Source organism: Amaranthus tricolor, chromosome 1 (genome assembly GCF_026212465.1).
Source record: "Amaranthus tricolor cultivar Red isolate AtriRed21 chromosome 1, ASM2621246v1, whole genome shotgun sequence".
In the NCBI taxonomy this organism is placed as follows: Eukaryota; Viridiplantae; Streptophyta; class Magnoliopsida; order Caryophyllales; family Amaranthaceae; genus Amaranthus; species Amaranthus tricolor.
The window spans coordinates 8711963-8782394 of NC_080047.1; the positions used below are offsets into that span (position 1 = coordinate 8711963).

Consider the following 70432-nt stretch of genomic DNA (forward strand, 5'->3'; position numbering starts at 1 on the left):
GTTGCTTTTGGTGGCAACCATGGAAGGCTTTTACTGTTTTAAGCAAGGAAAAGGGAAGAGGGAAAGGGAAGGGAAGAGGAAGGGAACGCGGGTCAGTTGGGTTTACTGGGGTTAAGGCCCGTTTTCTAGTTGATTAAAGAATCACGTGAGGGTCAAGGGTTAAACTTAACGGTCAAAGGCTAAAAATCATTATAAGGTAGTGTTTTGCAAAGAATTGTATTATATAAGGTAGTTTTTTGCAAAAAATTTTACATAAGGTAGTTTTTTACAAAAGGGGTGTAGATTAGGTAGTTTTTTATAATTTTCTCTTGTTTTTATAGCTTTATGTTGTTTTTTTAAGTAATGTTGTTGAATTAGTTGAATTCAATGTTGATAATATTATTAGAAATGAAGTAATATTATTAGTAATAATTTTTAGACCAAAAAAGATTATAATCAAATGAATATAATGTACTTGTATGAGCATGAAATTGATGATGATGTTGATTTTCTTTGTATTAATGTAGAAAATGGCATCATTTCGCGTGACTATAGTATGTTTTTGGAATTGTTGTATTCGAGAAAGTAGTGGCAAAGTTTATTATGTTGGGGGAAGACGTAAGTTGTTTGCATGCAGTTTGAACATGGATTTGAACCACTTTAAACGTTTTATATGTTCTAAGATTAGATTGGACCCTACTAGAAGTACCGTAAATATAAGCTTTAAATATGACATAAGTGGAGAATTGCTTGCCTTTCCTGTTGAGGATGATGAGGCTATAGATGCTATGTGGGAGCATTCAAAGTCTACCCAAATTCCCTCTTTGAAATTATACGTAGAAGAAGTACCTGTAGGGAATGTAGTTGCTTCTAATCCTACTCCTACCCCTATGCCTATATAAATCAGGAAACTCCTAATCTTTCATTCCTTCCGCATCTTGTACTTTTTCTCAACCCCCTACGAATCAAGTTCCAATTGATTCAATGTTTAACTTAGGAGAAACTGCTGAGATGGGACCTTAGGATGATGGAAATGAGAGTAATGAGCTCATTAACGATCCTTCTGAGGACGATGTGGATGTCGGTGAGGATGCGCTAACAAATGACATGACCCTAGGCAACAATTCCTATAATCATTCCTCCTACACCTTATGCCCTCTGTCCACCTTTAGACGAGTATAAGGAGGACAACTCATGGAGGACTTGGGCTTGTGATACCACATACACCGAAGACGGAGAATTTGAGAAGGGTATGATGTTTGATAGCAAGGAATCGTTGTTGGAAGCTATCAGAGTGTATCATATTCGTAGAAATGTGGAGTATAGAACGGAGACCTCGAACCAAATTGTCCTTACCTTGAAGTGCAAGCGGGCTTGTTCGTGGAGACTTAGGGCTACGTTTGATTCTTATTTATCTTCATGGCGTATTGTTACCTATAAGGGTAAGCATGGTTCTTGTGTATTGGGTAGTGACACTGTTTCGGCTGGACACATTCACCTGACATCTTCTGTCATTAACAATGTCATTAGAAATTGTGTTGCTAAAGACCCATCCATTAAGGTATCTGTCGTACGGCAGATGGTTAAAGATCGTTTTGGTGTGGATGTGAATTATAAGCGAGCGTGGTGTGCAAAGCAACAAGCCTTGTTGTCCATTTACGGGATCTGAGAAGGTTCTTACTCACTCTTTCCACGCTTTTTAGAAGCTTTGCAATATTCCAACCCAGAGTTAGTACTTGAGTGGTATTTTAAGGAGGACAATGACACAGGTTTATATGTGAGACCTAATATTAGGACCTTTCAACGTGTCTTTTGGGCCTTTAAACCTTGCATTGAAGGCTTCAATTATTGTAAACCTCTTATCGCCATTGACGGTACACACTTGTATGGTAAATATCGTCATACCTTATTGACTATCATTGCCTAAGATGGTGATAAGGGAATCTTTCCATTGGCCTTTGCCTTGGTAGAGAAGGAGAATATAAGTGCATGGTCATGGTTTATGGCTTGTATTCGTAAGCATGTCACCCAGAGGATAGGTTTATGCATTATTTCTGATAGACACGCTGGTATTTTAGCAACCATGGAAGAGCCGGAGTGGCAAACACCTAATGCTTATCATAGGTTTTGCTTACACCATTTGCTTAGCAACTTCAATCATGCTATGGGTAATGTTCAGTTGAAGAAGTTGTTTGGTAAAACAGCTGAGCAAAGACAACAAGTTAAGGTAATGCATGGTTTAATGGCAATTGCGACTGCAAAACGAGAGGCAATTTTCTGGATTGATGACGTGGGCGATATGTCTAAGTGGTCATTGTGTCATGATGAAGGTCATAGGTATGGCGTTTCTAACACGAACTTAGCTGAAGTTTTCAACTATGTGATGAAGGGTGTACGTTTCTTACCTTTGACAACACTTGCTGAATTCACCTTCTATCGGGTAAACGAATACTTTGTTCAAAGACGTGAACGTGCTAGTGCATGGTTACTTAGAGGACACATGTACACAACGCATGCCACTAGGATTATCAATAGAAATACTGAGAAGGCAAATTTCCATGACATAATCGCATTTGATTATAGAAGTAGTGTATTCGAAGTTAAGACTGGGAGGGGAACTAGATGATCGTCCAAGGGGGTAAGATTCAACATGTAGACTTGAATCAAATGAAGTGCACATGTAACAAACTTGAGTATACCACCTTCCTTGTTCACATATACTTGCTGTTTGCATCAAACGACACCTTTCATGTGAGAGGTTCGTGGATCCGTGCTATACATCTCAAAGTTATGCAAGTACATACGAACATTACTTTATGCCAATGAACGATAAGAGGTCATGGCTGCAAACGGGCTTTGAACTTAGACATGATCCCGATCAAATTCGGGGTAAAGGGAGGCCTAAGTCTAGGAGAATTGCCAACGAAATGGATGAGGATAGAAAGAAACGCTCTAATTGTCGTCGTTGTAGGAGCGGAGATCACAACACTAGATACTGTAACTCAAGGTAATATGTTATATATATTATACTAGCATGATAATCTGTAACTCAAGGTAATATGTTATATATATTATACATAATTATATAATTGTAATATTAACTAAAGCTACTGTGAACAAAGCAGTAGAGGGAATGGATCCAACAACTCCAGGACCCTTAGATCCTAGTGTCTTGACTATGCAGCATGAGCACAGGAGTACTCCTCTTTAGGATGCCCAAGTTAGGTGTACGGTACTTGTGATTTGCATTTTACTAATGCAAACATCCAAGTAACTTATTTATATGTCAATATTCATAGGTGTCCGATGCAGAAACGCTAGGCACCAGGCATCCAGATTTCGTTCCATGGGTGATCGATGATAAGATCATCCCGTACTTAGAGCTAGCGAGGTTATACGACTTTCACCTCGTTGCATACGGCAGAGTTGACTGTGCCATTATCACAGCACTGGTCGAGAGATGGCGTTAGAAGACGCATACATTTCATCTACCTCTAGTTGAGGCTACCATCACATTGCTTGATGTAGCCTTACTAACGCGGCTTCCCATCGAGGGACGTGCCGTGTGTACAGCCGGACGCCAGCTATCAGGCTGGCGTGATATGGTGCATCGCATATTGGGAGAGCGCCCTCCATCGAAAATGATCAGGGGGAGCGGTTTGCACTGCACGTGGTTAGTTCAGACCTTCTCGCATCTTCCGAAGATGCTGATGAAGGCACCATTTTGAGGTACGCCAAGGCATACCACTTATACTTGATAGGACCTGTGTTGTTTGCCGATAAAACAAATAACCAAATACAGCTCCTTTACTTAACTTTACTTGACGACCCATGAGAGCGCATTGCCGAGTATAGCTGGGGCTTCGCAGCCCTTGTATACCCGTATAGGAGGCTATGTGGTGCTCCCAAAAGAACGTCAAGGAGATTACGGGGCCAATAGTCAGATTACAGCTAATAAAATTAACATTTAACTCTAATCCGGTGTACTTGAATTACATACTAATTACATTTCCAATGTTCAACTGTGGGCGTGGGAGCATATTCTTATCAGCCAACCTTACAGAATCGTTGGTCGTGGTGATACAGCTCCTCCACCACAACCCCCACCAGATGTTGCGTACGGTTCAAGGTGGAATTTTGCACGCCGGACGCGCAAGCACACCAGCATTGGTCTCGGATTCTACCGAGATCAGTTAGACCTGCTACGACCCAACCAGGTAAATATTTCAGTACTCATTAACATTAGTACAATTTAATTAACATATCACTTACATTTTCACAACATGTATTTTAGTTTTTGTGGGACCCATACCTGCGGAAGCCTACGCAGCTGTACCTGAACACTCGGGGATTCATTAAGGTGCGTGGAGGGCTTCTGTGCCACTCATATGCTTCGACATTGTCGAAGTACATCTACCAGAGCGCGTACTGCGCCAATATGGGTTGGTACAGGGCATTCCACCGCCTTGTGACACTGAACCCCAGCTGCACCAGATTTCGCGCAAAAATCAGGGTGCGGCAAACTGGATGGACATCAACTGGCGTCACATCGTTCGTTGGGATGGTAGACTGGAGTTGCTGGCACAAGGTGCGCCGATCGATGTTCATGGCGCACCTACTAAACCAGACTACATGTCGTGTTTCCTCTCCATCACGCGCCGATGGATGACACCACGTGCCATCTTCGCAGCAGCACATTACGTACTTGTTGCGCCTACGATGACCCAATTTGTACGTCTTCATTTGCATTTGTATGATTAAGTTGCCGATTAAATAATATAATGTTACATTAACTAAATATTAATTGCAGGCACAAGGTGCGGCAACAGTGATGCGGTACAACCACGAGGAGCCGGTGAGGGAGATTGCAAATGACATGCTCGTCGGCTCGCAGTTCCAGCATTTCGTACCGAAAGTCGCTGCAGAGTCCTCACCGACTACCGTCCATAATCACTTCTCATCTCCTGCTTATGACTATCATTTGGAGGAGATGGACCATTCATACCTCGTTGACGTTGCAGGGACCTCGCAGGCTGGGCTATCACAGCCATCACAGTACCAGTCCCCTCCACTGCCAGAGCGACACCCGAACGCCTCTTACTATCGTAGGAGGCGTAAGAGACCAACTCAGTTGGATAGGGTAGATGAGGGTCGTCGTGAGCGTTAACGTTTAACTTTTGTGTATTTGGATCGATTATATATATATATATATATATATATATATATATATATATATATATATATATATATATATATGTATATATATATATATATATATATGTATATATATATATATATATGTATATATATATATATATGTATATATATATATATATATATATATATATATATATATATATATATATACATATACATATATATATATATATACATATATATATATATATATATATATACATATATATATATATATATATATACATATATATATATATATATATATATACATATATATATATATATACATATATATATATATATATATATATATATATATATATATATACATATATATATATATATATACATATATATATATATATATATATATATATATATATATATATATATATATATATATATATATATATATATATATATATATATATATATATGTATATATATATATATATATGTATATATATATATATATATGTATATATATATATATATATGTATATATATATATATATATATATATATATATATATATATATATATATATAATATATATATATATATATATAATATATATATATATATATATATATATATTATATATATATATATATATATACATATATATATATATATACATATATATATATATATATATATATATATATATACATATATATATATATATATATATATATATATATATATATATATACATATATATATATATATATATATATATATATATATATATATATATATATATATATACATATATATATATATATATATATATATATATATATATATATATATATATATATATATACATATATATATATATATACATATATATATATATATATATATACATATATATATATATATACATATATATATATATATATATATATATATATATATATATATATATATATATATATATATAGTTATGAGTTGTATATTTCAAACATTTGTATATATTTTGTTATATATATATACATGTTTAATTATTTTATCATAGCCTCCAAGCTTTCACTTACAAATGATCAGAGCTTTGGCGATGAATCATGCCGCCTGAAACATACATTGACTTGTAATTACTTATTCTAATGTCTCTAATGCAAATACAACAAATAACAACTCAAAAATTAAGAAAAATAAAATATTAAATATCTGTTCGCAGTTACTAACTGCGAACAGCCAAACAGGACAAAGTAGCTGTTCGCAGTTAGTAACTGCGAACAGTTTCAAACTTTAAATTTAAAATTTTTATACTTACTTTTAGAATATTTTTAAAACTTGGATTATTTGGTTCATTTTTAAAAATTTTTCGCTTAATGGTTTCAAATTTTCCACAATAGCGAAGTAGCTTTAAATTCTTACACCGACCCCCTGGCCCATCATCACAAATCAAACAAAGCCCATTTCATTTTCATAACCTATCTAGCCCACTAACTACTTATGGCGGGAAACAAACTCTTTCCCGCCAAATATTTTGTCTCAAAAACAACCCTAATATCAGTCTCCTTCACAATTCCGTCACAAATTTCAAAACCCATCTCCAATTTTCCCTCTCTAAACCCTGATCCATGGCTTCCGATTCCTCTCCAAGCCATTTCAATGGCGGTAAGTCTATTCTCTTTCTCAGTTCTTCAATTTTCTATGTTTTCCAAACCCTTATTTTTAATATTTTTGTCCTTTCCGAAATTCTGCAGGTCCTTCTTCACCAGATGATTTCGCTTCAAGTCCAATTGGTAACACATTCTCATCACCCGGTGATAGCGGTAGACAAAATCGCCGCCGACAAAGGCCTACATCGTCAAACTACTCAACCCCTCAACGGTCAAGATTAAACCCAGATGCTACTACACCTTCTTCAATTGGATCCCGCCGAAGAAGTCGTTCGAGGAGGGATGCAACTCCATCTACGCCGTTAGCCCCAACTCCGTCCTCATCTGAGGTCGGAGATGGGTTTGATGGCGATGATGCTCCTCCAATGTATGTATGGGGGACTAACATTAGTGTTCAAGATGTTAATGAATCGATTGTGAGGTTTTTGAAGAATTTTAGGGACGAACCTATTGATTTTGATAGTGGAGAGATTGAAGGAAAATATATGAGATCAATTAGGAGAGTTATTGAAATTGAAGGTGAATGGTTAGATGTTGATGCCAGCCATGTGTTTGATTATGATCCGGATTTGTATAACAAAATGGTTAGGTACCCACTTGAAGTATTGGCGATTTTCGATATTGTTTTGATGGATATTGTTGCTAATGTTAAACCCCTTTTTGAGAAACATGTTCAAGCAAGAATCTTTAATCTTAAGTCTTCTACTTGTATGAGGAAATTGAATCCTTCAGGTAAATCTTACTAGCTTTGATTTTGTGCTTTGGTTCTTATTGTTGATTGAAGCATGCTCATGATATGTTGTTTATTTTATGTTTGAAAGATATTGAGAAGATGGTGTCTTTAAAGGGGATGATTATAAGGTGTAGCTCAATCATACCCGAAATTCGCGAGGCAATTTTCAAGTGTCTTGTTTGTGGTTTTTACACTGATGCTGTTGTTGTAGACAGAGGTATTCATCTGAGGTTGTCAATTTTGTTGAGTTTACAATTGAGGTTTTGAGTTAATATGGTCTGAATGTTATCAATGTTAACAGGAAGAATTAATGAGCCTCCTGCCTGCATGAGAGAAGAATGTAAGGCAAAGAACTCTATGACACTTGTTCACAATCGATGCAGGTAAATATTTGAACTTTTTTCTTTGATTGTAAAGTTCTTTGAGACTTGAATTACATGTTTGATTGCCTTTATCATCTTTTCATAATAGGAGGTTGATGAAGTTCTGCATTAGTAATTACATGTTTGTTTGGTTGGCAAAATAATGTGGTTGTTGTCTAAACTAGTTGGTAAAGGAGGATTTTTGTCTAGCTCAACCTTTATGTTGATATTTGGGGTGTTTTAAGAACCATGTATTTTTTTGGTCCTTGTAATCTGACATTGTTTGATGTTAGCTGATCAGTTTTTCCTTAAATGCAAGTCTTGTGAAAAGGTCATTGATAATTGTGTTCTCACATGGAAGTCAAAATGGATGAGTGGATCTAGCATGATCCGGAATAATGTAGTATAACTTATCGCATGGATTGACATCAAGCTAAAGTGGGAATATTTTGAAGGTTATTTGATTCTTCGTGTTCCCAATCTCACAACTGTAACTCACATCAGCAATGATAGTAATTTATTTGGAAAAAGAGGAAAGAAGAAGCACTCAGTTTAAAAAAGTATAGTTTGTAGCAGTGAGTGGTGCATTTTCTTGTGAGACTAACTTGAATGTGCTCTCTATTAGGTTTGCTGATAAGCAGATTGTGCGACTCCAAGAGACACCGGATGAGATTCCTGATGGAGGGACACCTCACACAGTTAGCTTAGTGCTGCATGACAAGCTGGTAGATTCTGGGAAGCCAGGTGACCGGGTTGAGGTGAGCACATGCTGGAGTATGATTTTTGTCAGTGTTTATCTTCGATAGGTAAGTTAATTTTATTAAACTAGAAGATATATGACCAAGACAAACCACCTCCGGCATAAAAAACCCCATGGAGAAAAAGCCATCGGAAGAGTGAAATGGAGTGCACACATATGCCTAGAGAGTACATTAGAGTTCAAATCAATAGTTCAAGAGCCAATTACACCAATAAACTCGATACAAAAGCTCATGAAACCATCATCAATACCCTAAGCAAAACTTTGGACACTTTTTCCTATGTATCCAACGCAAACAAACATCCAAGTTATCACCTCATCAAAATCCAAAATCTTCCCATGGAACTGAACTTGGTTTCGTGAGAACCAAATGGTACTTTATACCACGAAGAGTAATGAGTGCCAAACTTTGCTTTTAAACCTTCCTTGCACTAGGGAGCTCCATAATCGGATGTTTTCCACCGCCCCATTGTGTATAACTGTTTCAATCCTTCACCAAGCGAGGCAAGCTGTCCATAAACGCCACGAGAATGTACAAGTGAAAAATAAGTGCGAAGAGGTTTCGAGATCCTCAGAACAAAAAAGGCAGACAGCTTCTTCCCAAGACAATAAGTTAATGCTATTCACGTATCTTCCAGTTTGAGTTTGTTGAGCACAAGAAACCAAGCAGTGAGTTGTGATCTTGGAGGAGTCCTTTTCTTCCATATAATTTTAACAAGATCCCTGTCCAAAACATTTGAAAACATATAACCGTTAGCAGCAGCAATAAAACTTTTAATTGTATAGCAGTTTTCACCTGAACCAAGCTATTTTTGACAGTGTATTTTCTTGCCACATGTTAAATGTGATCTTTATTGCTCCTTTTACAGGTAACCGGAATTTATAGGGCAATGAGTGTCCGAGTTGGACCTACACAAAGAACTGTGAAGTCGTTGTTTAAAGTATGTGTGCGGCACTCACATCCTTGTTTTAATTCAAATGATAGAAAAAGTCTACCTTTAAATTTGATAATTTGGCTTGCTTCCCATGGCAGACTTATATTGACTGTCTCCATATAAAGAAAACGGACAAATCAAGAATGCAGAATGAAGATCCCATGGAAGTAGAGATGGGTTCAAGCAGAGATGAAGATGATGTGAATGTTGACTATCAAAAAAAGGTAATTGAAATTTATCCTTGTTTAATATGACAGTATATTCACGCTGTCAATCTAAATGTTGAAGTATTGATTCACAATGCACACCTCCTGCCTTTAGGTGGACAAATTGAAGGAGTTGTCTAAAGTGCCTGACATTTATGATCGATTAACAAGATCATTGGCACCTAATATTTGGGAGCTTGATGATGTTAAGAGAGGCCTTCTTTGTCAGGTACACATCATTACTTGGTTTACCATGATGAATACTTTTAACTCTTGGCGACTTGGTTCTGATGTTTCTTAATTGTCCATCCTGTAGCTGTTTGGTGGTAGTGCAGTGAAGTTGGTATCTGGAGCTAGTTTCCGTGGTGACATCAACATCCTTCTTGTTGGTGATCCTGGGACTAGCAAGTCACAGCTGCTTCAGTATATCCACAAGCTATCTCCTCGTGGAATATATACAAGTGGAAGAGGAAGCTCAGCTGTTGGATTGACAGCTTATGTTGCCAAAGATCCTGAAACAGGGGAAACTGTAAGTACTTCTCCATATTCTTTCAAAATACTGCCACCGTCATTGTAAGATCCAACAGATTGTAATGTATCTGTCATGTGATTGTACTATCACTTCAGGTTTTGGAGAGTGGTGCCCTTGTTTTGAGTGATAGAGGAATTTGTTGCATTGATGAATTCGACAAAATGTCTGAGAGTGCACGAAGCATGTTACACGAGGTAAGATTTTGAATACTTGAATGCAAATTTTGCTGTCCCATATCATTTGATCCATAAAATGCTGGTGAATTTATATATATATATATATATATATATATATATATATATATATATATATATATATATATATATATATTGAGATTTCTGCATTTGTCAGTAGTATAGTTCCACTACTAATTTTTGGTTCAATATGTTCTAATTTCAACAGGTGATGGAACAACAAACAGTTTCAATTGCAAAGGCTGGAATCATTGCTTCCCTTAATGCTAGAACCTCAGTGTTGGCTTGTGCCAATCCCAGTGGTTCACGTTACAATCCTCGCTTGTCTGTTATTGACAACATACACCTTCCACCTACCTTATTGTCAAGGTAATGCATGCAAGCTGGTATACTTGTGCCATCAGCCTTTCTTTAGAACATGCATTACTGAATTTTGTTGTTTGTCCTTTTCAGCTAGAAGTGTGATCTTATTATAATAATAATTTCCAATCGCACGATAATGTATTTTCTAGTAAAGTAATGATCGACAATGCATAACTTTCGCGGCAACTTATTATTGATGAGATTATATCTTACTTTTTACTTAATACATATACATATTAGGCTGCATTGTGAATGCCGAAAAGGCATTTTATATTAGAAATTCTGAACCTGATTCGCATCCCTTAAAGCAAGTCTTGTTTTTAAACAGGTTTGACTTGATATATTTGATACTTGACAAAGCTGATGAACAAACAGACAGGCGCCTTGCAAAGCATATTGTTGCACTTCATTTCGAAGATCCAGAGGTTTGATATATGCTTTTCTGTTTCTGTTGCACCAGAAGAATTTCTTGCATTCAGTATGTGTGTGACCATGTTCTATTTCTAATTGCAGACTGTACAGCAGGATTTCTTAGACCTTCCAACTTTAACTTCTTATGTGAGTTATGCTAGAAAGCATATCCATCCACGGTTATCTGATGAAGCAGCTGAAGAATTAACCCGTGGATATGTTGAGATGAGAAAAAGAGGAAACTTTCCAGGAAGTAGTAAGAAGGTATACTACTGAAGTACTCTCTAATCCTAAGAGTATTATAAGCTTCACGAAGAGATGATCCTGTGCCAGGCCAAAGCAATTTGATCTGAAAAATTACCGTGATTCTGAATATTGAACTGAAGGCCAAAATTACCTGCGAAAAGAAGCCCAACGCTGCTGGCCAGGCTGGGACTACCTGATTATCTTTTATTAAGAGAAGAAATAATGTTAATAGGATTCATGATTTATCCAATTTATATTGTGAACAGGTAATAACTGCTACACCCAGGCAACTTGAGAGTCTGATACGACTTAGTGAAGCACTGGCTCGGATGCGTTTCTCTGAATGGGTTAGTAAATTTTCTGTACTAAAGCATCTCTTGATGTGCGGGAAGGAACTTAAAGAGTATGTTTCTTTGTACATGCAGGTTGAAAAGCATGATGTGAATGAAGCTATACGACTTCTGGAAGTTGCACTGCAACAATCAGCAACTGATCACTCCACAGGTACACCCTCATCCTGCTGTAAATTTAACATTTTACAGTGAAGCGTAAGGATGACAGCATCTACGGGTGCTGGTTAATTATAACTTGTTTTCTTTTGTGCTGTTTTACGGTTCTTAATCAGTTCTCCCCTTTGCCATTGATAAATGCCTGTCATAAATAATGGAAATTCTGATATCAAAATTTCTCATTGACAGGAACCATTGATATGGATCTCATCACAACTGGAATATCAGCAAGTGAAAGATTGAGACGCGAACAAGTATTGTCAGCTACCCGTAATGTAATAATGGATAAGATGCAACTTGGCGGAGCAGCAGTACGCATGTTAGAGGTAACAAATAATGGATTGGGCTCAAGAAATGTCTTTGTCTATATAATAACCAATGTGCATTTCCTAATACCTGCTTTGATAATCTTGGCAGCTGCTTGAATATTTAAAGGAACAGAGCTCTGGTGGTGAAATCCACCTCAATGATGTAAGTATATGCATGCATCTGTTCTTTGTGTTTTATGTTTTTCATGTGTTGTGCTTAGCCATTTTCTTGTCAAATGTACCAGCTACGGAATGCATTAGGAACCCTAGCAAATGAGGGATTGGTATCTGTTCACGGTGATAGTGTGAAAAGAATATAGAGATCGACGATGGCAGCGCCTTGGAACTATCTAACTTTGCTTCCCTTGAAGTCGACGTTTGCAAATCTCCCGTTTATGTTTGGTGACGATGGTAATGTAATGCCCTTGTCCGGTTGCAAAAAAAGTTTAGTACTGTGTATGACAACATTGTTTTGTTGTAATTACTGTCATCTAAGGATAACAAAATACTTTTTGGATGTATCATAAAAGAGAAGTTGTAAAATATGATTCGATTCGATCTACTGAATCTGAAATGATCCGAATCAGACTCTGAAAAATATTTACACTGTAATTGTGATAACTCCATTTACTCCATCTTTGCTCAAGTAGGATAAATTATAAGGGACATTCTTCTTGAAAGTCAAATATTCCTTGAACCCCCATGAATATGAGCTAAATTTAGGTCTTCTGTTAAGTCGTTTATTTGAGTCTACCAAGGGGTGAGTATGAACTAATGTGGGAAGTTGTACTTTTTTAATTCTAATTTCCTATAATTTTAATTAGTTTTTGTTATATACAAACGAACTTCTTATTACGAACTTTTAATAATTTAGTACTCTTTGGAAACTTATGGAACTTGGGAATTACAAACATCGTAAAGGTATTCGTTTGGGTTGAAAGTTAAATACCCATTTATTAAAGACTACAAAATTGTTAAGCAATCCTCGATATTATATTGAGCGCTTCTTCCAACTCTTCAAACATTGAAAATGAAAATGAGATAATTTTGTATTCATTCTCCATACGTTTGGTCGCATACTTCTTGTATACGATATTAGCTAATGAGGCACCAAGAGCCTAAGAAGAGACACTAGTGCCAACAAAGGGAGAAAGGAAGAGACGCCTGTCATATCCAAACAAATATCTTTGTCATAAATCTAAATAAACAGTAACAAGTCCACAAACAAAAGATCTTTCCTAGCCTTTGAAAGGAGCCCCATCAATGCTTCCTTGTGGACAAAAGTCACTACTTTGTAACAAATATCCATCAACATGTCACAAATCAGATTAGACCTAAACTCCACTCGGGCGGACTTCACTAGAACAATGAGCAACTTGATTCCCCTATTTGTCCATTTGGCAGCGTTGTAACTCAAAACATAAATAAAGGAATGATGAGTCAATAACACATACAAAACTTGATAGTGAAATTTATTTAAATGCAAGTGCATGATGAATATGTAGCTGCGGGTCGAACACAAGGAAGTTAGGACAAAGAAATTACTAATATCTACTAATTATAATACTTGAAGGGAAAAATAAATGATTGGTTTTGTTTACCTAACAAACTAAGAATGCAATGAAAATTTATCTAAAAATATATGATAAAGAAATGTTGGATATTGGGAATCCCCTAAATTCTTGTATGATCAAACTTGTATCAGTGTCTATAAAATGTCAAATTAATTATATGATTAAAAAAGATCTTGTTAATCTCAAACTCTTGCTTTATTGATTACCTATTAGATTTAAACCATATCAATTTAATTCTCACACACTAGTTTTATTGTATGAATTAATAAGAATTTAACCTAAATTTACCCAAAAGCAAAGTTAATCCATATCCCATTAGTTCTATTGATTAGTCCAATAAAGTGTATTTGATTTAGGGTTGTTAGCTCAACTTTATAACTTTAATCCTAACTTTATAGACACCTTCAATTTTCAATTCATACTTGAATTATAGGTTCAAAGTCTAATCCTAGAAAAAGAATCTACTCATTATTCATGGTGAAAACAAATAAATAAAAACCCTAAAATTAAACTAAGCATGACAAAAGATGATAATAATGTTACTTGCAAGGAAAATCAATAAATAAAATATGATATAAAATATCTAAGAGAGACAAATTTGAGGAACAATACTACTTTTATTAATGGCTATTGCTAGGAAAGACAATTAAAGTTTGACAAAGAAAGATTAGACTCATACTAAATTGATAAAGAAGATTAAACTAATAATGAGAAAGTAAATCAATGGTAAGAAATTGAAATGACAAGAAATTAAATGCTTACGAAATTGCTGTTCAATGAAGAGGAAGGTGACGGAGCAAGAAGAAGAGGAAAGAGGTTTTAATCTCCTTATTTATACCCCAATGACTTAACCTAATTTTTCCTTCTTAATCACTATATTAACCTCAAGAACTTAATTGAAGAAAGATAAAACTAAAATAATATAAAACTAAAGTAATAAGAAATCGCCGACTCGGCGGCCACTTCCACGACCAGGAAGTCGAGTCGGCCTTTAATGTTGACAATCGCAACAAACTTCAAGTGAACGTCATTTCTTACTCGGTAATTAGAATTGAGCATATAATATACACAAAAACATGGACGAAATTGTCTCATTATGAGGTCGTCAATTTGAGCCGATCCGATTCGCGCGTGTAACAACATTTCAATTTTCTGGGCATTTATCAAATTTGACCTTAAAAGTATCAATTTTGAAAATTAATACATTTAAGGTCAAAATTGATACCTTTAAGTTCAAAATTGAAAAATGCTCAAGTTGTTACACGCGCGAATTGGGCTGGCCCAAATTGGCAGTCTCATTATGAGGCCGTCTCGTCCAAGACCAGTTGTATAATATATTATTGGAAAGTTTTTGAAACCTAGTTTCTAATGCCGCAAATCTTGCATTAATACAATCTTCCTATCAAAAATTATGATTAAAAGAGTGAACATGTATCAAATTTCATCTCAAAACTTTTGCATTATAAACACTCTTCTACTCTTTTGCTCATTTTCTTTATAAAACATTTTCAACCGAGCTAAAATTCCCTTAGTAAACTTCGTCATCATTAAAATTCTAAGAATTATGCTTAAAAAAATTTAAACCACTCAAAATCAACACGAAAAAAGGGTAAAATAGCATAAATCCTCAAAATAAGCACGGAATTACTAACAACAACCATCGTTAAGGAGTATAAAATAATATAAATAAGTGCAAATAATTGCAGTTATCAAACTTCCATGCTCAACCTTTGCTCGTCCTCGAGCAAATTAAGGTGAATAATGAAAAATCAAGGCTAAGACATGGTCTCCAAATCCTAAACTACTTCTTATGCCTCTCTTTCCTAAACTTCTTTAATTCTTGATCTTTGCCAAGAGTCCAAATATCCTTACCACTTGTCCTCTTTACTTAGCTAACACTAACACAACACAAATAAGAGTAAAAGACAAAAAGTACCCAAATTCCTACACTTCAACTTCCTTTTATTTCCTAAAGAGCATGGAAAAAGAAAGAGTTACTACACTATTCTTCTAATGGTGACCTACCCAAATACCTACCTTATAGCTCCCACTTCTTATGTCGCCATCTCAAAGTACAAAATGAAATGCATAAAGTTGTGTTTTTCTTTTCTCCCTTCATCTCTTATTTTGCATTGGAACTTATTTTTGGGTTTTCATTCTAGTCACTCATTAAATTTTTCAAGTCTCACATTCTCACTCATTCAACACCGCTATTTTACTTAGATTGCCCTTTTAGATTTTCAACCTAATCAAACTTTTCAATTTTTAATTTTATTTTTATTTTTTTCATTTTCCTCTTTCTGCATAAGAGTGGTACAATCTAAATGCAATTAAACTACATGCTAAGATCATACCAAGTGGATAAAGAGTATGGTGTTCAGCAACTCTTTACAGAAATAGAATCTTCAACAATCTTGAATATAATAGATTAAAGCACAAAGAAAGAATGCATAGCTAGCTTATGAAACACTAATGATGAATTGAGATAGTACCATCACTGAATCATTACGTGTGACATGAAATACCGGTTCTATTCAATCTAAAATTTCAACCACCAAAATGGTCGAAATTTTGTATTTTGGTATGAACTTGTTAACTTTGATACTTTGATAGTTGTAATTCACAAAAAAATAAACATTAAAACTGTAATTCACAAAAATATTAAACTTAGCTGTAGTTCTTATTTTTCTACTTTTAAATAAATCTAAAATTATTCAATAATACCTAATTGTAATCCTATTTAGTAAACAACAAATCTCTTGTGAGACGGTCAAATACGTGCGACCACTCACAGGTCTAACTCATAATTTTAAAGTTGTCATTTTAAAGCTTGAATTGGACAATTTGTATTTTGAAATAAACATTTTAAATCTTGGATGTGACAAACTTTAAACCATTAGAATAGATATTTTAAGTATTGAAATATATATTTTATATTTAGAGTAGGTAAGTAAAATATAAAATTAAGGGTTGGAGTAGGGGTTTTACGAGTTAAAATTGGCATTTCAAGTGGTAAATGTGCATTTTAAAGGGTTGAAGTCGATAGTTAAAAAATTAAATTAAACCTCTGAAGAAAAAAGATTGAGACTTGAAATATGAGTTTTATGTATTAGATCCTGACTTTTTAAGTATTAAATAGAGCGTTTTAAAGCATAAATTAGGTAAATAATTTTATTTTTGTCGCATGTGTAAGAGGGCCGTATAGAAGTTTTTGTTTTAAGTAAAAATAAATCTTAATCAATAGGATTTTAGTGATTACTACGATCTACTATCAAGTATCAACGAGTTATAGCTGTCAGAACAACGTGGACCCAACATTATTTTATTTACATTTTTTCCTTTAAAAATTAACAGTAATAAAAATATTATTAATAAAACACAAAATCACAACAATTTCAATCTCTCCAACTCCAACCTTTCTTCCTTTGGTGACATTGTCATCATCTTAGCCAAAGACAATAAACGAAAGAGAGGAGAGAATACTCGAACCCAATCGCCAATCAATCATTCAATCAATCGAAGAGAGAGAATTTTAGAACACAAACAATGGTGGGTTGTTGTCCTCCTATGGATCTGATGAGGTCCGAAGAGATGCAATTGGTTCAACTCATCATTCCTCTCGAATCTTCTCATCTCACGGTCTCTTATCTCGGTGATCTCGGCCTTGTCCAATTCAAAGATGTTCGTCTTTTTTTTCTATCTTTATTTTTTAAAAATTTTTGATGATTTTTTTGATTAATTTTGGTTGTTGATTACTGTATGTTAGCGATTTTGTTGTTTGATTGGTTTTGGATCAAATAAGTTGCGTTTTTTCTCGTCTTTTCCGATTTTTTTTGTTTTTAGGGTTTTTACTATTATTGCTAGTGTTATTGTGGATTGTTGATCGTTTTTCAACTTTTGTTAGGTTTAATGCGGAATTGCTTGCGGTGTGGATAACCTTTTCTGTTTTTAGTTTTGAGTCTTTTACTTTTATGGACTATTTAAAGTCAACGAAGTGAAGCTAGTTTTGAGGATTGCAATGTACTTATTATCAAAGATTCTTGCTTTAAACTTGAATTGTTCATGTGTGCATTTTTTTAAAATCTCAATTTTATTGTATTTCGTGAAAGTGTGGGGAGGTTAATGCCTTGAATTTGAGGTGTAATGCGTCTGAGTATTTGTGAGATGAATGCTTCTTGAGGTTTTGGTTATAGTGAAGAGGAGCTTTAATGTGACTGATTTTGCTAGTTTCTTTTAGCACTGGAGCGTTAGAAAGAAGTATTTGTAACTTGATTATATGAAGTTATGGACTTTATATTAATATGACATGGATCTCGAAAATTGTTCTTCCAATTTAGTGTTTCATCCGTCTAAGTTGTACAAAAAAAAAAAAAAATTCTGCTGAACCATGAAAAAGTTTGAGGATTTTATACGTAAGTTGTTTAATGAGGTCCATGCCTGAAGCCATTCTATGGTATAGATTGTGAATACTGGAGAAGAATGGTGTGCAGGCCACGAGCATAGGTTCTTGGTTTATATATGCCGTTTTCTACTTGAATTTCTATTGTTTTATTTCCACCTTTTCATTTTAAAATGAAAACATATTCGTGGGTTTTTTCTATTATCAGTATGAATATCTGACATCTTTTTATTTCCAGTTGAACGCAGATAAGAGTCCTTTTCAGCGAACGTATGCAAATCAGGTGTGTTATGATTTACATTATGTTTTGTTTTCCTGTCACTCAACTTGACAAGTATGTATACTATTGTAATCAATCCTTCTTATGTTGTTTGTTGAGTGAATAGATATAACAAATCTCACATCTTTTGACACTAATTCTGTTATTGTATATCAAGCAATTACATGCATGATGCACGTGCTTAAAAGCCTAATGAGAGTTGTTTATCTGACTATTGTTTTTCATAAGTCTGTTAGTGTATATCTCGTTATTGCTATCATGTGCTTGGGAGTTAAATAAGTTAAATCAGCTGTAGAACCTCCTTAACTTGTTGCCTCTTACTGTCTCTGTTCGTCTGAGCGTGGAAGTAGATCACTTATGTGCAGTGAGATATATGATTTAATAAGTGACTAGCCCCTGTTGTAACTGTAGTTAAATAAGCCTTAGTTTCATGTATGACATGTATAAATTCCATGTTTTGATGTCTCCATCCAGGCTCTAAGGCCATAGTACTGAATCATTGGTCTATATTCCGAAAAATTGCGCTTCCTGTTCTCTTTAATTGGATTGATACTGAAATACTTCATGTCATTCTCTTTGTTGATTTCTAAGGTGGCTCCCTCATAGATGTTATCTTGCCATGAACATAAAGTTTATGATACAAAGCAGCCCTCCGCTCTTCTCTTTAGTTGTATAGAAGTTTCCTTACTAGAATTTTGGTCCAAAATGAAACCTACTACTATTTCAGAGCCGAAAAAGTTCTAAAGGATATCTTGATGAGACAATGACAATTGATTTGCTCCATTGTATTTTTTTTTGAATTTATCCAATTAACAAAGTTTTTAGTGTGCTACTTTTAACTTAATTTTGCATATTGATTGATTGATTTTTACAATTCATTTTGAAGATTAAAAAATGTGGAGAGATGGCACGCAGATTAAGATATTTCAGGGAACAAATGTCAAATGCTGGCATTTCAGCTCCACCAATGTCTTTTACTCGCTCTGATATCAAAGTGGACGATTTGGAGGTATGTAGGGTAATCTTCACCTTCTATTAGATATATAATGTGTTGGGACTTGAAAGGGGATTCAACATGTTTCTCTATGGTAGCTAAGTGTGATTTTGTGTTTACTAGGTGAAACTTGGAGAGTTAGAAACTGAGCTTTCTGAGATGAATGCAAACCATGAGAAGTTACAGCGCACGTATAATGAACTTGTCGAGTATAAATTGGTCTTGCAGAAGGTTTGTTAATCTCGCTTCTTTGAGTGTTTTTTTTTTCATCTTTTTATATTATAAGAATTGAAGCCTTTATCGACATTCAGCTTGGGCACTTCTAAAAGACTGTGTATTAGCATGTTAAATAAGTTGAAGCAGTTGAAATACTATATCATTCTTATCAGCATATTAAATAAGTTGAAGCTAAACAATTGAAGCCACCCTTTTTCGTGTGCTTTTAAAGTAGTTATAAGGTGAGAAAAGTCTTGTATGAAGTTGATAACACATTACATAAAATAATCTAGTGTCTCTTCATTTTAAAACTGATTATATAATATTCAGGAAGCCACATAGCTTGTAAGCTTCAGGGATTTTTCGAAGGACTAACTTTGGGAACCAGAGGCATAATATATTTTGTTATTCATGAGTTATCTTATCCATCATATACTGAAACTGTGCTTTTACTTTACCTTCAGGCTGGGGAATTCTTCCATGCTGCTCAAAGAAGTGCTCTCTCTCAGCACAGAGAAGCAGACACACAGCAAACTGAGGAATCTTTGGACACACCTTTACTGTTGGACCAAGTAGACTTGATCTGTTCTTTTGTTTATTGGTTGCACTTGTTTTGTCTACCCTATGTGTATTTCGTTTTGATTAATAATCATATTGAACTGTATTTAGGACAAGTCAGTTGATCCTACAAAGCCTATCCAGCTGGGTTTTTTGACGGGTCTCGTACCTAGAGAAAAATCTATGGCATTTGAAAGGATCTTGTTTCGTGCTACTAGGGGCAATGTTTTTGTAAGGCAGACTGCCGTAGAGAATCCTGTGACCGACCCTGCTTCAGGAGAGAAGGTTTGTTTTAATATCCTTTCTGTTTTGAATGCTTTATGTCGTTTCTGGCTGTAAAAATCTTTGTCATAAAAAAAAGTCACCCTTTTCCCTGCACGCCTGCTGAGGCATGTGGGTGTATGATTGGTAGATTTTTAATTAACATGATGGTAATTTAATGGAAATTGAAGCAAGGGTGAACTATTGCCCTCATTTGGGGCTAATAGCCATCCCAGGGGTGGTGATAACTATTTCTCCGCAAATGAGGGTAATAAACACCCAACCCCACCCCCATATTTCTCCATTCTAATAACCATCACTACATTATCCACCTACAGTGCCACCTCATCCTTAATATCAACTCAGATCTTGACTTTACTTACTTTAAATGCTTTAACTCCAGCCCAAGCATGAGTCTAGTGGTTTATCTATCATATCAATTGCTTTCTTTAGGTTGTATTATCTTAATCCAGTTTGATCAACAAGTACTCCTAAGTTCTGTTTGTATTTTGTAACAATTTTTTGTTAAACCATTATGATATATGGCTGGCTGTTTGATTTATTTTTCACGGCCAATATTCAGGTAGAGAAAAATGTCTTCATAATATTCTATTCTGGAGAACGAGCAAAGAACAAAATTCTTAAGATCTGTGAAGCATTTGGAGCTAACCGTTACCCTTTTAGTGAGGATTTTGGCAAACAAGATCAGATGCTGAAAGAAGTATGGGCTATGAACTTCATTCTGCTTTCATTTTTCAGACCATTTTTTCCCGCTTCTGCATTAGTATAGATTCTGATGAGATACTTTTGATATGTTAATATATGTGCCCTTAATATGAATTCTAATAATATATATATATGTGCCCTTATTCACTATTTCATTTCCCCTATCAGGTCATCCATCCCTCTCCAAGATAAAAATAAAAAATGAAAAACTCCTTTATAAATCAGGGGAGGATAAGCTCCTTTATAAATTTATTAATGTGTATAAGTGGAGGACTAGCACCTTTATAGATTTATCAATGCGCATATTTTTCTACTTTATGGAGTTTGTCCTCCAATTCAATATATTTATTGCAATTACAGTTTTTCATTGCAGCTTTTAGAAGATTTCTTGTACCCCTCCATGGAAGGAATTATTCTTTTCACTGTGATTGTTGGCTCTTCTGCTCTGTAATGAAACAGTTTAATTCTAATTTTTCATCACGTCTCAAATCATCATTTGCAGAGCTTATTAAGAGTCATTCCTACTGCTTCTTTTCCACTTTTCTTGACATTGATAAAAATGTGAAAACTAGACAAGCGCTGCTATACTATGAGATTATTATGCTCGTCTGAAACATCTGCTAGCATAATTTTTAGTATGGCTCTCTGTTGACTTTTTGTGCATAATGCCTTGTGCTCTTATAATGTTACCGTCATACTTCCCTAATCTCCTATATACCATGTCAACTGAAAATAGGAATCTTCTGATCCAACATGATTGCACTTTAGGTTTCTGGAAGACTTTCGGAGTTGAGGACTACAATTGATGCTGGACTTCTGCATCGTGGCAACTTATTGCAAACTATTGGTGATCAATTTGAGCAATGGAACCTTCTGGTCTGTTGCACATCCTTTCTGTCAACCATCCTATTTGCCACTTATATAATTTGAAAATGCCACGAGTTACTTTTTAAGCTCTAAAATAGCCAATGTATTGTTAAAAGTATTGATTTGTAATTTTGTTTCTTATTTCTAAGGTGAGGAAGGAGAAATCCATTTACCACATATTGAACATGCTTAGCATGGATGTAACGAAAAAATGTCTTGTGGCAGAAGGGTGGTGTCCAGTTTTTGCAACAAAACAGGTAACTTTTAATATTAACTATTCTATTTTTGTCTTTGTCTTGAAACATTTATGCTTAATTTTTTAAAATTCTAGAGGTGTCGAACTAAATTGATGTTTGATCAATGCAGATCCAAGATGCATTGCACAGGGCAACATTGGACTCAAATTCACAAGTTGAAGCTATATTTCAGGTTCTGTATACAAGGGAGTCACCACCAACATATTTTAGGACAAACAAATTTACTTCTGCTTTTCAGGAAATTGTTGATGCATATGGGTAAGCCATCTCAGCTTTCTAGGTGTAGTGTGTATCTATGATTATGTACTGATGATGGAATCTTAAATATTCGTTGCACGAATCTCTTTCATTATGTTTCACACTACTCAAAAACCATTTGCTTCTATTTCAAACCGAAGTCTCACGGTTTAGTGATGAATAGAGTCAGATTTTGCAGTTCTTTGGAGCACGTAGTGTGACTAGTTATTTTTCATACTTTATTGATCTAGTGCTTGTTCAGTACACTAGGTAGTTGTGGACGTATCTAGTTAATTATAGAAATTATTATTGTTAAGAAATGTTTAGAAAAAAAATCTTAAAACACTACTTTTCGATTTTCGAATACTACAAATTCTAATGTTCTAAAAATAGATATGTGCACCACTAGAAGCTACTTAAACTGGTACTTTGCAACAATGATATTTTTTTATAATTAGTCTTTTGATCTCATTAAACCACTAACTATTAAATTTGCTACGTCAATATCATTTTCCTCATAGAATACCCTTCATTATATAGTAGTGAGATTTTTGAAGAGGTACTCAATCAAGTGGAGTATGCATGAATAGATTATAAATCACACATCTTCGATTTTTATCCTTTTACGTGCTGGAGCTGGGACATCCTTGACTTGAACCAACTTCACTATCAAAGTTGCTCATTGTTCCCATTCCATGATCAAGGTCACTGAAGGGTCTTGAAGACTGAGAAGTCAGTTATATTATACCAGGAATTTATAGCTTTTTAAAGAGATGAGGCCTTGGAGTTGTAGTTAATCTGTGCTTGAAAGTTTTCTGACTACTTGGCACTTGCCATCATTATGATTTTTTTTGTTACTTCTTTCCCACAATATCAAAGCTCCTATTTTTTGCTCTATATTTTGGAACAATGTTATAAGGTTCGTTTTTGAATGGCTCTTGGCACTTGGTCCATTTGTGTGTTCATTGAAATACTCCTTCGTATACATCTATGTTAGAGCCCGCATCTCCATCTTCCTTTTCTTTGTAATAGTATTACCCTATTCCTTGTTCTTTGTGTGCTATTCACATTTTGAAAGTGTGTAAACCCGTGAACTTGAAAGTGTTGACTGGTTTACTTTCTCGATAATTGAATTTGAGTAGCAGATTTTCTGAATTACAATGTTCATGAGTTTGCTTATGACTGTTTATCAGCCTGAAATAATTTTATTTCTTCATTGCTGACGTGCTAAATGTTATGTGTGCAGGATTGCTCGGTATCAAGAAGCAAATCCAACTGTATACACAGTCGTTACTTTCCCATTCCTATTTGCAGTCATGTTTGGTGATTGGGGGCATGGTATATGCTTGTTACTTGCAACCTTATACCTGGTATTCCGGGAAAAGAAGCTTGCCAGTCAGGTAATAATTGTTATTTGCTATGAAAATTAAGTATCTCTGAAGATGCTGGCATGAGTTGGATTGTGATATATAATGGCCCTAAGGGCTGCATACTAATTACATTCCTAATTTAGTATTTAGTTAGAGTTTTATGATAAGTGCACGCATCAATGGATGATAGTTATGTCAAATTATCCTCTATGTTATGTCTTTTGATACTTTAGCTTCTTCTTTGCACCCTCAGGATTCAGTTTTAAAGTTGCAACTCCAAAAGTGTTTTGTGCTAATACATTAAGGGTTTTCTATTACTAAGTTATGTATCAGAAGGTGCTGCAAAATCTCACTTCTATTGGTGCCTTGCATGTGTGAAACATTAGATTGTCCATGCAAAATTTTTAAAATTTGTCATGTAACATGCTACTGAATGGCTGCCATCTGCACTAAGCTCTCTTCAAAGAAAGCACTTTAGAGGGGGAACTTATGTACAGTTGTACACCACACAGTATTTTTTTTTTCCCTTTAGGCAGGTAGTTTTGGCCTTTTGGGACTAAAAGCAATAAAGATGAGAGTAATACAGAAGTACAATATCTGTTCTATTTGTATTGCAGCATTGTTTGGGCACACTTTTTTGGGAGCTCATGTTATGTGGAGAGAGATAGTGAGAGGTAAAAAAAGGAATCCGTGCGATGAGGGGAAAGTGTGAGAAAATTAAATTTCCAAAAACTGATAGGTGCATTAGGGTCTACTACATGAACCAATACATCAACGGTCGTCCTCTCGAATTCGACGGAGATATGTATAACAATACATGTGCCTCAAAAAGAGATGTTGTGAGGCTGCACTACAAAACACTCCCTTTTGGAGATTGAAAATTTCTTTCCAAAAAGGTGAATTCATTCTTGAAACCTTGACCAGACATAGGTGCATATCTCAAAATTCTTGTAATATTTTGTGTAATTACATCTCAAAATTGGTTATGGATATAATAATTTGGATATAGAACTTTGTTTTTTTTTTAGAGATTAGTTTTATAATTAATCATCTCTTAACTATTCCATTACTCCATTCCCATCAAGTGACTCAAAATTATCTCTCATAACAAATTTTTTTTAGTGGCTCTGTGAGCCTTTTTTTGCTTAGCACTTTTAGCACCACTGTGTATAAGGTGATGCAATTGCTTAAATAAAAGATTGCTAAGATTGTATTTTGTTGGTGATCCTAATCATTTTAATATCTGGATTTGTATTTTCGTGTAGACCTAATGTTACTTAATTGTCTGCTGCAGAAACTGGGGGACATCATGGAGATGATGTTTGGAGGTCGTTATGTCATTCTGATGATGGCCATCTTTTCGATTTATACTGGCTTCATTTACAACGAGTTCTTTTCAGTGCCATTCCCAATGTTTGGAAAGTCGGCTTATGAATGCCGCGATCCTTCCTGCAAGTACAAACAAGACTTATACATATCCTGGTCTTTTTTCCTTGCTTTATTGTTTTAATCATGAATCATTTATCTATGTTAATGCATCTCAGGGATGCGACTACAGATGGTTTGATTAAAGTGAGAGACGCTTACCCATTTGGATTGGATCCTGTATGGCATGGTTCTCGAAGTGAGTTACCTTTTCTTAACTCTCTGAAGATGAAAATGTCAATCCTCCTTGGTGTTGCTCAAATGAACCTGGGGATCATAATGAGTTTCTTTAATGCCAAGTTCTTCAGAAGTTGTGTGGATATATGGTATGTCTTGCACATTATTCTTGGACAATAAGTTTAGTGCTTACGCTAAACTGATTTCTTGATCAGTTTTTGAACTGACTTTATTATTGAACTTTGTATAAATGCTACAGGTTCCAATTCATTCCTCAGATGATTTTCTTGAACAGTTTGTTTGGTTACCTCTCTGTTCTCATTATTGTGAAATGGTGCACTGGTTCTAAAGCTGATTTATATCACATCATGATTTACATGTTTTTGAGCCCTACTGATGAATTGGGTGAAAACCAACTTTTCCCTGGCCAGAAGACAGCTCAGGTTATTTTTCTTGTTCTAACAATGCTTTGAGATTGAAGGCTTTTATTTCACCAAATATTTGTGTGCTTAGTGCTCTAAATACTCGCACTTGTTGCTTTTGTCCTACGATTCAGATGGTTCTGCTGTTGTTAGCCCTTGTGTCTGTACCTTGTATGCTGCTTCCAAAGCCTTTTATTCTGAAAGCTCAGCACCAAAGTGTACGTTTTAAAACTTTAGTGTTTTTATTAACTGATCAACTGTAGTCAATTCTAATAACCCATTTAATGTTTTTGCAGAGGCACCAAGGTGAATCTTATATTCCCCTACAAGCAGAAGAAAGCCTTCAAGTGGAAGCGCCGCATGGTTCACATGGTGATCATGAGGAGTTTGAATTCAGTGAAGTGCTAGTGCATCAGCTCATTCATACAATTGAGTTTGTACTTGGAGCTGTTTCTAATACTGCTTCATACCTTCGTTTATGGGCGTTAAGGTACTCGAAACTATAAGCTGTCAACTCTTTCCATAGGTTATTGATCTTAAACAACAACATCGAACAAACAGCCACTCTGGGTTTTTAGTATTCCACTGCTGTCAATAGTATTATCTGACCTAATTGAATGAACAATTATTGAAATTATGGCTTAATATTGTAATTTATGAGCTGTGAGACTTGATGGCCCGTTTGGTAGGCAATAAGGGTAGTGAGTTTATTTTTAATTTGGCGAGGATGTCCAACGTAATTGTCCACGGTAATGCTTCTGTGTCTCTTTAAGTATGTGCTTTCCTTAAATTTCCATTACCATTTAATATTATCTCTAGACATGGAAACTAATGATTATGAAAATTTAAATATACAAACTCAAGGATAGAGATCAATTGCACATGGGACATTCCATGCAAAACCACATACAAATTAAATACCACAACTCCGCTACTGTCATTTATTAATGCGTACAATTGGGGTTGGGATTTGAATTTTGAAGTCAAAGCTAATAGATTGAATGCTAACCTCTGCACAATGCAATCCTATTTTGATACTTAACACGTAGAGTTAGAAACCTGTTTTTGTTACCGATGCCTAATAGTTTTTGTGATGCTTTGGTTTCTTATGCAGCTTGGCCCACTCGGAATTATCTTCAGTTTTTTATGACAAGGTTTTGATGTTAGCATGGGGGTATGTTGAAACAAACTTCCTCTTTTTTGCCTTTTTTTTCCCTCTCTTTTCAATTTTAAATTTCATGGCATTTCTAAGATAATGGGGCTTGATAGATGGCCTATTAGTTATTCCATGATTTGTTTGTTGCAATCAGCTTGTTGGGTGGTCAAACTAGCTAACGTTAATGTTTGGTAGACACCACATTGCAATAGTTGATTGGTGCAAATCTGCCTAACTCTAAAATTTATGAAATTCCACCGGTTTACATCTCGCCGTTCTACAAACTAGGGATTGATAGATGGCCTATTAGTTATTCCATGATTGTAGATCTCTCTAGTTTGTCAAATACCTTTTTAAAAGTTTTTAATTTTGCGTCACAAAGTGCTACATTTATCGTGATTTTGATTTTCTTATACTTGGCAAAGTTTTCCTCGTTTTTGCATTTTTGTAATGCTAGATAATATTTTTTTTCTTGATAATTGTCTTGACCTCCTCATTCCACTATGTAGTATCTTTTACCATGAAACTATCAGCCGATTCTCATAAAATCTACCTAGCTATTCGAATGATGCAAGTTTTCATCTTATTCAAGTATCCTCTGCATCCGAAGTGATCTCTCTATCTGCTTCTTCAATTACTTTCTCGCCGAAAACTTTAGTATTATCCTCTTTTAATCTCCACCATTTAATCCTATGTTCTTGAGTTTTGGTTCATGATCATGGGTTGTGAGTTTTACTGAGCTGATTGTTACTAACCTACCGATAACCCTTCTCTTCTATCCGGGCTTGAAATCGTCAATAAGTGACAAACACTCACTGGCAGAGCGTTTGAGATTATAATAGGTTGTTAAAATGACTAATAAAAATATACTCTTATTAATGTGAAGCAGCATATGAGGTTTGCTATCAAGGGTCGATAGGAAACAACCTCTTTGTTCTTGCAAAGGAAAGGTTGCTTACATCCGATTTCCACATACTTCGCCTAGGAGCCTAGATGGGATACACATTGTGAATTGAGTAAATAGAATGTTGTCAATTGTATTGGTATATTGTTGTTATTTATCAATCAATGGACAGTTAATATTTGAAAATAAGGAACTTATGGAATCTTTGTTTTTTAAAATAATTTTGAATACATTTACTAACACTAGTTGTGGGGCCGCGTGCGTAGCACGCGGTCCCCCAAGTTACACTATTGAATTAATGTTGCTATTCTATACATTTTTATTAACTTTAATACGAATGAAAATATTAGAAAATCAATATGTTGTGTTATATGCGCAAAGAATAAAGAATTTGTGGAATACTAATTGTCTGAAATCTTATTAGATATATCAACATTGAACTATTACTAGAAGTCGTCTATGAAAAAGAATCACCTCAATTTGAAATAAAATATAAAAAAACAAAATAATTAGAGAATAGCAGCAAATATAATTACATTTAAATAGAATCAAAGAAGTATAAACTTAAACATAAAAAAAAACTTTAAATGACTAATAATTAAATAAAATCAAAAAAGTATAAATCTTAACATTGAAAAGAAATTTTTAAAGACTGACCAATTAGAGCTAATAATTATGGCAAATGATACTGAACTTTCACAGTCAATCATATTACACATTCAAGCAACTAAAGGTGAAAAAAAAGATTTAAAGTACCATAAATCATAAATAACTATGTGATTAGTAGTCATATTCAATTATAGTGATGGCAATACTATTTATGTACCATATACATCAGCAAAGTGCAGTTTACTTAGACTACTAAGCAATGTAAGGCATACATATAACTTGTTTACAATAAACCAAATATTTGCTCATAACGTGCTTGTTAACTATGAAATGAAGAGTACCCGAGTAACATCTCACAAAAAATCAATTAACTGTAATACAAAATGTTAGAAATGCAGAAAACCACAAACTATCACATGATACAATGCAAGAGAGGAGAGAGAGGGGGTGGGGAAGGAAGGGGAAGGAGAAAAATATTATACCTCATGGGGAATTACTCTCAAAGATTGGAGCATAAGCATTTCTAGTATCAGAGGTTGACATAAAGCAATCCAAGAGTCTTTGGCTTTGTATCATGTGATTAAAGCCACATACCTTCATTACACTCTTGATTGTGTTTAAAAATCTGATCAGGTACAATGGGACTGTAGCACTTTCACTATGCCAATTTTTTTTTCCTTCAATCCAAATTAGTGCCACATATTGTTAACATGCTAGTGAATTCACTTTTGTTAAGTTGTGACATGATAAGCATTTAACATTATCAGACAACAGGAATAAATTAGAGAGCAAAAAAGGAAGAAAAAATTGATTACCTTGATGAAACAGCAGGGGAACTGACTAAAACATCATTAAATGATCAAGTATTATCAAATCCAACAGGTTAGAATCAGCAAACCAAAATCCAGAACCTCAGCAGTTGTCATATAGATGCAAAGCATTTCAAAAACCTCATCTTATCCCCTAATAATCCAAACCCTGTAAGAACCATCCAACATGTATGAAATCTCAAATGAAGTCACAACTAAAATAAAAAAATAAAAAAATAAAATCCCATCTTATGTTGGTCAACAAAAGAAATTGGTTTTCTGTCAAACACAAGAAAAAAATTAAAAAAGAAAAAATATTTGAATAAAATCCCTAGATTCCTTCAAACAATTACATAAAAATTACATCATCTAATCAAAACCATAAAAAAGATCAAAATTGGAAGAAAAAAAGATATCATCCATATCCATATAGAAGTACAACAATAAACAAGATAAATTTTTGAGCTTTTAAAAAAAAGGAAAAAGTTAAGCTATTATACCTATCAAAATCCTCCTTTGAATTCACCTTCTGTAGAAAACCCAATAACAGATTCTGCCATTTCAAAATCAACATAAATTAGTTCCCAAAAAAACCTATTAAAATTTATCGAGCTTCATCAATAAAGCTCTAATTCCTGTCATAAACCCATCAACAAAACAAGAAAAAAAACCTAATTATCATTCGAAATAAAGACTGAGATTTGTTACATAACATAAGCTATTAAAATTTCTATTATGTAAATCAATATTATGTTAATCTATTATGTAAAATTTCTATTATTTAAATCAATATTAATCTTTTGTTACATAAAATTTCTATTATGTAAATCAATGTAAATCAATATTATGTAAATCAATATTATGTAAATCAAAATTTCTATTATGTAAATCAATACTAAGACAAAAATATAGAATCTATAGCCATAAACACGAATAATTTCGAAGAATTATAGTTTCTTGTCTTCGTGCTTTTCTAGCCTATTATTATTAGAAGTATTTGCACAACTTGCAAAACTGAATGATTGAAATTTTATTAGAAACAATGATGAATGAATACAAGATGAGAGGAAGGCCTTATGTATAGTTTTTGCCTTCCTCAACGGCTGCAAAAGGGAGCCTAAATGACTAATCAACTTAACACATCATCATAAAAGAAAAACAGAAGGTCATATTAACTACTCGAGCTTCTGTTGGGCTTATGCTGGCTTCTGTTGGGCCTATTGTTAGTATGCCATCTCCGTGGCTTGCCCCATGTTTTGTTTGAACAAATATAAGACCATACGTGCCCCTTTTATGTGTAGACCATGTATGTCCATGTGGTTAGTAAGTTGGCCATTTGTTGCATCATCTGTGTGCTCTTGAATTGCATCATGTTGGTCAAGCTCAGGGTTATTGTTGTTGTTATTTAGAGCACAATCTGGTTCAAAGGTACAATGCATTAAACCCTTGAACCAAAAACCCAGTTTACCAAAAACAGAAAAACTTAAGAGAACCAAGCTGCAGCTATTGAGCCCATATGTCTATCCAACACAAGATTACGGTAACACCGATCTCAGCTTCACAGTACAAAGAGACCATAATAAGAACCTCCAGCATAGGCGTCATCAATACAGGTAACCTGTTTGGGATTCCCTAGGACAATAATAACAGTCTCCTCGAAGGAACATTTTGCTGATGAACCTGTCCTTATTCACGGGCTGTGCCTTCTTTTTCCCTTTCCTGGTCTTTGGTACCTGGAACAATCAGCAATAAATAGGCACCAGTACTTCAGAATTGGTACTTTCAAGAATATTTCAATTGAAGAAAAAATTTATACGATCTATCAATTAAGAAATTATGTGTTCCAGTTCAATAAACTTTGTACAAATTGGTGGAGAAAAAGGCATTTAAGTTAAGACAAACCTCAGTCCACATTTCCCTGACATTTTCAAGCACCATGTTGCAGTACGATCAAAGGCTCTTACACGTCCTGCAATTTTCTGTTGCTCCGAAAATTGATAAGGACCTGATTCCCAAATCCAGAAATAAAGTATCCCAAAATGCATACAATTTTTTGCTAAAAATTGTCTAAAAGCCAAAACAAAGCAATCATAGCAGATGCATTAAACCCTTAAACCAAAAACCCAATTTACCAAAAACAGAAAACCCAATTGAAGGAACCTTGAGAACTCAAATGAAAAGATCGAACTCAAATGAAAAGATCGAACCTGAACTGAAGGGAAGATGGTGGTGAATGGCGAGTGAGCAGCAGCAGAAAGATTCGATTGGAGCTGCATGAAATGGAGAAGGAAGGAGCATTCGGTTTATTGGGGAAAGAAGGAGAAGGAGCTGCGTGTTGTTTAGGGTAATTTAGGGTTATATACAAAGTTCAGGCCCAATTTATTATGTGGCAAGGGCTGTATGACATGGCAGCTTACATGGCAAAAACACTATTCACATTGCAAAATGTGAATAGTTTTGATTTCGTAGCCATGTTTTGTAGTTTAAGGATTTTCCATCACGCATGTTTCAATCTCTTTGTAATTGTGCTTTATTCTCCACAATTCACAAGAATAATGTCGCAGCCTTAAAGGTTGGCGGTTTATTTTCAACAATTGCACACAATAAATACTAAAATATTTGAAACAAATACAACAAAACATTTTAAACCCTTATTTGTCAATTGCACATAACAGAACATTTCAGTTAAGTTTTATCAAACATTTACAAATAAACAGCTAATAGAACAAGTTGGTCAAATCAGTAGATGAAAACTAAATGGTCAATCTAACCCTTACAATCAGCCACTAGCTACCGCTATTAGCCATTTGCGAAACATCACCTTTGACTTTATACGTTTTACACTTAGTGAACCAATACAAGGCAAATTCATTGTCCAATGGGATGGTGAATTGCCATATTTCTTCAGATTGTTTAGTCACTTCACAAGGTCCCCTTATGGTCGACATTCTTTTTAATCCAGTCAAGTTCTATGCAGAGCGTTCTTTTTACCCTGTAGTTTACACATCAAAGGCATCATGAGTTTTTATATTTGAAAAAAGTATCAGGTTAATATAACACTTCTAATTGCTCCGTAATTATTGCAGGTACAATAATGTGCTTATATTGATAATTGGTATAATTGTCTTTGTCTTTGCGACTGTCGGAGTCTTGCTGGTCATGGAAACCCTTAGCGCTTTCCTACATGCACTGCGTCTCCATTGGGTGGAATTTCAGAACAAGTTTTACTTGGGAGATGGTTACAAATTTCTTCCTTTCTCGTTCTCATTGATTGGTGAAGAAGACGAGTGAATGAATGAATATCTCAGAGATAAGTTTAAGCTTTTTCGCTGGAATTATGCGAGTTGATATTTGAATTCTTTATTTATCAAGCTTCCTGTAGATGGAAGTTGGGAATACCCTTTTGAGGGACATTTGCGAGAATTAGTTTGCACAGTGAAGAGAACCAGCCCTTCCAATTGATTATTTGTATTTGGAAGAAATAATAGGCCTTGGAGGGAAGTTACTGGCCGTGTATCATAACATATCTGTTGGTTTTTGTGTGTTATTATGTTCAATAAGTTAATTCCTTCGAATATTACAATTCATAATTTAAAACCCTTATCCTCAATAAGTTAATATTACTTGAATGATTGTAATTATTATCTTAAGCCCTTGCACCAGTATGGCGATTTCGACATCTGCCATGGTGCATAGACAGCTCAATGCTCTGATTAGTTTTTGTAAACTTTTCTACTAGAGAACTATCAAATGAAACTATGTGAATTTATATTTTTTTTATGAAATTTGAATTACTTTTATGGTTTAGAGTTCTTTGGAATAACTGGCAATGAGATCTCTCTTTGAAGTCGAAGTTTATCTCGATGCATAAAAATTGTATCAAGAATACTTTCCAAGATTTAACAATGGATTAGGAATAAAGCCGAAGTACAGATGGAACATGTCATTTTACATTAATAGTCATCCTTTCAACGGACTTCAATAGCGTAACAATGCTAGAGATGAAGCCTTGACGGAAGACTATAATTTCTAGTCACGGCCTCATTATTCATAATTTACTGAGGTGTTCACGGAAGACTATAATTACTTCAATATGCCGAACATGTGTTCACGGAAGACTATAATTACTTCAATATGCCAAACATGTGTTCACTGCAACGGAGGTGTAACAGGTTCTGTGGCAACAGTAGACACCAAAGTGTTGACACCACAAAGATCGTAACCCCTACACAATCTGTAATACCCGTTCTCTCCCCAGTATTTACCCCACGAGTTCTTAATGATCCAATACGGCTCCTCTTTTCCCCGCACTGAAGAATAACCTGCAGAGCCATAGCCAACCAATAGTACCCCATGCTCCAAATCGGCTGAACATGTCAGCGGGCATGAAACTCCTCCTATGTAAGATGACATGTAGCGTGCATTGATGCCCACTGTGTTCAAAATAAACTTATGTTAGTCAATTTAAGCTGATAGTTAAGACTCAAGGATCTAAGTTGCCATTATGTACTGTTATGATTTTATCATACTCGGTTATATACTCCTTGATTCTTAGGCAGTGTTTGGTTTTTCTCTATATGCATTTTTCAATGAAGTTTCAGTTACAGGAAACCAGATGATATAATAGATAAAAGAGAAGACAGTACCAGTAAGGGGACCATTTTTCACAAGGTTTGCAGCAATTTGGGCTTCATTGACAGGAATAACACTGTAGTTAGCCACCTTAGCAGCAATCTTGGTGTTGTCAAATCGGCAGCGACCATTCCGAGCAGTGTATGGATAATCCTCCTCGCGCATTAATCCACCGGCTTTCAGAAGATATTCAAAGGCATTGTTCATCAACCCACCAGCACAACCTTGATCACAGTCATCTGGTTCACCTTCTGGATCACACTAACAAGATCACCATGTTCTATCAGAACTTATGAATAATTTCAATTTGGATTTGAATCAAATCCACCATTGTAATAAAAGTAGTTAGTATGAGGATTTGAGAATGACTTCACAAACCTTGTCATTCTCAAATTATTCATTAATGATTTTATAATTAAAATCTACAATTTAAAATGAAATGTTTTTTCCCAAAACACAACCTGAAGTTATTAAAATCTAAAAACATTCTATTACTCAAATCACATTAGCTGGCTACCACTTACGTTCGCACTTGGACAAGTATTTTCCAGGTTAGATGTGTACAAACTTATATTGTACTCCCTCCGTTCTTTAAAAAAGTTCTCATTTGTCATTTTGAATGTTTCATTTGTTCATATAAAAATTCTTCCTATTTATATTACAAATTTTAGACAAAAATAATCTTGTTTATCTTCTACTAACTTTATTTTAAAAATTTTAAATTTGTTATGGTCACTACATGTTTTCCACTAACCTTATAACAATATTTTTTTTATTAGTTATAATCTTTATATTTTATATTTTTTAATGTTTATAGTTCTTCCTTTTTCCTCCATCAAATCTATTATTCAATAAAATAATAATCACTATCTAAATTTTTTTTTCTTAGTCTACATAAACATTCCTTGCGAAAAACTTTATTAGGGTATGGAGGGAGTTAACACGCCCCTTCACACGAGAGTCCTTTGGGCTATAAGTATGAATGCAATACAGACTCTCCTTATACCTGGTGCTAAATATTCCACCTTATACCTAGTGCTAAATATTCCACTTTAAATGAGAGGTGGTTGAGATTTGTACCTGTGGACCTCTTGTCACGCTGGCTCTGATACCATGTCAAGAAACCAACTCAACTAAAAGCTTAAAGTGATGATTGAGGCCCAAAATATGTTATATACTCTAACATAAATTAATGAAGCATTAAAACAAACCTCGCGATCACAGTCAACAAGCTGCTGTTCACTAAGGCTCACAAGTTCACCAGTTGCAAGAAAGTGTGCACCTTCCACGGCACCAGTGGTACTGAAGGACCAGCAAGATCCACATCCACCCTGTTTCATCACATATCAATTAAACAACATTATTAGATCATATTGATGTATCAATGTTACATATTTTGTCCCAAAAACTCAAGGTTCAGAAATTGAATTATGTTTTTGTCAACAACAAACATTTACAGCATAGTAGCATAGTATACGAATTTTCATAACACAGACATTCATTATCCGGGCTTTCGGTTAGGAGGGTTTCGAATTATGCAACTCTGCCTTTGTTAATAATAATAAAAATGTTCTTCTTCGATTGATACTTGATAACAAACACCATTTTGCGTCTTCCCTTAAGTAATAAATTCACATGAACTAATCGATTATTTTAATATTATCCATTATAATTCAAATTTAAAATAATCCGAAATTTTCCTACAATAATTCACCTATTGACTAACCATAAATAATCGCAACTTAGGAAGATATCTTCTTAGATTAAACCTGATTATCGAATGACTTGCTATAACAAATTTTATTTTTTAAAAAGCATATAAATTAAAAATAAAATGTCGAAGAAAATGTTAAAAAAAATTTGAAATTGTTTATGTTATTCATAATATTTCAAAATTTTCTCAAATTTAACATTAAATTTCATTTTACTTTTTAGGTAAATTACCTTCTATAACATGTCATCGAATTACTGAGTTAATACCTCTAAAGTTGAGATTATTCAAAGTTAATAAATAACTAAGATTAATATAGGATAATCATAAAAAAAATATTCCAAGTATTTTTTACTACAATATTCCCTCCTATTCACTCATTTACCTTTTTCACACATGTCGAGACAACATTTTAACCTTTAGTATCTTTAATTGAGCATATTATAGTGTCAATAATAGCACATTTAGTCAAACCCGAACTGCCCTTTTTGTCTACTACTATCATCACTCTTAGTTACTTCATAAAATAACTTTCCATTATTCCCGCATCTACAAACATTATTTCCATGATCATCTCATGATCTAGCAACCACTTCTAAAGTCCCTACAAGAGATTGCTATAAATATTTCATGAAACTGCATAAAATGGGAGATAATTCTTCTCTTCTATGCTCAATTTATTTTACCAAAAATACTTCCTTCAATAATTTCTTTAAGGAGAAGTTTCCTACCGTTACTCCATAAATATACATCGTCCTCCTACTTACAATATATACTTAACCAAATATCCTTCAATTGATCTGAACTCATCCTATAATCCGTTAATCTTGCATTCATTAATTATCATATATTCATTACTTTCTGTTTCCCGATCTAACTTGAGCGTCGGAGGGGTTTTGCGGGAAAACGCCCTGGGTAAGACTAACGTTGTATTGTAGGATTTGAGGCCTTAATTCCAGGTATTTTTTGTGTCTTTTGCACTTACTCGTTTCATTACCAAAACAGAACATGTTTAAAAATTATAAAAGTTTGATATTAATAATCTTTACATTGAGTCCAATAAAATAAGATACTATATGACTATAATTTAACTTATTATAGATTAAGAATAAAATACAAATTAAGAGTGATTAGTAAATAGTAACTAAAACCTAAATGAGACAAGTAAGAAGAATAGGAGAGAGCATATGTTAACGTTTGAGTCTCAATATTTGTCTCACTATCCCCAATCCCCATAACAGAGTTGCTTAAGCTTTTCAAATTTCTAGCTATTTTCAGCATCTCAATTTAAAATCTTTTTACTATGTTAGAAAATTTTTCACCCATGATCTAAAATATAAAATTCTTGCTTCACCTTTAATACCAACCTCAGATCATATATTCATATTAGAAAGTAAAACTCAATTGCCAACAGATCAACAAACACATAAATAAGATTAAAAGAAAAAAATATGTATAACCTGATCTTTAGGAGGAGTAACAGCACCAAGTTTCCTCCAATCAAACTCATCCGGAAGATTATCAGTAGGCAAAAGAGGTGCTTTATTAGCATGAGCTGGGTATTTCAACTTACTTCGAACACCCAAGTATTTATTCCTAAATTCAGACTCGGTCAAATCAGAGAATCGGGTCACCCCATGTATCGCAGTCGGGTCAAGTTCCTGGTTCAGCTTAGCTTGGCGCAGGTTAGCCTTAAATACCTCAAAACGGTAATCATGCTCCTCTTGGCTAGCGTAGGATTTCTTAAAACGCGCCTTGAACAGAGAAAAATGCTGGTGTGGTTGGGATAAATCGAGTGAGTTGACATCGCCGACTACCTGCCGGATAATTGAGTCATCGGAAAAAATAACGGCGCCGGAAGTTTCACCGGAGATGGCGGTGACTAAAAGGAGGAGAGAGAATGTGAGGAGAGAAAGGAGATAAGCCATGATTTTCACGTGCTCTGGAGATAGAGGAGAGAGAGTGGGAATTAGGAAGTGTTTGGAAAAGTGAAAGGGGATTGGTTGTTTTTTAAATATGAGAGTTTAGAATGGTAGCTTAAAAATCAGGTTATAAAGTTGAAGCGTGGGCCAATAGTATGTTGACACGTGAAACTGTTATCTTTTTGAGATTTTTTTTATCATCTCGTCTTATATAAGACTGTCTCACCATGAGATGAATTTATACAAATAAGCCCATTTCTTTAAGTGATCACTTTGAAATTATAAGTGATTAAGGTTATAAGTGGTAATTTAAGGACTATAAAAAGTCGTCACTTAAAAAAATAAATATACATTGAGGCAACCCAATTAAAATGGTCTAACCGTAAGACCGTCTCATACGAGAATTTGTGTTTTTTGATAAAATATAGGATAACTCCTTCTGTCCATTTTGATTTACATCAAATAGAAAGAGGGTGGTTTTTAAGAATGTAATAATAAATAAAGAGAGAGAATAAATTGTGTTGATGAAATTAAAAGAAAGTTAAAATGTATGGATGAGATTAAAAAAAAGTGGTAGCCATCATCCAAAAATACAAATGATGCAAATTAAGTGGGACGGACTAAAATAAAAAATATTGCAAATTCAATGAAACGGAAAGAGTATAGGTAAATAACGTTTATTTAATAAAATAGCAAATCACAAAACATGAATTTCCATTGTATAAGAGAGCTTTTGAGATTTTATTTTATCTTTTTTATTTATTTTAATATTACAAATTTTGTCTTTTTATGATTATTTGCAAATAACCGTATCATTATTGCTTGGGATTTTTTATTTAAAAACCAAACATTTTCCTAATGTTTTATACTTCCTCCGTTTATTATATTTGTTATATATTTTTTTTACACAATTTAATGCGTAAATTTGATCATTTTTATCTTTAGCTATGATTAACTAAAAATTATAAAAATTTGATATTATAGAAATATGCGATTAGATAATTCAAGCTAGATCTCATTTGACTATATTATTTCTTACAAATTAACTACAATACATAAAATAAGCTTGAAACTAATACAACGAGTACTTCATTACAAAGGAAGTATTCAAAAATGGATTAAAAAATCATTATCCATAAGGTGAGAAAATTAATTTTTTTTATATGGCGAGAATTTAAATTTTTATTGGAGAGATTAAAAAGAATGCCCTTAAGCCTTAACTATTTGAATTAGGTGTTTAATAGGAGTATATAAGAAGTAGGTGTACATCTAATTTAAAGTAGGAGTTTTAATATGTGATCATTGTATTTTATCATATAAATCATAAAAATATTAATTTGTAATATTAAAATAATTTTTATATCAAAAATCCCCATAAGCCCTAAAAGATATTGGCAGCAAAGACAAATTTATTCGTGTTCTCAAATTAAAAAAACATAGGCAGCAAAACAACCGCCCCTTTCTTTCTTCTCCATACTCTATAGACAATTTGTCTTCTAATATGTAATTAATTCCTTTTCGTTTATTGTTAATTTTTATATTTATTAATTTTACTTCTTTTTTCATTTGCCTGTGTTTGTAACTCGTTTTTTGGTTATAAATAATATAGAAAAAATTGATATTAATAGTTTTATTTTTCACTTATTTGCCGTTCGTTATAAATAATCTCACATTTTGATTATTTTTAGTATTTTTTATATTTTGATTTTCTGTTTCTTAATTTTAATTCTGTTTTTCTTTTTGCATGTGTAGCAAAGCAAAGATTATTTCTCTATATTTTATATTTATGGTACAATACATAAAAAACAATACTACTCCCTCCATTTCTTGTTTGTCGACTTTATTTTTTGTATGCATTTTAAAGTAAATTTTGAGTCTTGATATCTCTTAATACACATCATAAAAATTATAAAAATTAGATATTAAAATTCTTTGCATCAAGACGAATCTAACAAAATCTCACATGAATATATTTTGTCTTCGGTATATATTTCAAAAATCAAATTTAAATTTCTCTTTTCTTAAGTGGAAAAACTTTACCTGGACAACAAATTGTATTACACAAACTTAAGCCCAAGTCAGTTTCATAATCTTCTTTAAAAGTTGGACATTTCATATTACAACTTGAACCGATGTTAAGAAAATCAATGAGAAATCTAGGAATATTGTACTAAGTGTTTTGAAAAAAATTCTTAGGGACATCCATCTTATGTAAATAACTAAATGTCTATATAAATGTTATTAATGTCAAGAAAAACTCTACCAAAAGCTTAAACCGATGTTTGAGATATATTATATATCCTGACAAGCCCCCCAATGAAAAATCCTTTGGGCTCGAAGTGTAAATGCAACACAGATTACGAATCCGTGTCCTTTTGTCACGTTGGTTTCTGATACCATATTAAGGAACCAACTCAATCAAAAATTTAAGTCGATGGTTGAGACTCTATAGTATGTTATATTTTATTTTTTAAGAAAATTAACGTTAATAATATAACAAATGGTTCCCCTATTTATGCTAATAATTGTTAAGAGTATATAACTACATAAATAGGAATCACTTGTTAGATTATTAACGTTAATTTTCTTAAAAAATAAAAAATAAAAAAAGACAATGTATTCCCGGTTCCCTACTTGAGTACTTAAAAGCAAATTCCACAGTGAACTGTGGATTCTATATCCTCAATTCCCATAGAACGTTACCGCTTTGCAGTCGCAATTGTCGCGGACGCCGAATCTCTCTTTAATCTTTCGCCGACGCCGAACAATATTCTGAAAAAAGGTGAAATGGAGGCTCAGGCGGCGACTGCTTCTTTGAGTTCATCATTTTCCGTCAATACCGGAATCATTCCCTACTATTTTTGTCATCTTCGCTCAATGAAGAACACGAATGCCAGAATCAAGTCACCAATTCCTTTTTCTGTTCGTGCTGCTGCAGTTAATAGCAAAGATAATGGTTACCTTCCTATTTCATCACTTCTCATTCATGTTTGTAAATTTCATGTGTATAATTTTATCAATTCTCTAACAGTCTAACTTGAATTGTTCTTTCATTAATAGTTGTGACATTGCTTGATTATGGAGCTGGAAATGTTCGAAGTTTGAGGAATGCTATTCGTCTCTTAGGTTTTGAAATCAATGATGTACGTCATGTTTATGCCTTTCGTTTCTTAGTTATTTCAATTTGTGGTGAATGTTAATGTCATTATCGTGTTTTTAAGTTGAATGTAATAGATTATTGAATTTTGGGTATACTTGTCCATTTGTATATCAAATACTATATTTTTCAATAAGAACGCAGAAATAATTACTTTACATTGTCATTTAAACCTTCAGTTTTGGAATTTTCTCTACCAACTGTATTTTCCAACTACTCTAAATGATGCCTGGTGGTCTTTCTGTGACACGCATTGATGTATGGCTTGCGTTTCTTTTTTTTTGATTTTTCTTTTATAAAAGCCATGGATTTGGGGGATTTCTCAATCAGTCAACGACTTAGGCTAAGTATTGGGCTCTCGCCTCTCAGTTCACGTAATATAACAAGGGTTTGGTGGATGTGGTCGTGGATTTGAAGAGAGAAGTAAAAGACCTGTTGTAAAGAAAAAAGGGCGAGGGATTGTTTAAGGTGGCTTGGCTGGGAAGGGGTAACAACAAGGGTGGTGGTGGGCCTTGAGTGAGAGTGAAGGTTGGAAAGGATTCAGAAGGAGTGGGAAACAGGTTAAGCAAAAAGGCGCTGAAATTTATTTACAGCGGTGGACATATTTAGTAGTAGCACATGATCTTTGTACAACAATTACTTCATATGTAATCACTCTTCTTTGTTGTCTTTTTTACTACTACTTACAATATATTCAGGTGCAAGAACCTGATGATATTTTGAAAGCAAATCGCCTGATATTTCCAGGTGTTGGAGCATTTGCAACGGCCATGAATGTTCTTAATGAAAGAGGGTTAGTAGAATCTAAATTACTGTTTCTTAAACGGTTTTTTGTTTTATATTTTATTTGCTGCTACACTTGTTGATAGTTTTATAATGTATGGATATTTTCCCATGACTAGTCGTGAATATGGTGCTCACTATTTTTCGTAGATATTTCACTGTGCCTAATCGATGTAATCATGTTGGTTTTAGTTTGAGTCATTTCACTTCGGGTCAACTGGTCCAGAAATGCTCAACCGCAATCCTTGGGTGTTGGCATCTAGACTCAGAGTGATAGTATTACTCTATATCACTTTACCTCTCTGCTGTCATTATACCTTGTATCAGGTCAAGGAAAAGGATTTGATGTAGACCTTGTAACGCTCATCGCTGATGCTGTTAACATCCCCGTAATTGCAAGTAGTGGGGCTGGTGCTGCTGAACACTTCTCAGAGGTTTTCAAGAAAACTAATGCTTCTGCTGCTCTTGCTGCTGGAATATTCCATAGAAAAGAGGTACAGTTAATCTAAACTTTTCAAGCTTTATAAAACATATCTGGTTGAAAAGTTGTGTACTCTTCTCGTGTTGGTTTTGGTTCAGTATAGTTTGACCCCACAGGTCAACGGTTTCATTTTTTTCTTGTTATAAAATATCTGAAAAAACATCGCGACTTTTAAATTTTCGATTATTATAATAGCTTACTGTGGTCGAGATTCAATTATTCAAGTGTCTAGAGGTAGCTAGTCTTTAATCCTAAGAAAGTCTCTTCTCTTGTTTTATCAGTTCTTGGTTTTTTTAGGGTTGCTAGCAAGGAAGTTTAGGAATTTTCTTTCTTAATGCATTTGCTTGGAGGATTAATGCATCAAGGGGGCAATAAAATTAAGGAAAGTGATTGGATTGAGCTTCCCTTCAACATCATCATTGTTCTATTACTCAAATGCCACTAATACATATATTTCTGTACCCTAATGTCATTAAGTGGATCTCACTTAGACTCACCTAGATAGTGTTTTGGAGATTGAATTTACGCATTCTTATCCTTGTATATACAAAGAGGTTGTTTTCGGTTGACCCTTGATAGAAAACATCATATGCAATTTCATTGATAAGAAATGCACATAATTTAATGAGGCATTTTTCTATATTCTACTACAATACAAAACCAAAGAACTATAAATCTTTAGTTCGATCAAAAATTACAATGAAAGTCGCTAATAAAGAAACCAAAATTTAGAAACGCCAAATTTTCTCCCACCCCAACCCTCCCCGATTCCCCCACCCCAAAATTCCTTCCCCAGCTCACAACCCATGCATATTCCTCTCTCCTGCAATATACCTAAATCCCAAACCTCGCCTACACCTTTTAAAATTTGCCCGCGCCTATGAATACCCTTAATGCTATAATCACTCTTCCCCGAAACCTATCTTTCAGTTCGAAAGTCACATCCCTTGAAAATTTGAAATGTATAAGTGAAAAAATCAAAACAATGAACCAAATAAACCAAGTTTCAAAAATATTCCAAAAGTAAGCGTGAAAATCTCAAACCTGAGGTTTGGAGCTGTTCACAATTAGTAACTGCGAACAGCTATGTACATATTTTTTTTTTTGCTAATGTTTGAGTTGTTATTTGTTGTATTTGCATTAGAGACATTAGAATAAGTAATTACAAGTCAATGTATGTTTCAGGCGGTATGATTCATCGCCAAAATTCCGATCATTCGTAAGTGAAAGTTTGGAGGCTATGATAAAGTAATTAAACATATATATACAAAAAAATGTATACAAATGTTTGAAATATACAAATAAATAAACATATATATATATATACATAGTCGATCCAAATACACAAAAGTTAAACGTTAACGCTCACGACCCTCATCTACCCTATCCAACTGAGTTGGTCTCCTACGCCTCCTACGGTAGTAAGAGGCTGTAACACCCTTGAATTTCCGACCCCTTAACGAAACCAAAACCGTAAAGGACGAGAGGAAATTCGGGTGTTACATAAAAGAAAAAGAATTGAATTTATATAAAATATAAACGTTAAATATTAACTTTAAAAAGGTGAGTGAGTGAAAATTTTGGCAGCATCTGCCTTAAAACTGTGCGTCTTTATAGAAAAACAAAAGTTATTTAGAAGCTAATAAAGTAAAGGCACCAACGGCCTATCAAAACTATGTCACGGCGGAATGATTTGTCGCCGGCTTCTCAAATCAACATGCCAAGCATGGATCGTGGTTCCAGTGTCGACGTTTGCGTTTTAAAAAGATTTAACTCCTTAATACCATACAGAGTTATAGACTACGCAGCAGAAATACAAATACACGTGGGAGGACACAAGGCCTCATAACGAAACATATACAACCAAAATTTACAAAAGATAACAAGAGCTACAAAATCGAAAGATAGCGGTAAAGACACGGGTTATGCTTCGCCCTCATCACTTTCCCCAAATGCAATGCAATGCATAAGAAGCTCCAGTACCTGCTACGCCAGTCTATGATCCTCCTGCTGCTCAACATTAGACCAAAGGCCAATGTGTCATAGCAGGACAATCATAGAAAGTCATCCACAATCAACATGACACAAACACGTACACGTCAGTAACTAGCATCAAATATAATAAGGCCAACTACTAGATAGCATTATATCATAAAACAAAATAAGATGATTTCATAAAACGCAAGCACAGATAGTAACCGTTTATCGGCCACTTATACTTCTTAATTTCATTACGTGCTTTCCAACTCGAACCATGTGCGCTTGGGTAGAATGTAGGTCTTCACGCTCCTCTTTTCAAACATAAACTCTTGCAAAACACGCATAGTTCGACTCGACCAAGACATTAACAGAATACCTAACACATGACTTTATAGAGCTTGTCTATCTTAGAGTAAGTGTGATCATAGTCTGTAATACCCTTGAGGTAACTTAACTTAGGCACACTTCTCAATAGTATAAACTATTCTATCAATAAGTAGATGTTCTATCAAAGAGTAAATATTCTACCAAATAGTAAACGTCTTACCAATGCGTAAGCTTTCTACCAAAGAATGAACCTTCTATCATTACATAACTTTCGGTCAATGAATAAACTTTCTATCACTGAATAGTTTTCTATCAGTGGATTTTTTCTCTACTTCCTGGCATAGTGACACGGCCAAGGACGTTATCGGCCTCCCGGCGCCTATTGGCAAAGTATGAGCTCATGCCCCCTCCAGCTGACCCTCTCGGGTCCTACCTTCGGGAAAAACCTAACACACTGGGGTACTAAACCAGTGAAGAGGCCACCATATTGGGGTTTGCAAGGCCCGCATGGTAACACCTCGGTCAAGGGGCGTTATCGGCCTCCCGGCGCCCAATGACCCAAGCATGCTCATACCCCCCTTACGGTGGTCCCGTCGAACCTCACCTAGGGGACTAATAATCCAGTTAAGTCACGCCAGCTAATCATAATATAGTACCTTATCAGATGGGAATAACTTCCACTCTCAACTATTAATGAGCGCCCTGGGATAGCAGCGCGCCAAAACCCACTGAGCCACTCAATAGAATATGAAATTTACCTATAAAGGAGTCATTCTAACTCCAATTAGGCATAATCTAATTCTTAAATAAATAAGGGATAGTTCTCGCCCTCTATTAACTCTCATTCTCTAAACTATTCTAAGCGCAAGGATTTCATAGTCGATAGCTCTTCATGTAAAATGTACTCAATAGTATCTCATAGTTTCAATGCAATGTATATTATCACAATAAACAATAATGTCTTAAAGCAAATTGCACATAAGGGTTAGTTACTGCGTGTACGTACCTGAAACTGCTACAATACGACCAAAAGCCACAATAATTAGCCAAGGTGAGGTTTTACGACCCTCTTATATACTGAATACCTATACGAGTTTGAGATAGAAAACTAATAAGCCTTTTTGGTCTTATTTAAAAGCTACTTACTTTAAAAGAAATGACTCTACTGCCATACAAACAAGTTTCAACTTGTGCTAACAAGTACTTTAGCCACACACAATGACTTTAATCCTAAACTAGCTTATGAACTAAAATATCATATTACAAATCTAACCACAACACAAAATTTATACTCAACTCTATATTAAGGTATGATCTAATAAGAAAGCTTCTAATTATATACTTTTTGCACTAGCATAACTTTTAGAAATTAGTAGACTTAAGCTCTATAATGCAATGTATTACACCAAATAATAATGAAAACACTCATGATAGTATTACTTTATATTCCTACATTATTCAAGTTTAAGGTGGTAACAATGAAAAAGAAACAAGTTATTTAGATAAATCATAAAACTAAGTTTACGCAACTTACGACAACGATACACAGAATCAACAATGTCAATCACTATTAACAACAATGACACCATGTTACTAAACAAACAATAACCACACGACAACTAACAAATTCTACTAATCATTTTACAACCACCACAATCACTATCATAGTCAGCTACAATCATCACCATTACTAGTTATCATAACAATAACTAATCGACTAAGTCTCAAAACAACTTTTAAGGTTATTAAATCATTCATTACACCACCAAAATATAGCATAAATCCATATTATTAGTAATTTCACCTCTAAATCCAAATCCTAGTCATTTCATGTTCAAAAATAACACTTTAATTTTGTAACACCCCGATATTTTCCCGATATATTAAATGATTTGCTAGTAATATTATTATTTTTATTATTATTATTCTTTTTAGAAAAAAATATATTTCTTTTTATTATTTATTTTGTTAGTAGGTTAAATCATGAGACTTCAACTTTTAAGGCAATTAAAATCATTTTAAGTCCAAATCTTTTCCTAATCTATCTTTGATTTCAAAAAAAAAAAAAATATATAAAAATAAGGGAATATGAATGGTGGCCGGCCATGGGAAGTATTTTGGAAGATTGTAACTTCCATTTTTGGGTTAATGAATGATTATGGCAATAATCATCAATAAAATCTCATAAATTCCTTAATTTATTCTTTCTTTATTCTTTTTCCTTATTCCTTTTCCTTACTCCTTTTCATTTTCAAATTCATTTGCAAGTAAAGAAAAATACTCTCAAAATCCCTCTTATTCTCATGCCTAAGCCTTCTTGATTCATCAATTTGGTTCTTAAAATTTTGGTGTTGTTCTTGAGCAATTGTAAGTAATTCTTAACCTAGTTTTATTTTTAAGTTTTAATTTAAATTTCCATGATGTTTATGTGTGTTATTTTTATAGTTTGTGAGTTGTTCATGATTTAAAATTTCATGTGTGGAAGTATGATGTTTTTCTATCTAAATTTAATGTATGGGTTTAGGGTTTTAGATATGATTACATGTGTAAGAAGAATTGTTTGATGAATGATTGAAAAAAAAAAATATATATATATATATGTATATACATAAAAAAAAAAAATGGTTGCTCATATAAAAAAATATATGTGGTGATGGAAATTTATTTTTATTTTTTATTGATAAATAGTGGAGATTTATAATGTTGGTAGAGAAATATACATGTATATGTGTGGTGTGTTTGTGTGTGTAAATTGGTGTAAAAAGAATTTTATTTTTGAGAAAAATATAAATAATTAATTAAAATTTATTTTTGGATGTAATCATGGAAATTATGTAAATTTTATTGTTTAGATTTATTAGGGAATAAAGCATTGAAATTTATATTTTTGTGATAAAAAAAAAATGAAATCCCGTAGGTTTTGAAAATAGTGGAAAAATTGTGTTTTTGGAGCATTTTTGGCTTTGAAATTAAGTTAAAAATATTTATACTATGTTATAAATTATGAAAATTGGTAACCGGGGGTTTTGACGCCTTCCGGACGCATCGGTGAAGTCGGATTTTCAGTTTGACAGTCTTAAGATGAGTTTCTGGACAGATTGTATAGGCTGTCCAGTTTTATGTTTATACCATGTTATAGTATGTGATGGATGTTCATGTTGTGTGTAGTATTCTAGGTATGGATGTGATTGTATATGTGTGTTATGGATGATTTGAGGAAAATGTGTATGTGTGCTTATTTCCCGAATACGATTGAACCTTGTAGGAAGTCGATTCGTGACCGGGAATTGATTAAGACGCTTGCGAGTTGGTTATCTTGCTTAAGGTATGTGCACGCAGCGTGGTTCGCATTAGTCCGATGTATTATGTATTAATGATACCCAAAAGTAAGGCATGGGTATACATAACGAATAATGTTATCGTTCGAATCAATAATTTTATTCATTTATATGATAAGTAGAGGTAGTATGTCCTCACTAACTTAAAAGTGGACGTAGTATGACGTCAATCTTTATATATTGTTTTGATAAGTAGAGGTAGTATGACCTCACTAACTTAAAAGTGGACGTAGTATGTCGTCAATTGGTGGAAGAGAATTACTCGCGGCATATGAGGGCTTTATGGGCCACCGCGGGGGTATGCATACTTAACTATAGACACCGAAGTAAGGCGAGTGTCTATGGTAGAGGCTTGCTTAGGGGTTAGCTCCCCCTAATGTATTGTCTCACTTATGGAGTTTGGAGTGTACCGGCAGTATGGCTGGATAGTACCGGCAGTATGGCTGGATAGTACTGGCAGTACGGCCGGATAGTACAGCAGTATGGCTGACTAACTTTTACAAGAAAATAAATATTCTTAATAAGCATGATTAAGCGTACGGTTCTGTGAGTTGTTAACTAATTGATTAAACTTTCTCGTATGTTATTATTTATTGGTATGTGACGTTCGCTGACGTGTGCTTTTGGTCTTAATGAAAAATCCGTTAGAGTACTGTTTGATTCTGGTGCATCATGCTCGTTTGTTTCAAAGTCTAGAGTTAAGGACTTAGAATTGGAAAACCCCGAGGAAACATCTTTTTCAGTCTCTACTCCTTCCGGGGAGATATTTCATTGTAATACGTTGTTCCGTGAAGTGCCGGTTAAGATAGGGAAAGTAAAATTTCCAAGTAATTTATTTTCTCTAGAAATGGATGACTTAAATGTAATACTTGGAATGGATTGGCTAAGTAGATATAAAGCGATAATAGATTGTGAAGAACAGTCAGTGACCTTAAGTGGACCTAGGGGGGAGAAGGTTAAATATAGGAGTCTTCCTAAGGGACCGAAGATAAAAATCGTATCATCATTAAAAGTCAAGAAGTTAATCAAGCAAGGGCAACCGTGGTTTCTATGTAGTATAAGTAAAGTAGGGGAGCGGGAATTGCAGCTTGAGAACATTCCAGTGGTCTGTGATTTTAGAGATGTTTTCCCCGAAGAACTCCCTGGTATGCCGCCAAGAAGGGACGTGGATTTCTCGATTGATTTAATCCCTGGGACAGGACCAATTTCAAAAGCTCCTTACCGAATGGCCCCAAGGGAGATGGAAGAATTGAAAATCCAGTTGGAGGAGTTGTTAGAGAAGGGTTATATAAGACCCAGTGTGTCGCCTTGGGGAGCCCCGGTGTTGTTTGTAAGGAAAAAGGACGGAACGATGCGTCTCTGTATTGATTACAGGGAACTTAATAAGGTCACTGTAAAGAATAAGTATCCATTACCACGGATCGATGATCTTTTTGATCAGTTGCAAGGGGCAGGAGTCTTTTCCAAGATTGATCTGCGGTCCGGGTATCATCAGTTACGCATCAAGGAGGAGGATATTAGCAAATCAGCTTTTAGAACCAGATACGGACACTTTGAATTTACAGTGATGCCTTTTGGGTTGACCAATGCACCCGCAGCATTTATGGGGTTGATGAATCGGGTTTTTAACGCGTACCTCGACAAGTGTGTGGTGGTGTTCATTGATGATATTTTGGTATATTCCAAGAGCCAAGAAGAACATCAAGAACATTTAAGGATGGTCTTGCAGATTCTGCGAGAGAATCAGTTGTATGCTAAGTTTTCGAAGTGTGAATTTTGGTTAGAGCAAGTGGCTTTTCTGGGTCACATTGTTTCTAAGGAAGGAATTTCTGTTGATCCAGCAAAAGTAGCAGCTGTTCGGGATTGGTCTACACCTCGGAATGTTACAGATATCCGGAGTTTCTTGGGATTAGCAGGATACTATCGTCGTTTTGTGAAGGACTTTTCTCGCATCGCTCGTCCATTAACAGCCTTGATGAAGAAAGAAAAGAAGTTCGAATGGACTGAGGAGTGTGAGAAGGCATTTCAGTTGTTGAAGGAGAAGTTAACTACAGCCCCTGTGTTGACCTTACCTGATCCATCCTTGGAATACTCTGTCTATAGTGACGCTTCCAAACATGGATTAGGTTGTGTTTTAATGCAAGATAGAAGGGTGGTGGCGTATGCTTCACGTCAATTAAGGACTCATGAGGTGAATTATCCAACACATGACTTGGAGTTAGCTGCTGTAGTTTTCGCATTGAAAATCTGGCGACATTACCTTTATGGTGTCAAATGCAAGGTCTTTACGGATCATAAAAGTTTGCAATTTTTGTTCACTCAATCCGAGTTGAATTTGCGCCAACGACGTTGGTTAGAACTTATCAGTGATTATGATTTAGAGATTTCATATCACGAAGGCCGTGCGAATGTAGTCGCTGATGCTTTGAGTAGGAAATCGAGGCATTCCGTCTCAGCGTTAATAACCTCTGAGGAGTTGTGTAAGGAGTTTGGGAGAATGAACTTGGAGATAATCCAAGAAGGGGAATTGGAAGCCAGGTTGAGTGCCTTGTCTATTCAACCTACCTTTTTCGAAGAGATTATGGCTAAGCAACTGGAAGACCCAAAGTTTATAAAACTTCGGGAGCAGATCAGTGAAGGGAAAGCTGAAGGTTTTACAATTCATGAGGACGGTAGTCTTCGTTTTAAGGGACGATGGTGTGTGCCGGATGGGTGTGACTCGTTGAAGGAAAAATTGTTGAACGAAGCTCATTATTCTAGATACTCGGTTCATCCTGGTGGAGATAAGATGTATCAGGATTTAAAATGCATGTTTTGGTGGTCTGGTATGAAAAAGAATATTGCTGAATTTGTTTCCAAGTGTTTAACGTGTCAAAAGGTTAAGAGTGAACATCGAAGACCAGCTGGGTTACTGCAACCTCTAGAAGTCCCGGTCTGGAAGTGGGATGACATATCTATGGATTTCGTGTTAGGGTTGCCACGAACTAAGACTGGTAATGATACTCTTTGGGTTATCGTGGATAGGCTTACTAAGTCTGCAAGGTTTATTCCGATGAACTGTAAGTGGGATATGGAACAACTTGCTCGTGCCTATATTCGATACGTTGTTCGATATCACGGAATACCTCGTACTATTATCTCTGATCGTGATACTCGATACTTGTCACATTTTTGGAAATCATTACAGCAGGCTTTGGGAACCACTCTTCTTCATAGCACGTCTTTTCACCCTATGACGGATGGTCAGACTGAACGTGTCAATCAGATATTAGAAGACATGTTGAGAGCAATAGCCATGGAATGGCAAGGTTCATGGGATGAACATTTGGATTTAGTGGAATTCTCTTATAATAACAGTTATCAGGCAACGATTCAAATGGCTCCGTTTGAACCACTGTATGGTCGTAAGTGCCGTAGTCCTGTATGTTGGGATGATTTTACTGAATCCGTCACCTTAGGACCTGATATGCTTGTGCAAATGACAGAGAAAGTAAAGTTGATTCGCGATAAAATGAAGGCAGCCCAGGATAGACAAAAATCGTACGCCGATCTCCGACGTCGGCCTGATGAGTACGAAGTGGGCGACAAAGTTTTACTCCGTGTGTCTCCGATGAGAGGTGTGGTTCGTTTTGGTGCTCGTGGGAAGTTGAGCCCGCGTTTCATTGGCCCCTATGATATTGTGGAATGGATTGGGAAGTTAGCTTACCGGTTGGCGTTACCTAATGCGTTGGGTAAGGTTCATGACGTTTTTCATATCTCCCAGTTAAAACGTTATGTTGCGGCTTCTTCGCATGTCTTAGACCCAGAACCGTTAGAACTTGATGAAAGCCTCACCTATGAAGAGCAACCTGTTCAGATTTTAGATAGAAAGGTTCGCAGTACTCGGCGAAAGGATGTTGCAATGGTTAAGGTTTTATGGTCCAATCATCGGTCACAAGAGGCAACTTGGGAAACAGAAGCGTCAATGCGAGAGAGGTATCCGCATCTTTTTCCTCAGGTTAGTAAGTTACGGGGACGTAACTTTTTAAGGGGGTAGGAAGCGGTAGGATTTTGCGCGCTTTGAGTTACTTTGATCTATTTCTTTTGTTGTGTGCTTGTTTTATCGGGTTTTTTTTGTGTGATTGTGTGTGTTTTGTGTTTGATGGGTGCGTGTTTTGTGTTTGTACGTTGAGGTTTTGGGGTCAAAACCTTTTTAAGGGGGGTAGTCTGTAACACCCCGATATTTTCCCGATATATTAAATGATTTGCTAGTAATATTATTATTTTTATTATTATTATTCTTTTTAGAAAAAAATATATTTCTTTTTATTATTTATTTTGTTAGTAGGTTAAATCATGAGACTTCAACTTTTAAGGCAATTAAAATCATTTTAAGTCCAAATCTTTTCCTAATCTATCTTTGATTTCAAAAAAAAAAAAATATATATATAAAAATAAGGGAATATGAATGGTGGCCGGCCATGGGAAGTATTTTGGAAGATTGTAACTTCCATTTTTGGGTTAATGAATGATTATGGCAATAATCATCAATAAAATCTCATAAATTCCTTAATTTATTCTTTCTTTATTCTTTTTCCTTATTCCTTTTCCTTACTCCTTTTCATTTTCAAATTCATTTGCAAGTAAAGAAAAATACTCTCAAAATCCCTCTTATTCTCATGCCTAAGCCTTCTTGATTCATCAATTTGGTTCTTAAAATTTTGGTGTTGTTCTTGAGCAATTGTAAGTAATTCTTAACCTAGTTTTATTTTTAAGTTTTAATTTAAATTTCCATGATGTTTATGTGTGTTATTTTTATAGTTTGTGAGTTGTTCATGATTTAAAATTTCATGTGTGGAAGTATGATGTTTTTCTATCTAAATTTAATGTATGGGTTTAGGGTTTTAGATATGATTACATGTGTAAGAAGAATTGTTTGATGAATGATTGAAAAAAAAATATATATATATATATGTATATACATAAAAAAAAAAAATGGTTGCTCATATAAAAAAATATATGTGGTGATGGAAATTTATTTTTATTTTTTATTGATAAATAGTGGAGATTTATAATGTTGGTAGAGAAATATACATGTATATGTGTGGTGTGTTTGTGTGTGTAAATTGGTGTAAAAAGAATTTTATTTTTGAGAAAAATATAAATAATTAATTAAAATTTATTTTTGGATGTAATCATGGAAATTATGTAAATTTTATTGTTTAGATTTATTAGGGAATAAAGCATTGAAATTTATATTTTTGTGATAAAAAAAAAATGAAATCCCGTAGGTTTTGAAAATAGTGGAAAAATTGTGTTTTTGGAGCATTTTTGGCTTTGAAATTAAGTTAAAAATATTTATACTATGTTATAAATTATGAAAATTGGTAACCGGGGGTTTTGACGCCTTCCGGACGCATCGGTGAAGTCGGATTTTCAGTTTGACAGTCTTAAGATGAGTTTCTGGACAGATTGTATAGGCTGTCCAGTTTTATGTTTATACCATGTTATAGTATGTGATGGATGTTCATGTTGTGTGTAGTATTCTAGGTATGGATGTGATTGTATATGTGTGTTATGGATGATTTGAGGAAAATGTGTATGTGTGCTTATTTCCCGAATACGATTGAACCTTGTAGGAAGTCGATTCGTGACCGGGAATTGATTAAGACGCTTGCGAGTTGGTTATCTTGCTTAAGGTATGTGCACGCAGCGTGGTTCGCATTAGTCCGATGTATTATGTATTAATGATACCCAAAAGTAAGGCATGGGTATACATAACGAATAATGTTATCGTTCGAATCAATAATTTTATTCATTTATATGATAAGTAGAGGTAGTATGTCCTCACTAACTTAAAAGTGGACGTAGTATGACGTCAATCTTTATATATTGTTTTGATAAGTAGAGGTAGTATGACCTCACTAACTTAAAAGTGGACGTAGTATGTCGTCAATTGGTGGAAGAGAATTACTCGCGGCATATGAGGGCTTTATGGGCCACCGCGGGGGTATGCATACTTAACTATAGACACCGAAGTAAGGCGAGTGTCTATGGTAGAGGCTTGCTTAGGGGTTAGCTCCCCCTAATGTATTGTCTCACTTATGGAGTTTGGAGTGTACCGGCAGTATGGCTGGATAGTACCGGCAGTATGGCTGGATAGTACTGGCAGTACGGCCGGATAGTACAGCAGTATGGCTGACTAACTTTTACAAGAAAATAAATATTCTTAATAAGCATGATTAAGCGTACGGTTCTGTGAGTTGTTAACTAATTGATTAAACTTTCTCGTATTTTATTATTTATTGGTATGCGACGTTCGCTGACGTGTGCTTTTGGTCTTAACGACCCTGCGATGATGTTGTGTCCTGTCTGGGCAATGACTAGCAGTAAGTCAAGTTGCAGGTCTGGGGAGTGAGGATTGTCCCTTGAAGAAATAAATTATTAGGGTAGAGAAGTCTTAATAAGAACTTCAAAATTTAGTTTAAAAAGCATTTGGTTTTGTGAGGCGACTCTCGCTCTCAAGTTGTAATAAGTAGATTCAACTTTTCGTTTCTTATCCGCTGCTAAGTTTTTCTTATCATCCAGTAGTTCTTAATAACGCTAATAGAACTCGATCCGCACGTTTTTCCTTAGCTTCAAAACCGTTTTAAACTGTTTCTAACATCCCGGTTTGACTCGGATTACAGTTTGTTCCGTTTTTAAAAGATCATTTTCTCTTCTCGTACGACCCGAGTTATTCCGAGATGTTACAAATTTACTACCCATATTAAGACTCAAGAAACTAATACAAAATCAACACACAACCCATAATTTCAAATCAACCTTCAAGTCATGAACATGTTTAATTCATCAAACACTCTTACCCACAAAAGATTCAATGAAAATAACACAAGTTCAACACTTTTCATTCACATTTCAAAAACCTAATCCATAAGTACATTCAAATCATTAATCCAATTCTCACTCATTACAAGATTCAATAACAATCATACAAAGTTCAACATTTTTCTCATAAACTTTATAAATTTTAATTGGAACAAAGATGAAATCAAATAAGAGTAAAGAGATGGCTCACAAAATAAAACTAGCAAGAGGATGGAGAAGTGAGAGGAGGTTGCGGAGGTGGTGGCGCAGGGCCAAAATCGGCTGCCCAGCAGCCAGTTGCTGGCGGCACAAAATGCTACACGGTTGTTTAAGGCTCAGCTGTTGTTGGTGGGGAAGAACGCAGCCTATTGGCGGCTGTTGGCGGCTACGGCGGAGGCGTGGCTGGCGGCATTAGGGCTGCTGCTGGGGCTGCTATTTGCGAGAAGAAACGCAGCCCTTGCTGCTGCTACTTGCGAGGGAGACGAGGCGACTGCACCGGTTGCAAGAGGGGACGGCCGCTGCTGCTGGTCAAGGAAGAAGAAGCAGCGCACAGCAGAGAGGAAGAAGGAGCAGCGAGAGAAGGGAGAAGAAGGAGAAGGGAAATGACGGCTCAGCTTTTGTTTTTAGGGTTTTATGGGTTTTTATACTCGTTGCTATATCATTATTATTATTATTATTATTATTATTATTATTATGTTTATTTATTTATTTATTTATTTATTTTTATCTCGGTTTATTTTCTTGCGAGACTCAACTAAGAGACTCACCTTTGTGGGCTCAGACATTTAAATAAAATAGTCGTTTTGACTCGAACTTCTTTATTTAAGAAATCGTAACTATATTTTTAATATATATATATATATATATATATATATATATATATATATATATATATATATATATATATATATATATATATATATATATATATATATATATATATATATATATATATATATATATATATATATATATATATATATATATATATATATATATATATATATAAATTAACATTTACATTTATGTATGCAAGAAATTTATTAAACTAATTCAGAAATAATTTAATATAATTGTAAAATCTTTAAAAGTTATTAAAATATTAAATAATTTCATTATTAAAATCTTGCGGTGTTACAGAGGCGTTCGGGTGTCGCTCTGGCAGTGGAGGGGACTGGTACTGTGATGGCTGTGATGACCCAGCCTGTGAGGTCCCCGCAACGTCAACGGGGTATGAATGGTCCATCTCCTCCAAATGATAGTCATAAGCAGGAGATAACACGTGCGTATGGGCGGTAGTCGGTGAGGACTCTGCAGCGACTTCCGGTATGAAGTGCTGGAACTGCGAGCCGACGAGCATGCCATGATAATCTCCCTCATCGGCTCCTCGTGGCTGTATTGCATCACTGCTGCCGCACCTTGTGCCTGCAATTAATATTTAGTTAATGTAACATTCTATTATGTAATTGACAACTTAATCATTTAAATGCAAATGAAGACTTACAAATTGGGTCATCGTAGGCGCAGCAGGTGCGTAATGTGCTGCTGCGATGATGCATGTGGTGTCATCCATCGGCGCGTGATGGAGAGGAACCACGACATGTAGTCTGGTGTAGTAGGTGCGCCATGAACATCGATCGGCGCACCTTGTGCCAGCAGCTCCAGTCTACCATCCCAACGAGCGATGTGACGCCAGTTGATGTCCATCCAGTTTGCCGTACTTTGATTTTTGCGCGAAATCTGGTGCAGCTGGGGATCAGTGTCACAAGGCGGTGGGATGCCCTGTACCAACCCATATTGGCGCAGTACGCGCTCTAGTAGATGTACTTCGACAATGTCGAAGCATATGAGTGGCACAGAAGCCCTCCATGCACCTGAATGAATCCCCGAGTGCTCCGGTACAGCTGCGTAGGCTTCCGCAGGGTATGGGTCCCACAAAAACTAAAATACATGTTATGAAAATGTAAGTGATATGTTAATTAAATTGTACGAATGTTAATGAGTACTGAAATATTTACCTGGTTGGGTCGTAGCAGGTCTAACTGATCTCAGTAGAATTCGAGACCGGTGTCGGTGTGCTTGCGTGTACGGCGTGCAAAATTCCATACAAGTGTGTGCCGACGTGGAAAGATTCCCTTATTACCATCTTGGTCAATGGCAGTCAATAAAGTCTGACGATATATACCATACAAGTGTGTGCCGTCAATGGCGATAAGAGGTTTACAACAATTGAAGCCTTCAATGCAAGGTTTAAAGGCCCAAAAGACACGTTGGAAGGTCCTAATATTAAGTCTCACATATACACTCGTGTCATTGTCCTCCTTAAAATACCACTCAAGTACTAACCCCCGGGTAGGAAAGTTACAAAGCTTCTAAAAAGCGTGGAAGGAGTGAGTAAGAACCTTCCCAGGTCCCGTAAATGGACAACAAGGCTTGTTGCTTTGCACACCTCGCTCGCCTATAATTCACATCCACACCAAAATGATCTTTAACCATCTGCCATATGACAGATACCTTGATGGATGAGTCTTTAGCAACACAATTTCTAATGACATTGTTAATGATAGAAGATGTCAGGTGAATGTGTCCAGCCGAAACAGTGTCACTACCCAATACACAAGAACCATGCTTACCCTTATACGTAGCAATACGCCAAGGAGATAAATAATAATCAAACGTAGCCCTAAGTCTCCACGAACAACCCCGCTTACACTTCAAGGTAAGGACAGTTTGGTTCAAGGTCTCCGTTTTGTACTCCGCATTTCTGCGAATATGATACACTCTGATAGCTTCTAACAACGCTTCCTTGCTATCAAACATCATACCCTTCTCAAACTCTCCGTCTTCGGTGTATGTGGTATCACAGCCCAAGTCCTCCATGAGTTGTCCTCCTCATACTCGTCTAAAGGTGGACATAGGGCATAATGTGTAGGAGGAATGATTATAGGAATATTGCCTAGGGTCATGTCATTTGCTAGCGCATCCTCATCGACATCCACATCGTCCTCAGAAGGATCGTCAATGAGCTCATTACTTTCATTTCCATCATCCCAAGGTCTCATCTCAGCAGTTTCTCCTAAGTTAAATATTGAATCAATTGGAACTTGATTCGTAGGCGGTTGAGAAAAAGTACAAGATGCGGAAAAAATGAAAGGATTAGGAGTTTCCTGATTTAATATAGGCATAGGGGTAGGAGTAGGATTAAAAGCAATTAAATTCCCTACGAGTACTTCTTCTACGTATAACTCCAAAGAGGGAATTTGGGTAGACTTTGAATGCTCCCACATAGCATCTATAGCCACATCATCCTCAACAGGAAAGGCAAGCAATTCTCCACTCATGTCATATTTAAAGCTTATATTTACGGTACTTCTAGTAGGATTCAATCCAATCTTAGAACATATAAAACGTTTAAAGTGGTTCAAATCCATGTTCGAATTGCATGCAAACAACTTACGTCTTCCCCAACATAATGAACTTTGCCACTACTTTCTCGAATATAACCATTTCAAAAACATACTATAGTCACGCGAAATGATGTCATTTTCTACATTAATACAAAGAAAATCAACATCATCATCAACTTCATGCCCATACAAGTACATTATATTCATTTGATTATAATCTTTTTTGCTTTAAAAATTATTAAAATCCATAATATAACTAAGTTCATATATTTACACATAAAATCCAAATAATAAATTAATTCATAAGTTCATAAATAATATTTCTAATACCAACATCAACATCAACATTTCTAATAATATTATCAATATTGAATTCAACTAATTCAACAACATTACTTAAAAAAAACAACATAAAGCTATAAAAACAATTAAAAATTATTATGGATAATTAAGAAGAGTCTTGATTTAACAACTAGTAACCTACATTTGAAAAAATAAGCAAATTTGATTATAACCCTAAAAAACTACATATACACTAAAAAAACACAAACAAGTTTACCTTCGAGCAAGCTAGAGTATCCCACACTAATTTTGAAGTGCCAAATTAAAACAGAAATGCAAGAATTAATGGATTAAATCTATAGTTTTAAAGGAAGAATGTCGAGTGTGAAGGTAGGGTTTTGAGGAATGGGGAAAAATGGGAAAAAAGGAAGTTGATCCGCGTATTTGTGCAGCATAGTTGTTCGTAGTTAGTAACTGCGAACAGCCAAATAGGACAAAATAGTTGTTCGCAGTTAGTAACTGCAAACAGCTCCAAACCTCAGGTTTGGGATTTTCACGCTTACTTTTGGAATATATTTGAAACTTGGTTTATTTGGTTTATTTTTTTGATTTTTTCACTTATACATTTCAAAAATTCACATCCCACACCCTTTACCCAAATTGATGCTTGATGATAAAAATGAGTGGTTGTACTAATGATGTTATTGAGGTTTGCTGATGTGGTAGAGGATATTTTGAATTTATGATGGCGTATGCAGTTCATTTAGCAGCGAGAATGAGTGAAAGTGAATGCAAGATCGTTAGTTTTCTCCATAGATGTGTGTACAGCAATCCGGGAATCATGTTATCCATGCTTCACCCTATGGTGCTTGGATTTGAAGTTTGTCGTGTTGAAGAGCAACGGGAAGATGGTAAAAATTGTCTGCATTTCAGGATTTTGTTGTGGGAAATCTGAGCAAAGCGTGCCATATGTGAAGTACATGTGCACGGTAGTTTTATGCTCTCGATAGAGTAGTGTCTTACATATAGGTGGTTACCTCCATATCCTTCATGAAGCTAAATTAATGCCTCAGTTTTGTGCACCATGTCGTAGTTTTGCTTTTCTGTATCAAATCCATGTTCCGTAGGCATATATCTTGAAGAGACAAATTTTTTTACAGGTGCCAATTCAATCTGTTAAAAAGAAGGCATTGAAGTCAGAATATGATAGGGACTAATTGCAAGAAGTCCCTCTCAACAAGTCAAATTTGAAGAAGTAATAGCGTATGTTGTACTAATTGGCTGATTTCTTATGTTTTCCTGACTATATTGCTCTTGTTCATGACTTAAGTCCCATACTAAATGACCAACGATATCAAACTTTTTGGCATAAATTATTACTTTTGGAATTTTAAGTTTCCTTTGAGAGAGAGGAGAGAAATAAGGAAGTTTTGTTTTGAGTTTTTTGAGTTCAAACCATCAACTTTTATACTTGGAGCATTTGTCGATCTTTTTATTTTGCGTATGATCACCAATGCAAATTATTTATCCTCTTGCCTACCGATGCAAATGAATATTTACAGCTTTATGACCTTTTCTGATGTTTTAGTTTTGAATTCAATCCTCTCCACTCATTTATCTTAATTTATGCATCTCCACTCAGTTATCATGTGTTTGTTAAAACATAAATAAAGTTACTAAATTTTTTAGGAAAATTTACCCAGAATAATCCAACCTATTCACGATTTTCCTACAATAATCCCAACTATTGATTAACCAATAATCCCAACTATTGACTCACTTAACCTGTGCCGTTGTTGCTTTTGTTTTTACCGGTGCAGCAGGTAATTTTCTGCCCGTTAGTCGTCTTCCACCTTCTTCATTCTCTTTATATTTTGAAGACCTCCATTGATGGAGAAGCAGCAACAGCTTCTTAATCATTCATTTTTTTTAACTTTCCTTTTCCATCAAATTAATCCCTAATTTCTTTCATGAAAAGCATCACTTATTCCAATTGTTGTTCAAGTAGGAGTTCAATTCCAAGAGAAACCCCAAGATGTAATCATGGTGTGAATGCCAAACTACAAACTGCTAGAAATGGGTCGCGAAAATAGAACTTGCTAAATATGTAAATGCAAATTACATTCATCATTAACCTTACATACTAAATTTGTCCAAAAATACACACTGCATATTACATTCCCAAAAGCTCATAAGTGTTGGAATTAGTAGTTACATTACAATCAAACTACTATCAAACTACACATTCATCATTGGTTTGTTGCAGATGCCTGAGTTAAGATAATATTTTGTGTGGATTGACTTTCTTTTCGTGGTCTACCCTTTCCTCGTTGACTTACTGTTTCGATGGTAGTAACAGAACCATGTGTACTTCCTTTACTACGACTACCAGTCACAGAACCACCTCTACTTCCTTGACCTGTTTGAATCCTTCTACCACCTCTTCCTATTGCACCTGGATTTGCAGATAAATCATGATGGGATGGGCGCGATGGTTGTGACTGTGGTGTTGTAGGATTTGCTTCATGTCTTGGTCTTCCTCTACTTCTTTTCAATGTTGGTTCTTCATTTTCAACGGATTTGCCTTTTTCAGGGCACTTTCGTTTGTTGTGCGTAGTGGATTTACAAATGCCGCAGCTCATTTGCATGCCATGTCTACTGAGCTTCCCTGGTTTCTTTGGGTCTTCATAAGGACTTTTTATTCTACTCTTTCTTGGTCTTCCAGGACCAATTTTTATTAGAGGTGGATCAATAGGCGCATTAACTTTGGGCCAATAACGCTCCCCTACACAAGGAGCTATGCTTCCTCCGTAAGCCCTTATGTATGCAGCTTTTGTGTAAGATTCATCCACATAGGACTCCACGTCTCTATGCAAGTAACATATGGCAGCAACACCATGGCAACAAGGTATCCCTTTTAGATCCCATTTTCTACAAGTGCACGACCTTTTTTCGATGTCTACTTGCAAAACATCAATGTGATGAGCAATTTGGAAAACAGCAGGTGTTGATGGCAGTACAGTACAATTTGAAGCTTCTTCTTTCTCTTTGTCTAATAAAGCATGTATTTTTGGACATAAAACTCCACTCCATTTAGTTGCACATTGTTCCTTCTTCGTAGCTAGTCTCTTCATTAACATAGTCCTAATGTCATCAAGCATGTCGATCAAGTGTTTTGATCTTGCGTGCATGATATAATTATTGAACGTTTCTGCCATGTTACTCAAAATCACATCACACTTGGAATCCACCTTCACATAAGCTCGACAGAACAGGTGCGGATTTGCAAGCTTAAACGCCTCGACAGCAAGAGGGTTTACCTTCTCCATATCACTAATTGCCTCGCAAAAATCAGCTTCATTGTAAGCTTTTGCACACCTCCAAAATAATAACTTCATTTCTTCACCCTTGAAAGACTTGTTCCAATTGGTGTATATATGCCTCGCACAATGCCTATGTTCGGCATTTGGTAGTTCAAGCTTTACAGCCCTTAAGATACTCTGCAATGTAATGTATGCACCAGAATATGCTATAATTAGTATATGTTGTAATGTAAACATAATGTGCAATGTAAACATAATGTGCATCAGTATATGGAATGATGTGCAGCAGTATATGCATCAGTTTAAGCTCAGAATGCAATGATGTGCAGCATCAGTTTAAGTAGACAGAATGCAATGATATGCTATATGTCAGTATACTAACCGGATGTTCATCTGAAATGATAGTCCATCCCGTGCCATTCGCATGTGGAACACATTTTTTAAGCTCAGCAAGGAACCACTGCCATGAATCATTATTTTCACCTTCAACCACAGCCCATACTAATGGATACATTTGCTCGTTCGGATCCCTTCCAACTGCACTAAGCAACATCCCACCCAAGAATGTTTTGATGAAACATCCATCAATGCACAAAACCCTCTTACATCCATTAATCCAACCTTCCTTAACACCTTCAAAACACACAAACAATCGTTGGAATGTAGGTGGCTTTGTCTTCTCATCGGTGACAACACAAAATTGGCTATTTGGGCTACTATTGTTCAAAGCTTGTATATAACTCATGAGTTTGCAATAATGTTGCTTCATTGAACCATGCAACTTTCTATGTGCAGCATATTTAATCTTATAAGCAAAGCCTCTAGTAATAATTATTCTATATTTTTTCCTAACGATTTCAACAATTTCTGAAGATGGAATGTGTGGTCTGCTTTTGAACAAGTCAAGTAACTCCTCAGCACACCAAGCGGCTTTAAACTGCCTATTGGAATCCATATTCCTCTGACATGTATGTGTACCATCAACTGTCTTTACAACATAAGAAGCTGTCCTCTTATCCCAACTAGCAAAAATCTTAAATGGACACCCCTTAACACATCTTACTCCAAGCCTTTGCAATCTTTTTTTGTCACTCGCACATATGGTAACATTTCTACCTTGAGCAACAGCATATTTAATAACAGCTTGTCTAAATTCTAAAGAATTACCAAACACAATTCCAACACACCATTTAAACTTTCTAAAATCAGTCTTATCATGAACTACAACAGGTGTTTCAGTTTCATCATCACTATTTTCATAATCAGAAAATACATCATTTAGAGGGTACTCACCAATTTGTAGATTAGATTGGACACCACCATCATCCTCTTCCACTGACAAGTCTTCAGTTAATACAAGATCCAGTGACTCATCTCCTTCACAATCTTCCTCATCTGGGAAAATATAGTCCAGATCTTCACTATCATCACCTTCTTCAAAAACTTCATCACTTCCTTCACGTACCTCATCTTCACCTCCATTAACTTCATCAATAGCCTCATTTAACTTTGCATCAGGACTAGGAATAGTCTCAAACCAATCATTATGAAAGTTCAGCTCATCTTCAGAAAGCCCACTTTCAATGGGGATAAATCTACAAGTATTTTCTAATATAGAGGTTGAAGGAAGATCTGAGTTAATGCTTTGCACAGCAACTTGGTTTTCAGATTCAATTAAAGCATCTGAAATGGATGGTGGGTTAGGCTTCTTAGTTAATTTGTGGGGACCACGAGTCTTACTCTTATGTGGCTTCCTAGGAGTCAATTTCTTCCTTGAAACCAATAAACTATTGTCTCCATCCAAGTTCCTAGTTGCTTTCCCTAGTAATTTAGTGAGGTTGTCATCATCCATATTATTCACTACATATACATCTATTGCCTTAGACTCAATAACAGCCTTAGCCATTTCACCCACAGATTCATCATCATTGATTTTCCTCAACCCATCCTCAAAAGCCATAGAAGTAGGATGCAAATAGTATAGGGTAAAGGGAGATTTGTAACCCACATCTTGCTCAACAATCCCTTTGAGTTCAAACCAAGAAATTTTGTCTGGGTCTACACTAATTGTTTTACACATACCACCCACATACTCTACTCCAACCTTATTTTTCTTGAACACCCCATCATACCACCATTTTAGAGTAACTTCATCAAATAAACTACCCTATTAACAACAATTAAATTTAAAAAAAATCAGAATCATATAGGGTTCGATTAAAAAAAATTGCAGAAATTTAAAGCTTTCACTTACCATTTGAAAGGTCGACTAGCATCAAATACCTTGGAGATGAGAGTAATCGAGTTTTCCTTCGCGAAATTGTGCTGTACTTCTTCAAAATTTCAGAAGAAATTGGATATGATACATTGATACTTGAATGGGTTTATAGGAGAGATGAATGAGAGTAATTGAGTAGTTGCAAGTTTTTTTTTTTTAATTTTAAAAAAAAGGAAAAATAATAAATTTACCTATAAAACCAGTTGTAGGTAAAGTAACAACAGCACAGGTTAAGTGAGTCAATAGTTGAGATTATTCATGGTTAATCAATAGTTGAGATTATTGTAGGAAAATCGTGAATAGGTTGGATTATTCTGGATAAATTTTCCAATTTTTTAAAGATAAATAGTTTGAGCTTCTTGTATAGGCTCGTCTTACTGTGAGACGGTCTCATACAAGACTTCCTATAGTATATTTTAGGTGTTAGGATGCATTGGCTTTGCGAGGTAAGCCCTAGTTGAAGATTGTTTTGCCAGCAAAAGTGCATTGGTGTTTTATGAAATAATGAACTCGTGTCGTATGCCACATTATATTGTTAGAATAACTCGATTATTATTCGAGTATTTTGTTGTAATAAAAAAATAAAAAATATGTAAAATATTGGTTCCTTATTAGTTTCTTTGTGTTATCTATGAAAGTGGAGGAGTTTTTCAAATTTCACTATTTAATTAGTCTGCTTTCTTTGTAATGCTTTCTAATACTACTATATGGAGAAAATTTATGATTCAGTACCAAATATTGATAAATGACAAACAAATTGTTTGAGCTGAAAATGGATTTTGACATAAAGGTGGATGTTTTAATATGTGTTATGTATGAGATCCTCTCATTATAAGAATCTCTCATATAATTAGTTTATTTCTTTAATTAATCATTTTAAAATTATAATGATTAATTTAAGATATAGGAGATCATTCAAAGACTAAAAATGAATTACTTTAAAATTATAAGTAATTACTTTATGATTATAAATGTTTATTTTAAGACGATAATGCATATTTAGTTATTACAATAGGAATAGTCTCACTGCGAGACCATCTAATTTGAGAATTTTTATACATTAAATTAATAGAATTATTTGTAAAATCGGAATTACCTCTGTAAGTACTAGGAGAAACCTTAAATAACTCTAAACACTCTTTGGAGGCAAGGTTTGAAAATGATTGAATGACTAAATAACAATAAACAATGTACAAATGAAGTTACCTGACTCGCCTCTCAAGGAGCCTCGATGACACTTAAACTAGAAGACCGGAGAGGTGAAACATGACAAATTGTAGAGAGAGAAACTTTTAACAGTTGAACAATTGCAAAATTACTATGTATTTTTTTTTTATCATAGTTAGGAAGAAAAGTGCATCTAAAAATCAAATTCAAGTTAAAGAAAGTAATATATATTCCAATTAAAACAGAAGTGGTAGGGTGATAGTTAACAACTAATAGATGTCAGTATTGGGCACTTTTAATATGTCCTTACTTTGTGTCTTCTCAACCCCATTGAAATTGAAACATGGCGCATTTTTACTGTGAGAATTTTTAACATTTACGGCCCGTTTGGTTGATGGTAATAAAGTAATGGGAATGAAATGTTGTAATGACAATAGTAATGAAGGAATGGATATGAGAATTGGTAATGAAAAATTTTTTGTTTGGTGTGCATGACTAAAGAATGGTAATGGAAGATAATATTCCATTGATTGCATTTGGTTGTTAGTAATAAAAAATGGTAATGACTCTTAGTTTCATTATTGTATATTTGTATCTAAAAGCATTATTGTATCTAAATTATTCTATCTAATGATTCTTTTTTTAATAATAATATTTTTTTAGATAATTATATACATTACTTTTTTTTTCTTCATTATTTTTTTTCTTCAGCTCGAAACAACATTACCTTATTTTATTACCACAGTAATACTTCATTACCATTACCGCCTAATACCAGATTGTTTGATGGTAATAAAAATGGCCATTTTTGGTAATTTCATTACCTTATTTAATTACCATTCATTACCATTAAAGGCATCCAAACAACCAAATTTTTCATTACTTAATTTTATTACCATTACCGCCCTCTAATACCATATACCAAACGGGCCGTTAACATTGTAATTTCAACAGGACAAAGAGTGAAAATCCTCAATTGACAAGTATTGTATCCAATTAAAAGCGATCGTCTCTCACTTTCATAGTGTCACATGTAAATTACTTTGCACTAATAATATATTAATCTTTTGAATAAAGTACATTGCTTCTTCCTCAAATTAATTTGCTATATATTTATTATATCGTTGTTTGAAATTAATTGCTATAATTCTTGTTAGATTAATCTTCAAATTATATTACCACCATACCATATTGAATTGCCTAATTCAATAGCTAATTAATTGTTTGAAACCGAAGAGTCACTAAAGTGCATAATTTGATAACCAATGGTTTCGTAATCTTTCAACTTGGTTTTAGTTGTTTGGTTTTGCATTGAAATTTGAATAAAAATGCATTTTTTTTTTCCAGAGAAATGTTGGATTTATTGGTCCTGCCACCTTTTGTATAAGTCTATAAGATCATTCACAGTGAGACTCCATACAAAAGATATATTATACTAAAAATTTTTATTATCGGATAATTTAATTTAAGTATAAAGCACGTCTCACGATGAGACCATCTCAAAAAAGAATTTACGTAACAACAACCATTATTTCCTTGACAGGGCGAATGAATTTGATACAATATACTGATTTATTTATTGAATTTAGTTCACTTTAAAAAATAAGTAAAATATTAAGTAAGCAAAAAAACAATTATTATAAATAAAATTAGTTAAAATAATAAAAATTAAAATAACTAAACAAGATTTGAAGCTAAATAAGCTGTAGCAACCATTCAATTGTTTAATCTTAGAATTCATTAATCAAATTGAAGTAAAATTAAGAATACAAATAATTTAAAAAAAAAATTGATATGAAAACTTAATAATTACAATCATTCATTTTTGATAAAAGTAAGAGGAAAAGAAAAAACAATGCATTAGAAAATACGGACCATATTTAGAATTCATAAACTTATTAAAAATTACTAGAACCACTAATAACAGCGGAAAAATATCCAATAATTCATATCATAGCAACCAAAATACTACATTTTCTGAAAATTATAGTACTAGAAAATTACTGCAAATTACTCAATTCCAGAAAATATGAAAAAACATCATAGAAAGACCACCGATAAGAATTCCAGGTACAGACAAGGCAGCGCCGCCATTCTGAGTCGGAGCAGGTGCAGGGACAAAAGAAAGACTGGGTGAATTTGCCGGGGCAGGTGCAGGAGCAGGACCATTGTGTTTGTGGTGACCGTGAGCGGAGATCGAAGCAAGAATGGCGAGCAGAATACAGGTAAAGAACACCATGGATGAGTTACAAATTTGTGCCATTGGAGATTTCAGATTAGAGTATTTGATGGACAAATGAAAATTTGGGTGTAATTGGTAGATGGAAGATTAGGGGGTTTTGTTATATTGGGTGGTGAAATAAATAGGGTTTGTGATGTGGGCGGCAAGGAGAGGAGGCGTAGAGATTAGATAGGTGAGGTCTACTTATAGTGTGAGAAATGTTCACTGACGTGTTTTGAATCACTTGGAAATTAGATTTTACATTCATATTGATTTTTGTATAATTTTAAATTTATTTTAAAGTCGAATTGAGTTGTATTCAGTTATAAGGTTGGATAAATATCAGATGTTTAGACAACAGAATTAGTATGCGACTAATGTAATTTCAAATTGTAATAGTTCTATGAATTTGAAATTATGTTTTTATTGTTATTTTTTTTAATAGTTATGAAGTATAAGATAAGTCGGAGGTAGGGATAAGCATGAGTCAGATCTGGGTTAGGTCCGATTAGATCCATATTTAGATTTTAATTTTTTATTGGATCCAAATCTAGACCCAATTTTATAGGGTCTAAAAATTTTGAACTTGGACCCAAATCCTTAGGGTCGGGCGATTCTACTTTTGGACCTGGGTCAAAATTATATATTTTTTTTGAATTTTTTTTTAAAATATATTATACAATTTCATACATTCGTATAAAAATATTTAAACATTTTCAACTAACAAGGATCTTCTAATATTTTATACTAATTGAGTGAACAAATATATAAAACTTTCCAACATTTAAGTTCTTAGAACGAAATATTTATCAAGTCTTTGATCTTTAAAGTGTAGATACAACGACTATATTTCATATTAAATGAACCGACAAAGTTCCAAATCACATAATATTTCAAAATTTATAACAATTTCAAACCAAACAATTAAATTCACATGATTGCTAATATATAATTTTAGAAAAAAGATGTAATAGGTCTATGGGTTGGATCTAGGTGGACTTAGACTCACACACTAAGGTCATAGATCAGATCCAACTCGAATCTATAGGATTTAAAAATAAGTGGATCCAAAACCTTAAATTAGGATTGAGTCAGGTCTAGACCCTTAATATTAAAGACCCATGTCCATCCCTAGCCGAGAGATAAGGAGGGCGAAGAGGAATAGCCAAAACTCAACTCAAAACCTTACCTAAAAAAGTGGTACAACTAAAATAAGATCTCAGGGTTGGATTAAGTTGCTTTTCTGTCTTTTTTTGTTTATCAAAATTTTAATTCATACACAAATTTATACTTCCTCCTATTTATAGAAAATGTGACATTTTCTTATTGGATCAATTTACTGAAAATGTTTCATTTTTATTTTTGTCATTCTTTTTTACCCTTTTACCCTTACTATAAACAATACAATAACACATAAATATCAATGCTCTTTATGGAAAAACAAAATCTTCCACCTACTTTTAAGTGGTCCTCCACCCCTCCATAGTTTTGGTGCAAAACTCAAATATCTCATTCTCTATAAAAGGAGGGAGTATAAAATAATTAAATACTAAAATTAATTTCATGCAAAGATTCAATCTAAGCTACGAGCACTATGAGTAACAGGTTAAAACTCCGTATTTTGAGGGTCTAAATTTATTTATACTTGTGTATAAACAATCACAAATTACTAGAAATTGTCAATTGTGAAGCATTTCATGTTCTATTGAGTATTAAAAAAATGTATATTTTCAATTAGAAACATTAGATGTAAATAACTTAATTTACTAATTAGTATGTTAATTTGCTGTAGTTTTTGATTAATTGGGTAAATTGAGTATCACTTAGAAAGATGGACACGCATTCGTATCTGGAGAGAACATGTATGTTTCAACTTTTTTTTTTTTTTTTTTTACTTTTCTAATTACATTACATTTGTTTTCTTGTTTTGGAATTTCCAAAACTTACGCAAATATGCTTCACAAAATATAGTAAAAAATTATCACTCCAAAAAAATAATTAGCAAAAATTATGAAAAAAAGTATAATTTGATAGTGTGGTGCTTTCAATGTAGGCAATCATCTTGATTTCAATATCAATATTTTATTTGTGGCAAAAGGCTATGGCAGACAATTTACATATTTATAGATATAATAACATTAATAGCTTTGCTTATGAGTTTGTAACGTATTCTCTTTATTATCCTCTTTCACGATTTTGTCCACTTCTTGGATTTTAATGGTAAATTTTTTAATTAATACTCATTCTCATTTATTTTGAATCATTTTAGTTTATCAAATATTATAATTCGAAATAAGACTTAACATAAATACAATATTGAAGTATTTAACAAAGTATTAAAATTTGCAATTAGTTTTAATTAATGATTTATTTTAACCTTGATTTGTTATTTGAAATCGTGACCTTTATTTAAAAAAAATATGTATACTTTTCTCTTTTGTGTGTGAAATTTTTTGAGGAAATATTTTTATTTAAAAATTACTCCCTCCAATTCATTATCAATGTCTCATTTGCTTTATCCACTCTATTTAATGCACTTATTTGATCCTTAATATCTCTAATTATGAATAAATAAAAGTATGAAAAATTAATATAAATAATCTTTACATTGAGACAAATTAAATAAGATCCCACTTGACTATGTTTTAACTTATAGATTAATAATAAAATACAAATAAAAAATAAGAGATAAATAGTGTCCAAAAAGCAAATAGGACATTAATAGTGTCCAAAAAGCAAATAGGACATTAATAATGAATTGATGGGAGTAAAAATAGTATAATCGTTGTACCAATTGTGAATTTCAATTTGTGAGTATATTTTAAATACGTTAAAGTTTAAACCAAAGAAATGAGTTAGAGCAATGAGAATCCAATTGTCAATTATATGAACATGTATAAATTATACATTTAGTCTAGAGGGTTGACGAACTGCTGGGTTCGACCCATTCAACTCGAAAAATGGG

General features: G+C 34.3%; 5 protein-coding genes across 9 annotated transcripts; 3 read left to right on the forward strand and 2 right to left on the reverse strand.

Moving 5' to 3' along the window:
* The first annotated feature begins 6686 nt into the window (after positions 1-6686).
* On the forward strand, positions 6687-13172 carry LOC130824153 (DNA replication licensing factor MCM4). The gene is made up of 18 exons (XM_057689045.1): positions 6687-6807; positions 6897-7544; positions 7634-7762; positions 7847-7928; positions 8533-8665; positions 9537-9608; positions 9701-9826; positions 9924-10037; positions 10125-10337; positions 10436-10534; positions 10743-10903; positions 11226-11322; positions 11411-11572; positions 11821-11901; positions 11980-12058; positions 12253-12389; positions 12481-12534; positions 12617-13172. Exons 1-18 carry the CDS (start codon positions 6771-6773, stop codon positions 12689-12691), a joined length of 2499 nt encoding a protein of 832 aa, XP_057545028.1. The 5' UTR covers positions 6687-6770; the 3' UTR covers positions 12692-13172.
* Positions 13173-17305: 4133 nt separating this feature from the next.
* Positions 17306-33412, forward strand: LOC130824220 (V-type proton ATPase subunit a3). The gene is made up of 18 exons (XM_057689132.1): positions 17306-17626; positions 18583-18627; positions 19511-19633; positions 19742-19849; positions 20299-20406; positions 20504-20677; positions 21237-21374; positions 22148-22255; positions 22396-22503; positions 22613-22761; positions 23987-24140; positions 25405-25565; positions 25655-25861; positions 25972-26155; positions 26269-26352; positions 26431-26624; positions 27249-27308; positions 32699-33412. Exons 1-18 carry the CDS (start codon positions 17492-17494, stop codon positions 32901-32903), a joined length of 2445 nt encoding a protein of 814 aa, XP_057545115.1. The 5' UTR covers positions 17306-17491; the 3' UTR covers positions 32904-33412.
* An 86-nt stretch (positions 33413-33498) lies between these two features.
* On the reverse strand, positions 33499-37964 carry LOC130824226 (cysteine protease RD19A-like). Its single transcript, XM_057689144.1, has 4 exons — positions 37416-37964; positions 35456-35575; positions 34259-34505; positions 33499-34045 (listed from the first exon to the last, which is right to left on the reverse strand). Exons 1-4 carry the CDS (start codon positions 37881-37883, stop codon positions 33762-33764), a joined length of 1119 nt encoding a protein of 372 aa, XP_057545127.1. The 5' UTR covers positions 37884-37964; the 3' UTR covers positions 33499-33761.
* Positions 37965-40531: 2567 nt separating this feature from the next.
* Positions 40532-54737, forward strand: LOC130824233 (imidazole glycerol phosphate synthase hisHF, chloroplastic-like). Of its 5 annotated transcripts, XM_057689185.1 has the most exons (6): positions 40532-40833; positions 40938-41020; positions 41733-41827; positions 42145-42311; positions 53562-53621; positions 54313-54737. In XM_057689185.1, the coding sequence occupies exons 1-4, from the start codon at positions 40665-40667 to the stop codon at positions 42161-42163; spliced, it is 366 nt and encodes a 121-aa protein (XP_057545168.1). In that variant the 5' UTR covers positions 40532-40664; the 3' UTR covers positions 42164-42311; positions 53562-53621; positions 54313-54737. The 5 variants fall into 5 exon arrangements, with proteins under 5 accessions (XP_057545168.1, XP_057545139.1, XP_057545160.1 ...); XM_057689156.1 differs by having other exon boundaries at positions 41733-42311; XM_057689177.1 differs by lacking the exon at positions 53562-53621 and having other exon boundaries at positions 41733-42311.
* A 5990-nt stretch (positions 54738-60727) lies between these two features.
* On the reverse strand, positions 60728-67509 carry LOC130823462 (uncharacterized). Its single transcript, XM_057688111.1, has 5 exons — positions 67299-67509; positions 65176-65250; positions 64085-64134; positions 62184-63968; positions 60728-61978 (listed from the first exon to the last, which is right to left on the reverse strand). Exons 1-5 carry the CDS (start codon positions 67507-67509, stop codon positions 60728-60730), a joined length of 3372 nt encoding a protein of 1123 aa, XP_057544094.1.
* Between the last annotated feature and the right edge of the window lie 2923 nt (positions 67510-70432).

Excerpts from the sequence above, each read along its gene's own strand:
- LOC130824226 (XM_057689144.1), bottom strand. The coding sequence starts at position 37,883 with ATGGCTTATCTCCTTTCTCTCCTCACATTCTCTCTCCTCCTTTTAGTC. Across the intron at positions 35,576-37,415 it reads TTACTCCTCCTAAAGATCAG|GGTGGATGTGGATCTTGCTG; the intron begins GTTATACATATT and ends GTGATGAAACAG. Across the intron at positions 34,046-34,258 it reads GAAAAATGGTCCCCTTACTG|TGGGCATCAATGCACGCTAC; the intron begins GTACTGTCTTCT and ends TTTTGAACACAG.
- LOC130824233 (XM_057689156.1), top strand. The coding sequence starts at position 40,665 with ATGGAGGCTCAGGCGGCGACTGCTTCTTTGAGTTCATCATTTTCCGTC. Across the intron at positions 40,834-40,937 it reads AGTTAATAGCAAAGATAATG|TTGTGACATTGCTTGATTAT; the intron begins GTTACCTTCCTA and ends TTTCATTAATAG. Across the intron at positions 41,021-41,732 it reads TAGGTTTTGAAATCAATGAT|GTGCAAGAACCTGATGATAT; the intron begins GTACGTCATGTT and ends CAATATATTCAG.
- LOC130824220 (XM_057689132.1), top strand. The coding sequence starts at position 17,492 with ATGGTGGGTTGTTGTCCTCCTATGGATCTGATGAGGTCCGAAGAGATG. Across the intron at positions 24,141-25,404 it reads AAAAGAAGCTTGCCAGTCAG|AAACTGGGGGACATCATGGA; the intron begins GTAATAATTGTT and ends TGTCTGCTGCAG. Across the intron at positions 26,353-26,430 it reads TGAAAGCTCAGCACCAAAGT|AGGCACCAAGGTGAATCTTA; the intron begins GTACGTTTTAAA and ends ATGTTTTTGCAG.
- LOC130824153 (XM_057689045.1), top strand. The coding sequence starts at position 6,771 with ATGGCTTCCGATTCCTCTCCAAGCCATTTCAATGGCG. Across the intron at positions 10,038-10,124 it reads AGAGAGGCCTTCTTTGTCAG|CTGTTTGGTGGTAGTGCAGT; the intron begins GTACACATCATT and ends TCCATCCTGTAG. Across the intron at positions 10,535-10,742 it reads CACGAAGCATGTTACACGAG|GTGATGGAACAACAAACAGT; the intron begins GTAAGATTTTGA and ends TAATTTCAACAG.
- LOC130823462 (XM_057688111.1), bottom strand. The coding sequence starts at position 67,509 with ATGGCACAAATTTGTAACTCATCCATGGTGTTCTTTACCTGTATTCTG. Across the intron at positions 65,251-67,298 it reads ACCTGGAATTCTTATCGGTG|TCATTCAATCATTTTCAAAC; the intron begins GTCTTTCTATGA and ends ATTGTTATTTAG. Across the intron at positions 64,135-65,175 it reads TTCTCCTAGTACTTACAGAG|AAGTACAGCACAATTTCGCG; the intron begins GTAATTCCGATT and ends GAAATTTTGAAG.